Source organism: Symphalangus syndactylus, chromosome 21 (genome assembly GCF_028878055.3).
Source record: "Symphalangus syndactylus isolate Jambi chromosome 21, NHGRI_mSymSyn1-v2.1_pri, whole genome shotgun sequence".
Lineage (NCBI taxonomy): Eukaryota > Metazoa > Chordata > Mammalia > Primates > Hylobatidae > Symphalangus > Symphalangus syndactylus.
The window spans coordinates 15,389,281-15,461,369 of NC_072443.2; the positions used below are offsets into that span (position 1 = coordinate 15,389,281).

Sequence of the window (72,089 nt, forward strand, 5' to 3'; positions counted from 1 at the left end):
AAACATTGAATTTTCCATGTCTTATTTCCTGTACATTTAAGGTTATACATTTTCTTTTAATCACAGTTTTAGCTATATCCCAAAAGTATTTGATATGTCTGATTTTTTATTATGATTCAGTTTAAAATACCTTCTGACTTTTATTTTGCTTTCTTCTTTGAAGCAAGATTATTTAAAAGTTTATCATTTCATGTCTAAAATTTTCAGATTTTTTGATTATCTTCTGCTTATGGACCCAACATATGGTCCATTTTGGTAAATGTTGTTTGTGAATTTGTAAAGGAGTTGAATTCTTTTGTGAGTTGAAGATAGTATTATATATATGTCAATAAAGACAGGTTAGTTAATTTTGATTGTCAGATCTATATCTTTATTGATATTTTTGTCTGCGTGTTCTAACAGTTAGTGAGCAATGCATGTTAAATTTTTTCATTACAATTATGGGAGTATTATGGATTTACCTATTCCTGTTTTTGGTTCTGTCAACTTTTTCCTTATAAATTTCAAGCTTATGTCATTAACTTTTTATATACTTCTGGTTGTTTGAATTATTCATTAACACAATATAGAAATTATTTTCTCTCATAATTCTCTTTCCTTAAAGTTCACTTTTCCTCATATCACTAGAGCTTATACCATGTTTTTATTGGTAAGCATTTTCTTAGAATTTTACTATCTAGTCTTTTAAATTTTCTTTAATCTTCTTTATATTTAAGGTGGGTCTCTTAAAAGCAGCTTATATATATTTTAATCCAGTCTGATAATCTTTGTATTACAATTGGAAAAATTATTCTGTATATATTTAATGTAATTACTAACAATTTGAGTTTTAATCTTATTTTTTATTTCTTATTTGTCCCACCTATATGATCTTTCACTATATTTTTTGCCCTTTTTGGATTAATTAAATGTTTCTATTATTTCATTTTCCCTTCTGCATTAGATGCTGATGCTTCCCTTCTTAGTTAACCTTTTCTGGACAGGTGTGCCAAACTCCTGTCTGCTGTGAAGGTAGGTTTCTCATGGCTTGAAGCTACACACTTCTCAGAAGTGCTCTCTGCAAGTTGGGATCTACATGAATTGAAATGCCTGGGACATTAGCTAACCCTAGGTCAACAGCAGCCAATCACTGGCTGAAATGACAGCATACAAAAACCTAGTCCCTTAACTTAAAGTTGGGATAACTCTGTCATGATTATGCTCAAGAATACTGGGTGGGATCCCCTTGAAGCTAAGGTACTCCTGAAACTACACCTTTGTTTTGTTTTCTCCCTTGTACTTTCCCACTTTCCTCATGCTTCACAGGTTTATTTGCAATTACTTCCTCAACAGTCACTTCCACAGAATTCCCAACTCAGGCGCTACTTCTAGAGAAGCCAACTTAAGACAATCTCTGAGGCTACATATTAATCAATCTTTTAGTTTCCTCTTACCAGTTATCCAAGAGCTTACAATATTCATTCTCAACTGTTAGATAAATTAATAATCTTAGATATTTTCAATGTATTTAAAAATAATCTGATTTAATAAGTTAATAACTTTACAATGCAGCATGCAATGCATATAACTTAGAGCATTTTAACTTCATTGACCTTTCTTATTCTTTTGGTCTTATTTTGTCATGCATGCTAGTCATAACTAATTTTAAAATTCAGATGCATGTCCTTCTTGATATCATTTTTGTTATTTGTTCTATTAGCTATTGAATGAAGCATAATAAAGTCTTCGCAATAAATTATTTCCGTAGGAATTTCACCTCAGACTCTGCTTCTACAAAATCTGACCTAAGACACAATTTTTAGCATATCTGTATTCTTATTTTTTATGCAATCAATGTTCATTTGGGTTTACTTTCTTATTTCTTCTTTCTAGTAGGAACACAAGTTCTCAGACATTCAGTTAGAACTCAAGAAGTAAGATACACTAATGCAACCATCTGATTGATCAGCACTATGTAGCTGCTACTTTATTTTCAGAGGAGAAACTTTCCATGCTCATTCCAAGGCACAGTTGAGTGTCCACTAAGGAAAAGGATAATGCTTATTCTCTTTTGTTCTGGCTATGGCATTCCCTGTTCATGCCTTCTGACAGCCATGTCCCATTGGTAGCAGCAGCTTTCAATTGGATATTGAGGTAAACTGAGAATTTCATTTTTCTTGAACAACTTGTTGTGGATATGGGAATAAATGGAGAGGTTATAGGTGTGTCTTCATGGCAATTTGTTTTGCACATTCACAAATATTTTTGTGCATTGAAACTCATCTAATTTTTTCTTAGAAGAATTAATGTTCTTTTTTGCAGTGGTAGCATTTTATTTTAGAGATTTGTAAGCATCTACCCAGGGGCCATTAGGACAATCCACATCTTTCACAATTTACCATAGTTGAAGAGGGCAGCAATGATCTACCAACCCAAGAAATATGGTTGACATGTCTTGGCCTCATGGAAATTTGCTGAGGCTATTTTGTGAGGGTCATTGTACTCTGCAGCTCACATTTCATCAGCCTACTCCTCTAGACACATGACACTGCAGAAAACGGAAAATAAGTGTCTATCACACGGATTTCTGTTCTATATCTTGTTACAAAGACGTCACTACAAGTAGGAGACTAAACTCAGATTCATAAACAATACACTATTTTTGCAAAACCAAGTAAACATGAACATTTTTGAAAGCTATGTAAGTCAGTATTACTTGTCCATGAAGCGCTAACTGTAAAATATGAATATTGTATAAAACCAGTTTTAAAATCTTGAGAGTCAGTATTAACTGACTTTTCATAGGAACATAAAAAATAAATTTAAATGTTTTTGAAAAAACCACTTTAGTAACTTTTAAATATATGAAGTAGAGGGAAGGAATGAAGCTGGAAATCTTACGAAAATAAATGATTTCTGTATTAACTAATAATTGCATCTGCCTCAGGTGCTGAGAGAGTTAATAATCACTAATGTGCCTGTGGTATACTTTGAAATTATTTTGCTGGTTTTCCAATTGTTTTGCTTCAGATCCTGATGATATGTAATTTTGATTAAAAAGAAGAAATAATCAGGTTGCTTTCTATGCCAGGTTTGTTCTTATCTGGTTGCTATGACAATCCCCTTTGACAGTTATTTTTTTCTCTTTTGTGGATTTATCTCCTTTTGATGTTATAAAAAGAGTTTTTCTAGGTAAGGAGTTTGATTTCTTTATGCTTAAAGGATTTTTAAGAAATAAAAAAAAAAAAGCTTTTAGTTAAAGCCTCCACATTCTGGGGTGTCATGTCTTATTTAAGATTTAAAATGAAAAAGTCGATCTCCTGTAAAAAAATAAAAAAAATAAAAAAAAAGGAAAGAAAGAAAAAGTCTTTGCAAAATCTAAAATTTTATTTCTTCCATATTGTATGGACTAATTGCATCCTCTGCTATTGTTCTATTCACATAAAGGCTTATTTTTTTCATTTGGTTTTTATGTTATTATTTTAAACAATGAAATACTTCTCTAGAGCTCTACTTCTTCAGGAAAGCTGGATTTTAAAGAAAGAAATACTGGACTATAAGTTAGAAACCTCAATTCCTGTCCAAATTCCGTCACTACAAATTGATTTGACCTTGAAAAAATCACCTGACCCCCTGTGAGCTGTGACTTTTTTCTTGTAAAAAGAAGTTGTCAAACCACATGGTTCTTTCTGATTTTAAAACAATATAACCGGTTGGAATCCCTTTTTCATTGAAATATTGAAGTTATCTTCTTACAGCATTTTTAAAAATAATTTTCTTTGGATCTTGTATGAAATGATAATACATCAGGTCAACAAATATTTATTTGGTTTCTTTTATATACTAAGCATATGGCCCACATTTCTCCAGGTAAAGTTGCATTACTTTTTTCAGAGAGCCATAATGTACACAAAGACATTATTCTTGTAGAGAACATAGGCAACTTTTGTTGATCTATTTAAAGCAGAAGATAGTAATAATTAGATGGCAGCATAATGAGCCGATTCCATTCTGATGTTTCCAAATATACTTTCTAGATAATTTGCTAAGTAGTATCCACTAGTTTAGTGTTCTCAAACCTTAGCATGCATCAGTATCACCTGTAGGGCTTGTTAAAACACCCTCACCCTTTCAAATGGTTTCTGATTCAGTTTGTCTGGGTGTGGTGGGATAATTAGCATTTCAAATAAGTTCCTGGGCAACACTTATGCCGCTGGTTATTGTTCTGCCACCACTCTTCGATAACCACTAGGCTGTTCAATCTACAGGGTTCTTTAAAAGTTTGAGGCATTTCCTAAACTGTAGCTAACTATGGAGGTATGAATATATGTTTTAGGTAGCCATATGTTGTGTTGTGCACATCTTTGTGGATTACACCATACTTCTTGTTGAATGAAAAATTGGTTGTCATTCTAGTGTCTGTTTTGTGGAAGAAAAATGACTTAGTGTTGGATTTCTAAGGCCATACGGTACGAGGAAAAAAATAAATTCTTATCTAGGTGTATATATCCTGCAATTATGAAAATATAGGAGGGTCGTATCTAGAACTCAATTATGTATTTATTAAAAAACAAATTCAGTTGAAACCTTTTTCTATAATAAATTATATAAATGTATTTGAATTCTAATTATAATTTTTGTGGGATATTTACCATACATAAATCAATGACTTATTATTACTTTAAATAATAACATTGGTCTCTTCTGAAGAAAAAGTATCTCTGTAGTTGGCTTACAGACATGGTATATTTTAGGACTTTAGTTCCTATGTACACAATTTAGACAGGTATATACATTTCCATATATCTTGATATTTCACACTAGGTACCCTGATTATTTGTATTTCTTTTTTCACTCATATATTAATAGTTTTGTAGTCACCTGAAAGGACAAGTCACTTTTTTTGCCAGTCTTCGTGATTCAGAAACACTAGTCGAAACAGGAAGGAATATTATATAATTTAGTAAAACCTTACAAAATGCACAATGAAAAGTGAGCTCAAAGCAAACGTAAATATCATCTAAATTGTGAGGCCTAGATTGAATTAAAATTCAGCTATTCTGATATGCAGGCCAGTTTTTTTGCCACTACTTTGTAATATTTATTGGACTTCTATTATCGTTAGATGATATGGATGTTTTCTTTTCTTTACTCCAGATCACTGGAGAGTCCATAGCCACCAAAACAGAGATCGGCTATCCCCTAACACATGGCTTAGGTGTATACTGCAGAAGGTCTAGATCATATTTAAATATTACGCAAGTGTGCGTGCACGCGTTCATAACTATGTATGACCTAGGGACTTTACATTTGTATCCATATCCATTCTTGAGTAACTCGATATGTCTCTAATTAGTATCACATTTTGCAATAAGAGTGCTCTCTCATATTTCTACTGCAGTAAATTTGTGAATAGCAAACCCGATTTGATTATCCTCTGTGATAGATTACACAAATTGGGACAAGTTCTTCTTCTCTACGTTCTCTGCCAGTGTGACCTTTGGCTCTTCCCATCAAGGGGTATAATGTGTTGCCACCTTTTAAGTCATTGCTGACCTCATGACTTGCTCTGGCCCACAGAATGTAGCAGAAGTGACATTGTACAAGTGAAAGACCCTGCACAGCCACCAGGCGAACAGACCAGAATAGCCTGCTGGAGGACGAGAGTCAAAGCACTCCAGCTGCCAGCCAGCCCTGCCCCTCTGCAAAACCTCAGCTAACCACAGACACATGAGTGAGTCCCACCAAGCCAGCTAAAACCATTCAGTGGAGCCCAATCTAAATTGCTAATTTAAAAAATCATGAGCTAAACAAATGATTATTGTTCTAGGCTACTAAGTTGTGGGATGGTTTGTTATGGAGCAATGGATAACTGATGCATAAATTTTCTGAAATAAATTCACAACTGTCTTTCCCTATCTACCCTTTCCTTTGTTTTAGCAATTTGACTCGCTGAGCTTTGATGAAGTACATGGCAGTGACAATACTTTTCAGCTGCTCTTATGGCTCTATGTGCTTATGTAATCTGGCTAATGGATTGTAAGAACTAAAGTGAAAAATTTCCAGGTGCCTGGCTTCCATTTCCTCTTCCTACCTGATTACTGGCTACAGCACAGACATGGAGAAGATCTTTATTTTTTTTCTTTTTTAGGTGGAGTCTCACTCTGTCACCCAGGCTGGAGTGCAGTGGCCTGATCTTGGCTCACCACCATCTCTGCCTCTGGGTTCAAGCGATTCTCCTGCCTCTGCCTCTCTAGTAGCTGGAACTATAGGCCCACTCCACCATGCCCAGCTAATTTTTGTATTTTTAGTAGAGATGGGGTTTCACCATGTTGGCCAGGCTGGTCTTGAACTCCTGACTCATGTGATCTGACTGCCTTGGCATCCCAAAGTGCTGGGATTACAGGTGTGAGCCCTCAGGCCCGGCCTAGAAGATCATTCTTTTCATAGTATGAATGAAGGCAACATTCTAGGCACAATAAGAATGAAGGAGTCTGGACTCCTGAGTGACTCATAAAGCAGAGCCACTCTCACTTCATGGAGCAACTCAGACTTGTAGGCAAGAGAAAATCTTCTATCTTACTTTCTATCCATCTCATATTTATTGCTACATTTTTCTTTGTTTCTATCCATCTCATACTTATTGCTATATATTTTCTTTGTTTTTTTCTTTGTTACTTTTTTATTGATAAAAACTCAAACTGTATTAATCTTAGAATGAAAAATCATATGACTAAAAGTGATAAAACTTATTAAGATATATCTTTTGAGTTCTTTTTCCTACTCTACACCCCCCAGTAGAGCAGAATTCTATGAAAACAGTTTAATAGTCACAATGTATCATTAACTATGCTCCAGGCACTGGGCTAAGCACTTAAATTAAGTGAGATTATAAATATATTTCCAAACAAATTTATAAGAATCTGATGCATAAATTAAGGCTTACACCAGATAAGTAACTTACTGGATCCACATATGATTAAAAAGTAGAATAATTATTTGAACCCAGATATTTCTGGCTATAAAACCATAAGCTAGGTGGTCAGTGAGGTTCAAACTTTGCAAAACTTTCTTTGCTACAGATATTTAAACAGTGAAACTCAAGAAAAACATTTTAGGCTGGGTGATAGCTAAAGGAATTTTTTAGAAGATAACAATGAATTAAATTGCTATTTTTGTATATTTTATTTGCATATTTGCTTTCTAAGTCTTTACTTGCCTTACATTTTTCCAAGTAATTATCCCAATTTTCCACTTCCCTATACAGTGCCTGTTTAATAAAATCTATTTTTTTTTGCCACAGGTATTTTTTACCATCTTAATAAGCAGGTTGACATCATTGTTCCAAGATGGTAACAATGAGAGCAAAGCAGTTGGATATACCATTGTTGATTATGCTTAATTGAATTGTACAAAAATATCTCTAAGTATTGATAAAGATTAAAATTGAGTAGTACTGGATCTTGAAGAAGTTGGACATATTGCAATCAGAGCTAATTCATAACATTCTCATCAATTGTACTGCAATTGCATGACAACTTCTCAAGAGCCATTGCATTTTGAGATGGAAGTCTGAGCCTGGTATTATTGTGGGGACTGTAAGAGTGTATATGTGTATGTGAAGGTGTGTGTGTGTGTCGTGTGTGTGTGCAAACACATCCATTTATCTACTGTGATTATCAATATAAAAATAAAACCATAAAATCTGTTGTTTTTGTCCATGAGGTATCACTATGGAATTGCACAATCTGGCACAATTAACTGTTCTGTTCAGGGCCTTCGTATTGTGTGTGGCAGGTCAGGTTTCTGGAACATTGTCAGAGCTGGGACAGAAGGCTTTAACAACACCTGCTGGTGCTGTGAACAAAAGCTTATTGGGTTTATACAGTGTTTTTCATCACAGGGTATCAGTTAGCCTCAAAGGGGAATACAGAGCTCCTATTCACAGCTCAAGGGAATGCTTTTCTTTTCAAAGCCCAGCGTGTGACTCACCTATCTTCAATGTCGTATGGACCACCCTCCTCTTCAATCCTGGAAGGGCCAGAAAAAGTGATTTGCTATGTGACATCTCCAAATTCCCTTTGCCCATTTTGTAAGTGTGAGAGATAGTTCTATAGAATCACATCTGGAAGGGATTGTCAAATGTGCAATGCGACTGAGTCCAAAAATTAGTTTCGTTTAGAAATGTATTAGACAGTTCTTATTCAGTGAAGATAAGGACAAGCAGTGGTACAAGCCAAATGCAGCTATTTAGGGAGAGCATGTCGCTGTTTCTCTGGAGAAGCTGTATTTTTAGCAGGACGGCCCTCAGAAAACATGAGGATCATTTTGACAAAATAGCCTCATTTTCTTTACAAGGGTCTTCATGGACGACTGACTGACTGGCTTATTGAGAGTGTGTGTGTGTGTGTGTGTGTGTGTTTAGATTTCTGATCTAAGGGCAGTTTTTCCAGGCAGCTAGTGAGCCTGACTGTTCCTAATTCCTCGTCATCGCATTCATTTCCCTCACCTCAGAAATGTCCAGATCTATTCTATGTATCGTGGTAGTGTTGTGTAAAATGCAACCCGACAGGAATATTTAAAATTTGCAGAGCTGTACCATGGGAACTGCAGTGACTTGCGCAGGCTGCTGGCATTGCCGTGTGCACAGCCTGGCTTCTTACGCTCATGTTGAGAACATGGAGGACTCAGGCCTTGCAGGTAGACTCCCGTTAGTTCCCGTCGGACCATTCCAATACAAACAAACAAATAAACAAGAGCCTGGCAATGAGAAGAGAAACAACAGCCCTGGAAGTTTGGTATTGCTGGCGCATACACACAGCTGCTTAGGCTGTGTTTCACAGTACAGAGTAAATCTCAGGAAATTTCCTCATAAAAGACAGAGAACTAGCACAGGGGAGTCTTAAATAAGAGAAATAGACTCTGAAAGGTGTCAGTATAAGTGGTTTTGAACAAAGGAAAATGAAACAATGTTCACCTTAAGAATCTGAATTATCTCTTGTTTTCCTAATTGAGTAAATGGAAAAAAAAGAGACAAGAATAAAAAAGCAAGTACTTAAGTTTATAGAAAAGATGAAGTTCTGAGACCATGAATATTGCGAGAGATGAGAGTGAAAAGAGAAATTTTAATTTGGCGTTCACTAATCTGAAATTATGTCTATAAAATGCTACCATTTTCAGTAAATGATGACAATTTTTTTCTTTCATTTTATGAATAGTTCCCAGAAAATTAATTATTTAATGCATACATTTAATGCACATAAGTGTCCATTATGCACAAGATACTTCATTGCAGTGGTATATATTATTAAGACCCTCCTGTAATTCAAACAGAACCTTAGAATTTGTATAATAATAGTTGTGGGCCTAATTCTATCATGAGTTACTATGGGCTTTGAATAAATTACCTAGAGAAAAGGATGGACAAAATTACCTTGGATGTTCTTTTCAGCTTTAGAGTCAGATAATTTCTGAAAGTAAATGGTGGCCTCACAGTGAATCCTGATTCTACACTCCACCACATAGGGTCTGTATTCACTCTTCTGTTTGAAACATACCTAATCTATCAATCTTTTCAATCCCTTCAACACTTTCACACCGGATGATAATAGTATCTGGTTTCTATTCTCACCCTCTTCCCCTGAAAGTCTTCCTAATGGATGTGAGATGAGAAGGATTGCAAAGTCAGTGCATGTACAATATTGAAACTAGGTAGAAAATAACAATGTGAATATTCCATCAATGGCACCTCAGCGGTGTCTTGTTCATACTCATTTATTTTAGAAATATATCTGCAAACCAGAATATTTTATAAACTGTGTATTTGGGATACATTTCTGTTATATACTGTACACTGTATAATACATATTTCTCAAGATAAGATACAGTGGATGTTTATATAGTAGCTGACTGTTTATTTTGCGTATCTATGACATGAATTGCTCGGATTAATGATGAAATCTAAACAACTTAACTCCAAAAGATTAAATGATTGAAACAGCAGATCAGATTCAGCCAGGTCATCTCCTCTATGCTTTCTCCTTTTTTTCTTTCCATGTTATGTATTAGGAAATATGGACCAGTCATGGTGGCTCACGCCTGTATTCCCAGCACTTTGTGAGGCCAAGGTGGGTGGATCACCTGAGGTGAGGAGTTCAAGACCAGCCTGGCCAACATGGTGAAACCACGTCTCTACTGAAAATACAAAAATTAGCAGGGTGTGGTGACGCATGCCTGTAGTCCTAGCTACCTGTGATGCTGAAGCAGAAGAATCGCTTGAACCTGGGAGGTAGAGGTTGCAGTGAGCTGAGATCATATCACTGCACTCCAGCTTGGTCCACAGAGCAGGACTCCATCTCAAAAAAAAAAAGAAAGAAAAAGAAATGGGATATATATCCAATAAATTTGTACAAGATGAATTCAACTCTATAAATATGATACATGGACAAAATACATAAATTATCAAGAACTGTCAAAATTCATGTCATCAGTGAGAATACCATGCCATCATTACTATCCTTCATTAAGATAAAAATGCCCTGTTGTTCTCACTAGATTCAGACTCCAAAACATCACAGCCTAGTCACTCGCAAACCCAGTGGGTTGTTGTGCATTATCTCAAATTGTTCTTCAATTTTTTTTATACCAGCGCACTTCAAAAAACATATGATTATTTTTTGAAAAACATTTTACAGTCATTCTATTGTTTAGATAATTTTGAGTAAACTCCTGGATATAGATTTATTCTTACCACTAATATTTATCTTTTACTTCAAGATGAGAGCTTTGAATTTAAGTTAATAAATGATAAATTTTTTTGTTACATTAAGCATAGGGCTTCATACAAAATGAAGATGATTCAAAATGAATGCAAGTAAAGATTGCTGGTGAAATGCTATGTCCTACCTGAGAAACACAAAAGAAACCAACTTTTATTTTGTGCTTATCCTGCTTTAATGGAGCAGATTGTCATCACAGAAATTATTTATCAAATTAAGGAAATATTGTTGGTTTAACAGTTTTAGAGAAGACCAGACATAAGTGCTAGACGCTGTGTAACGGGAACCACTAAGACATTTTCCTCCTCACAACCCTCACAGGCTGAACACTGAAGACTGATTTATTGTCACATAAACCCTGGCACAAGGCCGGGCGCGGTGGCTCACGCTTGTAATCCCAGCACTTTGGGAGGCCGAGCGGGCGGATCATGAGGTCAGGAGCTCGAGACCACGGTGAAACCCTGTCTCTACTAAAAATACAAAAAATTAGCCGGGCGTGGTGGCGGGCGCCTGTAGTCCCAGCTACTCGGAGAGGCTGAGGCAGGAGAATGGCGTGAACCCGGGAGGCGGAGCTTGCAGTGAGCCGAGATCGCGCCACTGCACTCCAGCCTGGGTGAGAGAGCGAGACTCCGTCTCAAAAAACAAACAAACAAACAAACAAAAAAAAAACCCTGGCACGGATAGTTCCCATATTAGTTACGTAGATAGCAGTGAGAAACATCAGGTAAAAGATGATTAGATCAAATGATACAGTACATTCTTCTCAGGGAAATAACAAGTGCTCATTAGAGGTAAATGGTCTAATGGCATTGGTGAAGAATTATTTCTTGAGTTATTAGTTTACGTTTGGTCCATCTCTATTTTTTTCTTCTTTAAGCAAGTAACTAGGCAGAAAAGGCCTGAGATGCAATAACACCACCACCACCACCACCAGCAACAACAACAACAACAAACAGAAAAATACAACTGTAGACAGCAGGAAGAGAGACTTCTGGTTATAAAGAAGCTGAGGGTCAGCTTTTTCCCACGTGTAGCAGAGATTTATGGTGACAGTCTCCAGGTGAGATGGCAAGTCCTCAGATAGCTGCACGTGGTGTCATTGGGGGTATGGTGCATTTGGAGGCAGAACTCTAGACATAGGGATTGCCAACATTGTAACAAAGATTCACGCCTTAAGCATAGAAGCAGCAGAATCATCAGAAGAGTTCAGCAGGGATAAAGAGCCTTGTACTGATAACAATGTAGAAAGGTGAGTCCCCATTGAAGGGGGTAGGATGGCTGCCAGTGTTTTTTGCTATATGAGGCTCAAGAAGCTTTGTACTTGGGGAGGAAACTTTAGTAATGCCTAAGATGGAATTTTATGCTAACCTTTATTTTAAATACATATAAAGAATATGATAAATATAAATGAAAAGCTTGAGTTTATAAACCAAGATTCACATCTGCTGTCATGCCTGATATAGATCAAAAAACCATTTAATCTGTAGTTGATGAGTGTCTAAAAGAGTTTCATGAAGAAGATATGTCCTGAAATGAAATTAACATACTCATGGAATGGCCTGACAATGTTGGTTTTCAAAATAGAGGCTAAATGCTCCCTTTTGGAAATACAAAATTTATGTTGCATGGACAATTGAAATCAAGATCATAATTAATTATTCATAAAAAGTTCAATAATGCTATTATGCAAAGAGAACAATTCATTTGCTAATCTGCTTTGTATAGCCACAGTCTTAATGTGCTTTGACAAAAATATCTATTATTTAGAAGAAAATCATAATATAGTTATAAGCCACTGAAATTTAAGAAACTTAAAAGATGTCTAATCCAACTCAAAATCGGTGCAGAAATCCTCTTAACAACATTCCTGATAGGTTGCATCTCTTTGAACAATATTCCCAATGGATAGCATATCTTGGAATATATCCCTATCAGGGATATGGAACTTAGAAGTAAGACTAGCAAGTTAATGGAAGTGGACAGACGATCCCAGCATTGCAACTATTTCAAACAAAGAGAGGCCGGCAGGCAAGGGGAAACTGAATGGCGTCACTTATAAATGTCAGATCACAGACACATTTTCCATTCTAGCAATCCTGTACCTCTGTATGATCTGTTTTGTTTGGGTCTTTACAATCCCCAGTGAAATTTTGCTATAATCTATAACAATGTGCTCCAGCTTAAAAATTTTTCATTTAAAATTTCACTTTCTATAAAGTTGTTTTATTTCATACATTTTAAAATTTGAAATTCCAAACAAAAATAATTCAGTGATGAATCATTGGTGTTTGGCTTTCTCTATTTGTTCCAGGCTTTTCTCTTTATTTATTTGGGCCATCCTATTAAGTGATTCACAATTACGTGAAAGAAGGCCATTACCTTTTATGTCACTTCTAAGTAATCTCAGATTTCACTCCCTATACTAGAAAATATCTTAATAGATTTCTTTCTTTTTTTATTCTCTAGTGAAAGAACATTATTTTCTGGTTACTGTATGTGCATATAATTGGCTTACATACTCTGACAATTGTGTGGCTAATGCCTTATTATGTTGGCCTAAAAGTAAGGAGGCTACTTACTCCCCTGTATTTTCACTGTTATGTTGCTACATATATGTGAAATGAGCCCTGCCTGACAAGTGAGAGAATTTATTGGTCATCATACGGCCTGTACAATCCATTGCATTTGATTAAGGCCGGCCATTCAGATTAAAGACTGGAACCAAGAGGAGCTTTGAAATGAGTCTTTTGGATTAGGTGGTGGGACACAAAGGATACAGGGAAACCAAAGAATTGCTTGGAATGGTGAGAAAATACCTCTCACTCCCCACAGATAGGCAGGCAGCAGGAAGGGAAAAAAGACAAGAAAGGTGTCTCTGATGTGGTAACAGAGTTTCAGGGCTAGAGGGTAACTGATGTTGGATCAGAGCTTTGAAAACTTTGAAAACAAAGTTGTGAGTTTTTAGCAATTTCTGGAATCATTGTGAGTTTTTAGCAATTTCTGGAATCCCTGTGAGTTTTTAGCAATTTCTGGAATCCCTGTGAGTTTTTAGCAGTTTCTGGAATCAGCTGCTATTGGCTATTTGTTCATTGAATTTCTATTAACTCCAACATTAAAATAATTTCTTATAAATATCTGTAACCACCAACATAAATTCTTGATACTTCAGTATTTTAATATTTTTTTGACACTGATTTTTTGTGTGTGTGTTCATGGAGAATAAATACCATTTTTCCTGTTGTTGACAATTGTTCTTTTTCAGGCTTCAAAGTCTGTTTCTTGATCTAGCACCATCTGTCCGTCAAATAGAGAACATTAAGATGTAAAAGTTTATCTCCTGTAATACCTGTCAAAAGGTTATATCCATGTGTCAGAAGATTGTAAACTGCTGTCATTTTTCATACTTCCAATGGCTTAAGGAATTCCTGATTATTGAACACAATCATTCAATGACATTTTAATGACATCGAGTAAAATGCAACATGTTAATATGCTTAGCACAGTGCTTGCAACAAGTGAAAATATTTCACTGTCATTTTCATTATTTATTAACCAAATGAGAAAACACAGGAGGAGAATATTCACATAGTTAATCAGAAAGCAGCAACTTATTTTCACTTGCATATCAGGAAGTTTTGAGAATCATTGGAAAGTAATGACAAGGAATGTTTATTGCTGTTTGGGAGACAGTTATATTATAGTGTAAATAAATTGACTAAATTTGCCATTATGTGTTCTAGGTACAAAAGTTAGCACCATTAGTAGTTAAGGGGACTTTGAAATGCGTCCCCAAACTCCCTGAGCCTGTTTGTTCACTTATGCTCTGTGGAATGCCTCATACGATCATCGTGAAAGGGAACTGAGGAAATTCGGGAGCTTGGAAAACATTACATGATTTATTTGGTTGAAGATTTTGCCTCAAATTTTAAAGTGCCCGATGATGAAAAATGGGCGTCAGTTGAACTCATGTGATCAGTACATACCTTTATTTTTACTTACTTTAGAGGATAATCTAAATTAGAAATTGAGTTTTAATCCATAGCATATAATAAATAAACTTGGAACTAAAAAAAATCAGAAAAACATCAATAAATAATTATACAAGTCTCTCTTAACACCTAAATTCAAAACAGCAATTACCTTTGAAAGCTAAAGAAGCTGGTGTTTTGAGTCAAGGCTTGGAGAGATTTGTCAACCCTAAAAGTAACTAAGCGAAACCCCTTAAGGTTGATGAGGCAGAAATACCATTGCCAGATAAAATAGAGAATACCCAGTCAAATCTGAATCCCAGACAAGCAGCAGAATTTTAGTGTATGTCCCCTGTTATGTAACTGGAGCATACTGACACTAAAAAAGTGCTTTTGCATTATGCCTCATGCAATATCTGGGACATTCTTATACTAGAAAATTATTCATCAATTATATGAGTTCAAATTGAGGAATGATCTCTCTTTGTTGTTGTTGCTTTTGGTTAAATCTGGTTACCCTTGGCAGAAGGAGATACTGAACATTGAGTGGAATCACTGCATATTCCCAAATGATTCTTCTTTCTGTCATAAATTCAGGCTATAGTAATGGTCTTTAAAGCATACTCTGAAAAAAAGCCCTATTGTTTTCTCAGGAGAAAGCTGGATCTGGAAGGCCAGGTCTCCAATGTATGTTTTGTTTGTAGTTCACAATACAGACAAGGCCTCATTGCACAAAAGCTGCTGTCATCCACCCTGTTGATTTCTAGGCCTCATGGTCTTTCGTCTCTTTGCATACACCGTTTTTCCTGTCTCAGATTTCCAGAAACATTCACTGCTGCTTGCTCGAATTCTACCTTTATTTCAAGGCCATACTTGCTCATTTGCTCCTGTGGTAGAGTGCACAAATAATTATCCCATAGATCAAAACAATTTTGAGAGTGAAAGCAGGTCACATTGTTACACCAGGAGTATAGGTATAAATTGAAACTCATTCAAACTAGCATAGATGGTCACCCTCCCTATGACGCTTTCCTGATCTCTTCCACACCACCATTGACTTTACCATTGGCAATCTCACTCCACCATGGACTTCTATAGCACTGATTGATTGCAGCAAGTATTTTGCCATTTGGCATACATTACATTTATTATTCCATACATTACCTTACATCTTCTTCCATGTGAATATTTGTCTTATTTCTTATTTCAAAATAGAGTGACAATTTTGAAATGCGAGATTATCTTACAGTTTCTGCTTACAGAACCCATCACAGAAAAACCTCCTGCAAAGGAGGCACACAATGAATATTTGTTGAGTAAAATATTCTTAAACTCCAGATCTACTGATGTATTTTAATAAATATAACAAAATTCATTATTACACGCTATGGAGATATGATGGGTTTGATCATATCACAGAGCTTGTTATGGAAAAAACTGATATATATGGTCATATGCTGTGACACTAAGGGTCCTAATTTTCGTTGTCAGCTTTTTCATGTATCCTATAATACAATAGAAGAGTTTATATTGTTTCCATTTAAGCATGTTTAGGGCTACAATCAAGATGCATAAATTTATTTTGTACGTACTTTTATGGCTACTAGTAAACAGTAACTTGAATTTTGGAGTTGATAACTCTTAGTGTGGATACCATATTGAGGAAAGATTAACTTCTGTTATCCTCTTTTGAAATTTCTTTCTTCACTTTTAAATACTAAGTTTCTCTTAATGTGTGCTTTTTTGTATTTGAGTATGCATATATGTATGTGTATTTCTATAGTCTCAGTAATAAATTTGAGAAAATGAATATAAAAGACTGATGAGATCTTTGTAATGTCCTCTTGTATAGTTAGTATAATTGCCATGAATTTGGCCAGGTGTAGCTAAATGATATTTCAGGCAAATAACTAATAGAAAGCTTTTTACACAGTAATTTCCTGGGTAAGGTTCAACAAAATGAAAACTCATCAGAAGCCCTGCTGGGATTCCATCAGCAAGCATTTATTTGTAGTCACATGTACACCTGCTTACATAGTAATAATACACTAGTGAGTTAAGTCACTCTGCCAATGCAAATTAGCTTTACTTTGAATCTAACACTGGAATCTAGCAGATATTCTTACCAGACAAATGAATTGCCACTAGATGGATAGAATAAACTGGAAACAATTCTATAGCATTTTTCTGTTTCTCTTGTTGCTTTAGCTTGTGGATAATCTTTTTTTAGAAAGCCTTTCCCTCTGTAGCTCCCATCATTTAAATGAAGAATTTGCGGCAATATGCCTTGCTCCATTGGTGCAGCAATACTAAGCAATACAAGCCTGCCATCTGCAATGTGATTTTTCAGCCCGAGAGATACTGTGCTGTTTAATTCAAACTTAAAATCAATCCAGCAAATATTTGTAGAGGACCGACCATGTGGAAGGCGTTGTACTAGGTGCTGGAGGTAGAGGGAAGGTGTATAAGACAGGCAGGAATACGACCCGCTTCAGGAGATTTCTGATACAGTAATGGAGATAAGATAAACACACGACTACATGGCAAAGCACAAAACTGGAAAAGCCACAGGAGAGTCACAAAAAGTACAGGACAGGGGACAGGGGAATAACTGAACCCAAGTCTCTCTAATTGGCCAAGGATGAGTACGGGAGATAGCTCATCAAATTGTCTTAATGCCTGGAAGGATTTAAATATAGTGAGGTGAAGGAGAGGGAAGAAGGGCAATACTTTAATATAATGGGCACAGCATGAGTAAAAGAAAGAAAGTGGGAAAGCAGAACGCCTGTTTGGGCAAATAGCCAGGGATTCAGTTTATCTGGAGGATAGTGTGTTTTTTTTTATAGTAGCAGCACAAGATGAGCCTGAGAAAGAAGGAGAATTCATAGACCTAATTATCAGACATCTTTTAAGAGTATAAAACATAAAGACACTGCCAGGCTGAGAAGCTAGGCATTCACTCCATAGGTAATGAGGCCTCCCTTATTGAGATCCGTGTGTGTGTGTGTGTGTGTGTGTGTGTGTGTGTGTGTCAGAGTGTTCAGAATGGAATTCAAGATACAACTTTGTAAGAGCCCCTTTGTAATCCAGACTTTATATTTTTCTGCTGGAAATATTCCAGCTGTATTTACCTAAAGAAACATAAAAGACATTTATGCTAGTATTGTCTAAACTTGCTTAATATGTAAAATTAACTCCCCACTTTGTTGTTTTATCTCTTCTTCATTGGATGATGTATTAGATTCCTAGGGCCATCATATCAAAGTACTACAAACCGGTTGGCTCAAAATAATATAAATGTATTCTCTCTTCATTATTGTGCCTAAAAGTCCGAAGTAAAGGTGTAGGCAAGGTTAGTTCCTTCTGAGGACTCTGAGAAAGAATATGTTCCATGCCTCTCTCTTAGCCCATGTTGATGGCCAACAAACCTTGGCATTCCTTGGCCTGTAGATGTATCACTCTCTGCCTCCATCGTCATATGGTATTCTTCCTGTGTCTCTGGGTCTGTGTTCAAATTTCCCTCTTCTTATGAGGACACACATGATATTGGATTAAGACCCACCCTAGTGATGTTCTCTTAACTTGATTAAACATGCAACAGACTTATTTCCAAATAAGGTCTCATTTCTAGGTATTGAGGGTTAAGACTTCAAAATATCTTTTTTTTTTTTAGATGAGGGCAAAATTCAACCTATAACAGATGATTGTGTTTTTTAATACACCAAATAATTGATATTCTTACAAATAAGCCTCAGTTTCTTCATTATATAATAGAGATAATGATACTACCTTCATAAGATTGCTACATAAGATTCAAGATGTTAGAAGTTTAACATCTTGTGAAGATCTAGCATAGTGCACAGTTACCTGTGTGATTAGGATACAATAAATATTAGTAGACTTAATTCAGATACTTATTTCCAGAGGAGCTTTAGAAAAGGATTATTTAATTATATGCTGTACAATTGCTGAAGTACCAAATCTCAATCAGTTTAAAACAAAGTCATAAGTATATAGAAATGGCCAAAAGAAGCACATGACTCCAAAAGAACATTTAGTGGTCCTAGAGCTTTATTTTACCTTGGGGTATTCCATTAGAAAACCAAAATACAGAAAAATTGTAAAGTTGATGTCCCCCAATCCTGCTTTTCCACTCCGCGATAGTCTTAACTATATTTATACCATGAGGCAATGCTGGATTTTGGCTAATTGCTGAATTTTCTCAAGCTGGTTGCTTAAGGCTTTCCCCTCTCTTTATATGTATTTTTCTCTCAGTATTAGATGGCTAGGTTTTAATGGTCTAGATAATTACCTGAATTTTCTACCTTTTTTTTTTTTTTTTGCCCTTTGGCACTAGCACATGCAAAGTTAAAATTAATGCAGGGACATCATCTGGCACATTTTTCCAATCTTAAAAAGGTAAATTCCCAAACCTCAATTGAAGTATTTTTATTTTAGCCTGAATTTTCAAGATGATTGCCTCCTCATGTCTCCACTTAATTTGGTTTGTGTAGATATAATCATGTGAACAAATATGTGTGGATTGGAAGGCTTCTTGACTGTTAGTGAGTTAGGCATTTATAAGGGATTGTATATGGGAGTTCTGGAATTTATAATCCCTTTCAGTCTGCCATTAATTAAAAGTGCCCCAGAGACAGATTGGGAGTGACCCAGGGTTAAGGGGCTGGAGGTTAAGCCTTTTAGCTTTGAGTCTCCCGTTTGAATCTGATCTAAGCCGGTAATAAACAAGAGCTGCTGCTATTTGATATCAGTTTGGTGACCCATGTGAAATGAATTAGTAATCTCAAGCCTGTTTTGGTAGACAGGTGTCCTTACACAGTTGGAGTTGATAGCCTCTGCAAAAGAGTCCAATAACCTAAAAAAAGATGGAAAGCAAAGGACTTCTTAAATATTCTCTTGTCTTGCTAAGATTGTTGTGCAGTAACTTGGAAAAATACGAAGACTTAGAATTTCATATGCCCAGCTGGTAAAAGAGCCACGTGAATAAAAAGTGATGAAGGTGGGCTTATAAGACTGAGAGAGTGGGTCAAATGAGAATCAGGTGGTAGGTCTAAGAGACATTTAATATCCGCAGCTTCTCTTTTTTTCCCCCCCTCTTTTCTGTTTGGCTGTCACGGGAATCTGTGTTTGTGGAGGAAACACTGATTGTGTTTGCCCAGGGCAGATGTGTATACCCCCTACCTAGCCTTCAAATTCGGCAGTGGCAGGACAGATGCACCTGTGGCTGGGTGGAAAGAAAGGGGATGGTGCTGGCAACTCAGGTAGGAAAAGTAACACCATGACAAGCTTTTCGTTCTGTTTTGTTTTCAGACTTGATGTGCCAAACTGAAATAGAAAAACTTTCAGGAAGTTTTGAGGCAGGCTATTCAGAACTCGGCTTGCTCTGATTTTGTTGTTATGTTAATTGGGTCCAGCAGTACCTTCACCCACTTTTTAAATAATGTATATTAAGGTGGTTGCATGTGTGTTTGTGTGTATTGAACACCAGAAAGGGAAGCCCTGGGAAATTAGAGGAAAGAAATACTCGATCCTTCAATATACCTACATTTTTTTCATAATAACATAAATCGTTAGTACAACCTATAGCTTGCTATTTTTAATGATAATTGAAGATACTATAATTTTTTTTAGCAAAAATTACATTTTCTTTCTGAGTCAGGTTTATAGATTATTTTTTTTTTAAGTCCCAGCTTTATGTATATGTGCTATATGCCAGTGCTGGAGAAGGCATGATAGTCTTGTTAGCACTTGTTTTTCTTTTTCTTTTCTTTTCTTTTTTTTCTTTTTCTTTTTTTTTTTTTTTTGAGACGGAGTCTCTGTCCCCCAGGCTGGAGTGCAGGGGCGCAATCTCGGCTCACTGCAAGCTCCGCCTCCCGCCCGGGTTCCCGCCATTCTCCTGCCTCAGCCGCCCGAGTAGCTGGGACTACAGGCGCCGCCATCACGCCCAGGTAATTTTTGTATTTTTAGTAGAGACGGGGTTTCACCATGTTGGCCAGAATACTGTAGATTTCTTGACCTCGTCATCCCCCTGCCTTGGCCTCCCAAAGTGCTGGGATTACAAGCGTGAGCCACTGCACCCGGCCTGCACTTTTTTTTTTTTTTTTTTTTTTTTTTTTTTTTTTTTGAGATGGAGTCTTGCTCTGTCGCCCAGGCTGGAGTGCAGGGGCGCAATCTCGGCTCACTGCAAGCTCCGCCTTCCGGGTTCACACCATTCTCCTGCCTCAGCCTCTCCGAGTAGCTGGGACCACAGGCGCCGCCACCACGCCCGGCGAATTTTTTGTGTTTTTAGTAGAGACGGGGTTTCACCGTGTTAGCCAGGGTGGTCTCGATCTCCTGACCTCGTGATCCGCCCGCCTCGGCCTCCCAAAGTGCTGGGATTACAGGCGTGAGCCACTGCGCCCGGCCACCCGGCCTGCACTTTTTATCTTACACAGTTTTTCAAAGATAAATTCATCAATATGCGATGGATGGTACCACAAATGCCATGTCTAGCTAAGATCTAATCAAAGAAAATTTATGAAGAACCTATGAGTCTCTTTTCTTGATTCTCTTTTTCCTGATAATGTCTTACCTTTGGTTTTGATTTCTTTATAACTCATCCAGAACCAGGTTATTTTATCTAATTTTTATTTATTTGTTTGGTGTTTGCTTTGTGATGCCATTGAAAATAATTTCACATAGACGTTAATGCCTGATTATGGATTAAATATAAAAGTTGAACCATATTAAATTGCCTGTATTTGGCCATCAATTTCATGCTCAAACCACATCAATTTCATGTGGTTCAGCCTTACACTTTGAAATTTGCATATAAACAGTGGAATTCCAATGTATGGCTATGATAGGGACTTAGGTTCATGGTAGTCAGCGTCAAAGATGTTTTAGGGAATGGAGACCTTTTATTGGGAGCTTCAAACTCCCATCATGAAAGTTATTACTATTACACACAAAAGGGGCCTCTATCTTTCTTAGAAATGGCATATATGTGGTCCCAAAATATTAAAAAATAATTGCAATACATAATTATTTATTGGTTCACTTGGAGACTTAAATTTTAAACTTGAGATAATACTTGCTATAATGTTATTTCAATGCCATTTTTGGAAAAATTAGTTTTAAAATAAATGATTTGTCATAAGTTGCTATCTATTAATTATCTCATTAAACTGTCGTATTTCCTTTAGTGTGTAGGTCTTGACAATGCCTTAATATTCCAGGAGACCATCCAGAAGCTATTGGGGTTTTGAAGTTATTTCCAGATAATCAGATGTACCAGGTGTGGTGTTATCTCCATTTTGAAAACAAGTAAACTCTTGGTTAGAGGCTAAGTAACCTGCCCAGGGACCCAGCCAATATGGTCAAAACTGTGTTTCAAACTCAATTCAATGGGACTTGACACATCTTTCCCTGAACCATAGAAGAAACTGGCTTCTGGTGACGTCACATTACATTTTCTGCTCCAAATGCACTTTATTTTCAGCCAACATAATTAAGATATCACTGAAAATCATATTACAAGCTCTATCTAAAACGTATTTTGAGACTGAAGTGGGGAAATGCATTTTCCAAATAACTAAGTTAATCAGAAATGATTTTTGCTTCAATCCTTGTGGTTAGACATTTTTCTGAAAGCTTATTTGCCTGCTCTCCAGCCTTAAATTCCACAATTGATGTATCAACACACGCATTCAGGAAATATTTACTGAACATCTACTATGTATCATGTGCCTCACAACAGGGAAGATTAATGATAATTGTAATGTGTTCATGTGAAGCATATTATGAATGGGAGATAGAATGTACAATAGTATACTGATTATAATTCGTCTTTTTAACCTGAAGTTCTTTTATATCTCAAGTCTATAATAATCAGAGTTAGTTCTCATTATATTAAATATAATGTGTATTCAGTGTAGGAATATGAGCTAAACCTCAAGCTTTCTTGGGCATAGCCAGTATGTAACATTTTGGGTTACAAACTTTTTAAAATAATAAGTTGATTTTATATTTGAAACTACATTGCTGCAAAAGAAGGAGTAGAAGGAGTTTGCAAAGGAGGAGAAAGAAGAAAAAGAGGGGGGAAAAAAGAAAAAACCTTAAGAAATATGTTTTAACCATATAAATATTTGTCAACCCCCAACTACGTGCTAAGTATAGTGCTAGTCCCTGAGTGGTCAGAAAGGAGTTGTATTAGAATACCAAACAATAACACAAATAATTAAATCAGTGGCAAGTGTGGTGTAATCAAGAAAATGTTAAAAAAAATTTTTGATAGAGTTAATGAAAATGTGAGAATAAGTAACACAGAGTGAATTAAATGAATGAGGAGCTGATATTTCATCTGAGACCTGAAGAATGAAATATGCAAGGAGAAGGGAATCAAATATGCAAAGCAGTGAGGACATTCTAGGCAGAGGGAACAGCTGGTGCTGAAATTCTGAGGTACAGCCGAGTACAGCATGATGCAGGAATAAAAAGAATCTCACGTAAGCTGAAGCTGATATCAGGAAAATGAGAGGGGTTACTGAATTGAAGCAGGTATGAATAGGTACCTTAATTCCAGATATTTTTACTCTACTTTTGCTCCTAGATCTACGGAAAAGTGTTTCACTAAGACCAAGGAGAATGCCCTGGGACTATAATTCCAATGTGTCACTAGAGAATAAGGGAGGCATCAAAAACTAGCCTAGGATTTTTGGGGGGCAGAGTCCAAAACTGAATTCCTTATGACTCTGTAAACAAATACGTGCTTCTTAATGTCTACCCGATAATACGATGTAAGAGGGATGAATAAAATGTTATGTAGTATCACTTATAGTGATATTCCCTGTAAGACAAAACAACATTGAGAGAATAAAATATATTTTATCCACCCATTATAGAAATCGCTTTGCTCACATCCTCAGTTTTAGCCAAGAAAGTAGATTAGCTTAAGTCCCGTTGGATTTCCTATTAATGCCGTTCCATGAACCATTTAAGAGGAGTTTTAAATTTGATCTCTTCTGTTTTCCTGAATATGTCTTTGAAAAAATATAATTATTTTCTAGCCTCATGGACACACACTACCTTTAGGTCAATAAAATTACTTTAGCTAGCCTTTCTTTACTGGGAAAAAAAGTGTTAGCTTACACTGGATTGCTTTTCTAACAATGAAGGTAATTAAGGGTTATATTTTGCAATGGGTTTCCAAAACTACATCTCCGAGGACCTATATTTGTAACTGCATTTTCAATTGCTGATTAGATAAAGAGTGTATCATGCGAATCCACTTTAATGTGCTCAGAGCTACAAGGTAATCCCTTTGTAAATTTGGTGTTGAAGGGTGCTTTGTAGGGTAAATTCACTTTCAATTGTAGTTGGCATATTTGAGCCATGATTTGACTTCTGATATATTCTCACATCTGCATTATAATGAATTATGTTCTCATGTAATTCCAATGTTTAAAATATTTGTAACAGTTAAGATTTTACCCAAGACAAAATAAGGATTTAATTATAAAATACAATAATAAATTAAATAATAATTTCAATAGTAAATCAAGGGAAATCTTTCAAGAAACACACATTTTAGGTTTTCTTTTAATAAACCATGTAAATTGAAATTTAGCTAGATATAGTGAACATCATTATGCCTTTAATGTTTTGTTGGTGGTAATGTAATGTAGTTAGGTCCGAGGGATCCATTCAAATATTTAACAACTTTTGAGCATATAATGCATGCCAGAGAGTAATCTAAAGGGTAAGAAAAAGAGATTAATGTGAAATAACCCCTCCCTTCAAAGAGCTGATAGATTCACCAAAAAATAAATTAAACCAAATATTATGGATTTTATGCTGGGAGTACATTCATAGCACAATGAAATAACAAAAGAAAAATATTAAATATGGAAAGTCCAAAAATGGACTCCATTTATTTATGACATTTAAAAGCATTAAATAATTATTTCATGTTTTCATTTAAATCTTTTATGTTAAAGAAACAAAGGACGACTAACATCAATATGAGTATTGAATATGCAGTTAATCTTCTAAAAATCATTATTTGTAAAATGAACAGTAGCCAGGTTTCAGGAATACAGATAAAAATGTTATTCAAATGTAAGTGTGTATGTTTTAATTTGAAGATCTAGGATAAAATTATAGTCTTATCACTTTGTAGCCTATGAAATGAAGAAAATCACTTAACCTCTCTGAACTCCAGTTTTATGATGAATAAATATAAGTATCATTTACTTATCTACTTGTCAGTGTCATCATAAGAAAACTAAGTAAGCTAATGTGTGTGAAGCCCATATAAGAATATTTGAATTCTAGTTAAGTCTATTACAGCATCTAGTCCATTAAGGCATATTGTGTAATGTAAGTTTGGGCCTCCTTTTACTGTTAACTATGTCATATTCTTCTTTGTATTCTCAGCACCTAAAAACGTAACTGCTGCCTAATAGATGTACGTAAAATTCTTGGTGGATATAAAATTAGTCTACTGGTTCTGGTTTCTATATAAGCCTGGATAATGCATCTGAATATTTAATATTCTTTAGATGAAAGAGAAAGCTTACCACTTGAAAAATATTTGTATTTTCACTGGGAACGTTTAATATGTACATGTAGATATTCAAGTATAGTCTAAATATTTAATTTTTAACTAGCCTTAAGGCTTTGGTTCTTATTTTGAATTCTTAAGCTGATAATAGAAAGTACTATGATAACTATACATGTTGACCATGCAGAGAGATTCATTGTTAAACGTTCTAATAGAGTAACATTCTCCTAAAAGTTATTCTAAACAGACACACATACACACTTAGAAAGTATACTCATATTCTGCACGTTATTTTGAAATTTTATATTTTCACTAAACATAAATAGTAAACAACATATGTCAACAATTATAATGATCATTTTTTAAAAAGTTGTATAAGATTCCACTTTGTGGATATACCATATTAATAGACAATTTTGTTTCTTATAAGTAATGATTTAAAATAGTAATGAATTTCTGCCTTTTATTGCATTATTCTCACTAGCAAATAAATATGTTCCCAATAGCAAAAAAGTTTTATTAATGTAAAAAGTTAATTTTTAAAAATAGTTTATTAAAAATGTTAATGGAGTTAATATTTTAAATTATTGATAAAGGAAATATATGTAAATATGTAAAAATAAAATAATAAAAATAATGAATAAATATAATTAATAATATGTAAACATATTTTTAAATATTTTTTTAAAACTATCTTGACCACACCCTTTTCTGCATCCATCATCTTTCACATTATAAATTAATATCTAAAAAATTTGTCTACACTGTGATCTTAAAACATTTTTTAAAAGAATTTTGAAAAACTATATATCCACCCCTTGTATGTTTCAATTGGTCTTTAATTTTTTCATTATAAGTGTAAGTATTTGCGAAGATCAAAATATTTGCAAATTAACATTTTAAAATAAAACACCAATAATTAGACATGTTGACTTCATGTGCCTCTGGATACAATGCTTTGAGAAGGATGCAGCATCAGTTCTATTATATTCCTGCCCCAAATGCATAACCTGCATTTAATCATGGAGAAATATTATAAAAATCCCAATTAGGAAACAGTTTAGAAAATAACTTTTCTGTGTTCTTTAACAGTGTTGAGATAATGGGAGACAAAGAAAGAATGAGGACCTCTCCCAAATTAGAGGTAAGTAGGAACATGTGCTAACTGAATGCAATGTGTGATCAGGATTTAGATCCTAGACCAGAAAAAGAATGAGGCAGATAGAGGGAGCCACTTGAATAATATCTGTTGCTTAGTGTTAAATCAATGCTTATTTCTAGATTTTTGTTATTGCATTTGTGGTTATGTATGAGGTTAACATTAAGAAAGCTGAGAGGATACACAAGATTTGTATTTACTATTTTTGCAATATTTGTAATGTCTAAAATGATCACAGAACAAAAAGTTAGAAAATAAATTTTGAATAATTTTAGTTTCAATTAATGTTTGTATATAATTGATTGTAAATTATAAATATATTAGAAATTTTGATAAATATTTTAAGAAGAGTAAAATTATTTGAAATGCAATAAAAGGAAATTCTTTTTCAATGTACGTATTTTCCAATGAATAGTGTTTAAAACTATGTAGGTACAAAATGAATTTTTCCCTTTTGTTTTGATTTTGTTGTGGTTTATAAATGCAAGCATTGAAATTTTATATTTAAGTAAATTAAAGGATGGGAAAATAATTTTTTTAAATCAATGAGAATTTATAAACTTTTTATTTTTATGTCCAAAACAAGTATTTGTTATAAAAAGTATTTTTTTATAAATTAATAGCAACAACTTTATCTGATTCTCCTTAAACTTGCCTAAAAACAAATAACTCAAAACATTACATTTGGATCATTCACTTTCTCATTTTGGGGAAAAAATATGAAAAATATTTTATTGAAATATATCAAATTACTGATAATTTTTTTTTAAAAATTAGAGACAATGTTTAAATCAACATAATCAGAAAGTGTTAGGAGAATTAAAATGTTATTAATTTCTAAACACCAGCAGTATTTGTTTTTAATAAAATACTTTTATTGCATGTCTTAAAATATTTTTAAATCTTGAAACTTCAGATTTAACCGATTCAATTATGGAAAAATATCTACAATATAATGTACTTCCTAAAGCTGGTTTTCATTGTCAAACCAATTAACCAGATCAGACTTAACTTTCTGCCAGGACAAAGCAAACATATACAAGCAAACAAACATGGAATTTCTCAATCACATTATTGAAAATTTCAAGGAATATTATTAAACAATTAAATTAAGGATTGAAAACATTCTATAAAATAGATTACTAAAGGCAATTGATATAATGTAATTAACTAATGAATGTTTATTACTAGTTTTAAAACAAGTTATAATAATTTAATGTTATATGTGAAACTATATCTTTCAGTTATTTGGTAGGCAAAAGTATGATAAATAATATTTTTTATGAATATATGTACATTTATGTTTTGAATTCTAGTTTTCAGTTTTGAGGGAATAATCATGTATAAAGTTCAGAAATATCTCCATCGGTTTCATTAAATACTGTAGCAATCTTTTCCTGCTTATTTAATGAAAATAAAAATATTAATAAAAATTATTTATTATCAGCTACCATGTAATTTTAATTTTCAGTTATAAGAAGTGAAAAAACCTAGAATTTTATAGATGAAGTAAGATGACTATTGACTGTGATTGCAATAAATACCTTATATAATTGATAAAACAGGTTGAAACCTCCGTATTGAGTAGAACATACATAACCTAAAAAGATCTCAGTAAAATTTTCCTATAAATTTTTATCTATTATAAATGGACATTTTTTGCCTTTTATTGTTTAGTGATCTCTATCATTAAATTGCCTGTCAGAAAATGTGTGCCAATTTTCATATCAAACGTGTGTTAAGTGACAACTTTTCAGATACTGATATTAAAATTATTTTTAAACCTCATCAACTGATAAATATGTAATAGTAATGCATTGTCCTACTTTTAAGCTTTTTGATTTCTCTGTACATTAGATCTGTTTTCCTATGTTTATTCATCGATTTGATTTACATATATATGATAACTTGCCTGTTTATGTCCCTTGTCCATTTAGTGAGTGGTTTCTTTTGTTTCTTTATTAATTCTTAGGTCCCTCTTTTTCTCTGTCAATGTGTTTGTGTGTGTGTGTGTGTGTATGTGTAGGTTATTAGTCCTTTGTTAGTCACGTTTGTTTCAAAAAGTTTCCCCAGTTTTTTTAAAAAAACTTTCTATTTAGATATTACTGTGCAACTTGTATTAAAGCAATTCAAGAAACTGTAATTAATTGCTTCTATTAATGCAATTAAAGAAAGAAGAAAGTTATATGACTAGCTGACTCATGGTTAACTGCTATTTCCATGAATCTCTATTAACATTTGAATTTGTCATCCCAGTTTGCTAAATATCAGCGGCCAGTTTTGAGATATAAAAACATTAGTTTGCTAAAGATTTTTAAACTATGTTTCTCTTTGATTCTCTTATGCTCATATAAGGGAAGCAATCTTGAGAAGGCAGAACTCTAATCGACAGTTAAGAAAGTTTAGAAGCAATCAGTTTATATCACAGATTCCTCCAAAGCACAATTATTGGTCTAATCTCACCAATATTAGCAGACCAAGAACCTGTTAGGAATCCCTTCTTCCCCCGCCACTCTTCCCAGTCTAACAACTGCTTCTGTTAGAGCCAGCCGAACACCAGGGGTTCATCATTCTCTGGAGTAACAGAGACACCAAGCACAGCTGAGCACAGAGACACAGAGACACTTAACTGAAAATGATGGATTTTAGTCCAGGTTTATAAACTAAATGTTTTGCTCTCAGTCCTCAACCCCCACACAAATACCACACTAAGCCCCACAGGTAGGATATTTTTGACCCTTCTCTAGGTACTGACCAGCCTAAGTGAAAAAACTCTAAAATTAAAATCAGAGATTCTGCACAGAAATGGATCAGAAAAGTCAGTCTACAGTAAAGAAGCATACTCAGTCAGCACCCCACAACACAAAGGAAGTTTCCATACATTGTTTTAGTGCTACATTTATAAATATAAGCAGGCTGTCAAGAAACATCAGAAAATTAAGAAGAGAATCTGACCTGAAAGTTTGCCTAAGGTAGTAGCAGAAAAATAACTTTCAGAAAAGAGAGGCCATGCAATCAGAAACTTGGATAAAATACATTTTTGTTTTTAAATTGAGAGACAAGAAATATTGCATTCAAAAATGAAAACTGTATGAACGAATTACCAGAAAAAATAGCTTTTGGCAATTAAAAATATAAGAGCAAAAATTAAATAACTTTACAGAAGTGATGGAATATAAAGTTGAAGAATCTACCAGAAGGTAAATTTTTTAAAAAGAGACTGAGAAATTAAAATAAGAAGATAAGAAAATTAAAGAATTAGTCTAGGAGGCCTCATATCTGAATAATATGAGTGTAAGAAAGGGAGGACCAACAAGAGGAGTAAATTATCAAATTACTAATTCAAGAAGTTCTCATAATTCTGATAAGAGTTTTCCAATTAGATGGCCCATTGATTACCCAGTAAAATGTATAAAAATAGACACATGATAAGGCATATCATTGTGAAATTTCAGAACACTGTGGACAAATATTTAAGTCTACGTATTTCCAAACTGGAAAAAGAAATCATTTTCATACAGAAGATCAAGAAACAGCATAGCATCAAGCTGCAATCGTAGCCAACACTAGAAGCTAGAAGACAATGAGACATTGCTCTAAAATTCTGAGAGAACACTAAATTAAATACCTAGTTAAGAAATCAACTAAAAATGAGGGTAGTAAAAGATATTTTCGGGCATAAAGGCTATCCAAAAACATGATTTAAATAAGCCCTTTTCCAGAAAGCTAGTGGAAGATTTCTTTCTCTGATGCCGAAGAGTAAACTTAGAAAAAAGGGACATGGGATCCAGGAAAAAGGGGATTCTACACAGGGAAAGTCTAGAAAATCCCAACATGAGGGTGAAGGGACATCCCAAGACCACAGTCACACCTTAGGTCGTGGGAGCAGTGGTAAGAGATTTGTAAAAAAGGATTACAAATGATAGAACACTGGTAAAAGAGGGTTAAAATGATAGAACAAGTAATATATTTGAAGATATTGAAAAAGAATGTATTCAAATTGGTGAGCATTTGAGGTTAAATTGAAAACAATGCAAATGCATAAAACAATACAATTAAGAGAAAAAAAAAAGTTCGACGAAAGAAGTATAACATTTTGCATGGATCAGCTATAAATACATATTTCCCTCCAAGAAAGGCAGACTGCCATATACAGCACCTCATTGCTGTGTCTGGAGTCTTGGAATCTGGACTACTACTCTGTGTTCTACAGACAGACCTAGAGAGTTTGGAGGCCCTAGCAGCAGAGCACAGAAGAAAGATCCTCATGGCTCAGGAGGGAGGGCATCCTCTGAAAGGGCTTCTGGAGGGAAGCATGGGGATTGGTGAGGGAAAAGGAGACACCGGCCTAGCCAGCCAGGTCAGTGTAAACCTACCTAGGTGATCACTGGGGTGACAGACATGGCAGCCAGAGCGCCTTCACATCCAACTATAAATATTCTTCAATGTAGTAAGCTGTTTCAATCACTGAATAATAATTAATAAAAATGAAATCAGCACTATTTGGGAAGGATTTTGTGCCTAACAGGAGGATGGTGAAAATGTTAAATCCTAAGCTTTTTTTTTTTTTTTTTTTTTTTTTTTGAGACGGAGTCTGGCTCTGCTGCCCAGGATGGAGGGCAGGGGCGAGATCTCGGCTCACTGCAAGCTCCGCCTCCCGGGTTCAGGCCATTCTCCTGCCTCAGCCTCCCGAGTAGCTGGGACTACAGGCGCCCGCCACCACACCTGGCTAATTTTTTGTATTTTTAGTAGAGACGGGTTTCACTGTGTTAGCCAGGATGGTCAAGATCTCCTGACCTCGTGATCCACCCGCCTCGGCCTCCCAAAGTGCTGGGATTACAGGCGTGAGCCACCGCGCCCGACCAAATCCTAAGCTTTTATATATTAAAAAAAAAAAATCAGTGGGTAATATCTAATAGAAAATCAAGAGGTACTGATATAATCAATGTTTTTAGAGAAAAAGATAAATATTTGAAAACTTGTTAATAGATATGAGAAACAGGAAACTAGAGAGGCTGAATTCATAAAAGGTATGTCAACTATTTGACTTTTGAAAAAATTCACTGTAATCTTGAAAAAATTATTACTTTTTAAAAATAAAACAATTTCAGTAAGAGCAAGATAAAGATAGTACTGAAAATATAAGAGAGTTGAGGATAATTTCAGGCTGAAGATTTTGGAGGAGGATAAATAATGATACCAGAATCAAACTAGCTTTGATGGTGGATAGCAAAAAGCAAATGTGGCTGAAGCTCCAGGAGCTGAAAAGGTTGAGAAACTGATGACACCGTGTTGGAAAGGTCAACACGCAGAAAATGCCATGAGCTGCTCTATCCTTTTGGGAGAACGCTAATGAAAAAATGCAAAGGAAAATTCAGTGTGCTGATTGATAGCGCTAATGCCTGAGGGGGGAAGAAAAAGAATCACATGATTCAAAGTTAAGGCAGTGAGGCAAATGAAAGTTGAAAATCGGTACTAAATTGTAAAAACACCTGAACTAGCAGCCCGTTGAAGTATTACATTCTAGCATTCAAACACATCTTCCCAGGAGTCTGCTTCTCTAGCTTGTATGCCCACGAGTTTATGATTCTCAAAAGAAGAGTTCTCAGGGACAGGGAAGATTTCATCATGGTTTACAAAACTGAAATACAATAAATAAAGGTTGGGTTTCCTTTTCTATCAGGTTTCCCACGTTTTGTGCTAATATCCTGACTTCTAAGGTGGAGACACAGCCAAGAGTGAACATTCCATTAGAATCTCAAACCATACTAAATAGATAATTTGAAATTCTTTGCCTCACACTTTGTATGCCACATTCATGTTTTTTATCATACTGATTACAATAGGAAGAAAGTATGAGATAAATGCTTGTTTTTTTATCATGATACATTTGGATAAAAATAATGAAAACTGAATAACTCTCTCACTGTAAAGCTTCATAGAACAGTCCACCTGTTGCAAGAAGAAGGCTACCATAGGTGGATTTTCGGAGTCACTTAACTCTGTGGCTAATGTTTTTGTGGCAGCCATAATATTATGTGGGGAGAAGTTATTTCCATCTTTTCTCTTTATTAATCTTTAGCATTTTAGCAAACGAGTGTAGCAAATTGCCATGGGGCTAGGGGAGAGAAAAGCAGAAAGCAGGATGATGATTTTTAGATTATATCTTGTTTTTTATCCTGAAAATATAAACAAAAAAAAAAATGGCTTAAGGAGTCGTTGAGGGAAATCATATATGGAATTCCACTGTGGAAATTTTATAATCACTTCCCTAAAAATAACTACACTTTAATTGCCTATGGAAAAAAATCTACATGCATAAGAACCACTGTGGAAAAAGAAGCATTGTGATGAAGAAAACAAAGAGAAATTAAATTCAAATCAGAGTATTTGCTTAATAGCTTAGGCAGTTGCTAATGTTTATATATTACACTGTGAATTATAATGCTTAGATAATGAATTTGTTGCTTTTTGAAAAGTCATGAACATTTCAACTCACAACTTCTCATACTAAACAGATATGCAAATATTGTTAAGATGATTGTCTATTTTACAATAAGGTTAATTTTGGTAAAAGGCACATTAACTCTATAATCATAATAGGGCTAATCAAGGCTGGATTTGATAAAGAAAGCAACGAAGGTAAATGTTAAAGAAAAAATAGCCAATTTGGATAATTTAGGCCAATGTAATAATTTTTGTTTTTAAATAGAAGGGCTGGATTCTTTTGGCCTGACCTAAAATGAAAAAGGGATAATTTCTTTTCACTTACCTTGTTTTGCAGAATTTATTAAATATATTCTGATTGTGTATTATTATAGACTTGAAGATGGTAAGAAAATCTTGAAAGTCTGTTATTGCTATCAAGTTAATATTGAATATATATTTTGCTCAGGAAATGTGATAAAACTTCTATGGATTATCTTCAGTTCTAATTTATTTCTAAACATATTTGAAGATGCTTGCATATTATATTCTATAAAGTATTTGAAGACACATGTATATTATATTCAGTACACTAATTAGATGTTAATGTTAAATGTTTATTTTTAACATTAGAAACAATTTTAGTTCTTAACAATTTAAAAGTAATCTGCTTAAGACATCGTTCCATCTAAATCTGAATATATGATATATTTCAAACATAGACTCAGAATTTTGAAAAACGAAGTGACTTCTGGTCCCACAGGGTTCTGTCTGCTCATATTTCATAAGAGGGGACTGAGGCTCAGTGAGGTTACATAATTTGACTAAATTCACATAGTTAATTAAATAATTATGCTTTGGAGATATATATTTACACATCACAAATGTAAAATCATTACATGTATTTATAAATGAGAAACAGAGACTCAAAGTGATAATGTGACTTGTCTTAGGACAGGTAACTAAATGTTGGAAGATCTGAAAATCAATCATGAGTGTATGTGTGTGTATATATATATGTAAATTTTTATTTTAATAGTTTTTTGAGGTACAAGTGGTATTTGGTTAAATGGATGAATTGTAAAGAGGTACATTCTGATATCTGATTTCACCTGTCACTGTAGTAGTGTATATTTCCAGGAATTTATCCATTTCCTATAGATTTTCTAGTTTGTGTATGTAAAGGTGTTCATAGTAGCGTTGAATGATCTTTTGTATTCCTGTGGTATTGGCTATAATAGCGCCCATTTTACTTCTAATTTAGCTTATTTAAATCTTCTCTCTTCTTGGTTAATCTTGCTAAGGTCTATCAATTTTATTTATTTTTTCAAAGAACCAGTTTTTCGTTTCATTTATCTTTTGTATTTTTTTGTTCTAATTTTATTTAGGTCTGTTCTGATTTTCGTTATTTCTTTTCTTCTTCTGGGTTTGGGTTTGATTTGTTCTTGTTTCTCTAGTTCCTTGATTGTACATTTGTGCTCTTTCAAACTTTTTGTTGTAGGCATTTAATGCTATGAACTTTTCTCTTAGCACCATTTTTGCTGTATCCCAGAGGTTTTGATAGTTTGTGTCACTATTACTCAGTTCAAGGAATTTTTAAATTTCCATCTTGATGTCATGTTAACCTATATATCATTCAGGAGTAAATTATTTAATTTCCATGTATTTGTATAATTTTGAGGGTTCTTCTGGAGTTTATTTCTAGTTTTATTTTGCTGTGTTCTGAGAAGATACTTGATATAATTTTGAGTTTTTAAAATTTATTGAGACTTGTTTTGGGGACTATCATATGATCTATCTTGGGGAATGTTCCATGTGCTGATAAGAATGTATACCTGCAGTTCTTGGGTAGAATGTCTTGTAAAGTTTATTTATTCTAGCATATCATTTAAGTCCATTGTTTCTCTGTTAACTTTCTGTCTTGAAGATCTGTCTAGTGTGGCTCAATGGTATATTGAAATCCCCCACTGTTATTGTGTTGCTGTCTGTCTGATTTCTTAGGTCCAGGGGTAATAATTCTATGAATCTGGGAGCTCCAGTGTTTAATGCATATAAATTTAGCATTGTAATATCTCTTTGTTGAATTGATCCCTTTATAATTATATAGTGACCATCTTTATCTTTTTTTGCTGTTGTGGCTTTGAAGTCTATTTTGTCTGACATAAGAATAGCTACTCCTGCTTGATTTTGGTTTCTATTTGCATGGAATATTTTTTCTACCCTTTAACCTTGAGTTTATATGAATCCTTCCATGTTAAATGAGTCTCCTGAATATGGCTGATATTTGGGTTGTGTATTTTAAATTCATTCTGCCATTCTGCATCTTCTAAGTGGAGCATTTAGGCCATTTATATACACTGTGAATATTAAGATGTGAGGTACTGTTCTCTTCATCATATTTATTGTCACCTAGATATTGTTGTTATTGTTGTGTTATTGTTTTATAGGCCCTGTGAATTTTATATTTTCAAGATGTTCTATTTTGGTGCATATCTGGCTTTTGTTTCAAGGTTTAGAACTCCTATTAGTATTTCTTGTAGTGCTAGTTTGGTAGTAACAAATTCCCACAGCATTTGTTTGTCTCAGAAGATTTTATTTCTTCATTTATGGAATTTAGTTTTACAGGATACACAATTTTTGGCTGACAGTTATTCTGTTTGAGGAAGCTGAATATAGGACCCCAATCCCTTCTAGCTTATAAGGTTTCTGCTGAGAAGTCTGCTATTAGTCTGATAAGTTTTCCTTTGTAGGATACCTGATGTTTTTGCTTTACTGCTCTTAGAATTATTTCCTTCATGTTGACTTTAGATAACCTGATGACTATATGCCTTAGTGAGAATCTTTTTGCAATGAATTTCCCAGGTGCTCTTTGAGCTTCTTGGATTTGGGTATCTAGATCTCTAGCGAGACCTGGGAACTTTTCCTCAATTATTCAAATAAGTTTTCCAGACCTACTATTTCCTCTTCTCCCTCAGGGACACCAATTATTCTTAGGTTTGGCCATTTTACATAATCCCATATTTCTTCGAGATTTAATTCATTTCTTTTGATTCTTTTTTTCTTTATTTTTGTCTGATTGGGCTAATTCAAAAGCCGTGTCTTTGAGCTCTAAAATTATTTCTTCTGTTTGTTCTAGTCTTGTTAAAACTTTCCACTGTATTTTGTAATTCTCTAAGTATGTATTTCATTTCCAGAAGTTCTGATTGTTTTTTCTTGATGATATCTATCTCTCTAAAAAATTTTTAATTCATATCCTTAACTGTTTATTTTTATTAAATTAAATTTATTTATTTATTTTTGAGACGGAGTTTCTCTGTCACCAGGCTGGAGTGCAGTGGCGTGATCTCGGCTCACTGCAACCTCTGCCTCCTGGGTTCACGCCATTCTCCTGCCTCAGCCTCCTGAGTAGCTGGAACTACAAGCACGTGCCACCACATCCAGCTAATTTTTGTATTTTTAGTAGGGACAGAGTTTCACCATGATGGCCAGGATGGTCTCAATCTCTTGACCTCGTGATCTGCCTGCCTCGGCCTCCCAAAGTTTTGGGATTACAGGCGTCAGCCCGTACCCATCCCTGAACTGCTTTTTAAATGTCTTTATGATGGTCTTCACCTTTCTCTCATATCTCCTTGAGTAGCTTAATAATCGACCTTCTGAATTTCTTATCTGGTATTTCACAGATTTCATCTTGGTTTACATCCATTGTTGGAGAGGTAGTGTGATATTTTGGGTGTTTGTGTGGAGTATTTCTTCTAGTTGTTCTTTAATTTATTTTTGATTTGCCTGCACTTGTTTTTAATTTCTTTTTCCCCTTAAGGATAAGACATTAATGTTTATAGTTTATCATAGCCTAATTTGGTTCTTGGTGCTTTCAGAGGTGAAGACTCTCTAAGAGTTCCTTGGTTATAGAGAGTTTGTATAATGGCTTTCTCACATGTTGGTGGCAATGTGCTCAATGTGTGCACAAGTTTACTGTCTCCTATGGGGTTGGAATAGTAGACATCTCTTAAAGCTTTTCTCATTCTTCCATGGCATGCATTTTTATATTTATTTATTTTCCGCCAGTATTTTATTTACTGGTTTGATGGTTCAGGCTTCAGTTCAGTAGGGGAGGTGGTAGGAACTAGTTGTGGCTAAAGCAGGTGGGTAAATGCAATACCCAATGGTAGGCAGAGGTCTCAGCCTTGATAGAGGTGGCTGGAGAAGCTCTCATGGAGTCACACTGCTTATTGGGGGAAGGGTTGGGTCTGCCTCAGCTCCCTTGCCAGGTCAGCAGGAAATTTACCTACTTCTCAGACACTTCTGTCCCAGAGCTCTAGCTATTCAGATCAGATGGGCACTTCTTTTCATGTGTAGAAATGTTGATGTTCCAAGTAGAAACAAATGTGACTCTGTCTCTCATGCAAGCCTGTACTTGGAGGGTGCTCCTGTGGGCATGCAGTCACCCTGATGTGTCCCAGAAAGGCTGTCTATGGTCATACCCATGCCAAGCTCACATGCGCCAGTGGTGTTGGGTAAGGTGGGAAATACATCCTCTTCTCCAAGACCCTTCACGTGAAATCATGGTTGAATGTCGGGTTAGAGCTGAAGACTTTCCCTGCTGAACCCAGCACTGCAACTACGGCTCTGGTTAAAGAAACTTCTCACCAGTGAAAAGATCTGGTACTTAAGGCCTGCCGTCTAGATTCTTTTGTTCCCCAGGGTGTTCCCTTGATGTGGTACACTCCCTCTTCCCCTAGGAGTGGGAGTCCCTGGGAGCCAGACTACTGTGAGTATTATTGCTCCTCTGGGTCTAGAGGCCCAGCGAATTTGCCACAGTCCAGGCTAGTGCTCAGAAATGTCTGCAAGGGATCTGGTGATGTGACATGTTCTCAAGTTTCCACAGTGGGTGGCAGCATCAGCTCTAATTGAGATGGCAGGGGCATGACATAGACTTTATGAGATTTCTTGGTTATTGATAGCCTTAGTATGTTGGCTTTCTTGAATGCCAGTTATAATAGTAATGAACTGGTCATGTGGACAGACTCAGGACCTCCTGGTTAGCCAGAGTGGTGCAAGCAGTGGTGATAGCTGAGATCGCACAGCCATTTTCTCCTTCCTGGGCACAGTGTTATTCTACCAGGAGTTGCTGTAATGGACTGTGTTGGTTGGCCTCCAGCCAGGAGGTGGTGCTTTCACAAGAGAACCAGCTGCGGTAGTAGCAGTGGGATTTTTGCTTGCTTTATGTTGCCCAGGGAGAGTATTCTGGTTTCTTAGATAATGGTCAAGGCCATATAGTGCCCAAGAATTTCTGTCTTTTGTGTGAAGCTACCAGGGCAGGTGCTGGGGCAAAGCCAGGTGGGGGCTGCATCAGGGAGGTTTGTGCTCTGAGTCTCTGCCTACAGGGCAAGCAATAGGAACATTTCTGGGGTCGCTGGGTTGATATTCCAGAGGGGAGTGTTGCTGCCTCTGCTGCACAGAAGAGTTTGCACAGGGAGTGGGGAGCAGTGGTGAGTGGTAAGCCCCACGTGTTTCCCACACATTTGAGGAGGCAGATGTTCTCCTGCAGTGTTCCGCTGGCAGAGGTGAGCTGAGTTCCAGTCAGGCTCTACTCAGAACTCTCAACTGACTTGACTCATAAGCTTTCCCTCTGGGGACAGCAGCCACAGCTTTCAGGTCACACCTTTCCCTGTCCACTGCCAAGCTGGGCCCCTGGCTCCTGTACCCACAACTGCACCCATGACTTCTGCACTTGCAGGTGCAGCCTGCTTTTCACTCTTTGCTGCCCCGGCCCTGGCCAAGGGAGTTTGTCACCACAGGAGGTTATATTGTGAACCCCCATTCAGGACTTCTTTCAACCTGTGACCACTGCCTGTGCTTTTTTGGCTGTCCTCTGCAGGGTCCCCTGTGAGGAACAGTAAGGAATGGTTTACTTGGTCCATGCTAGAATCTGGGAGTGCATGCAAGGGTCTTCCTGACGCTGCTTCTATTTTTAAATTCTACAACCCTTTGCAAGTCAGTTCCTGTGCTGGGTGGAGTTAGGGTTTTCCTCCATGGCCTGGATTTTCAGGGTCCTTGGTCGGGGGGTGTATCCCAGAGGCAGTCTCTCCCCCTGTCACACTGGGGGCTTGCTGCCCTTCGCCTGACTTACAGTGTAGGCTGCAGCCGCCTGCTTCCATGAAAGAGTCTGTAGATTCCTTCAGTTTTCTTGTTCAGTTCCTGTGTTGCTTCTTGAAAAAAAGTTCACAGTGTGAATTTCTAAACACTATTTTGTCCTTCCAAGTGGGAGAGGTATGCTAACAATGCCTCTAATCTGCCATCTTAAGAAAAAAGATGATCAAATATATATGTATATATACACATCGAATATATATATTTAATAGTGCATTATCTTCTAGAGTGATTACGTCTAAAATTCATTAATATCATGAAGATAAATTTGCAGCATGATCTTTTGTCTGAGTTTCAGATTATTTCCCATTACCTATTTGACATCTCCACTGGAAGTCCTACAAACAATTCAAATTTAACATGTCCAAAATTAAACTTGGGATTTTTTTTCTGGTCGAATTGTTTTTTCACTCCCACTCTGCAGTCTTGTGCATCTCAGTTAATAATACAATCATGCTGTTTATTCTAGAAATTTAGCAGCAATTGAATTCTCCCTTTCCCTCACCTGTCGTATTCGAGCCAGGTTGGTTCTACTTCTAAGATATAACTTGAATGTTTCTTCTTTTATCCATTGCCACCGTCACCTCACTCAGTCCAGAATAGTCTCAATTATCTTGTCTTCATTACCATCTCATTACCACCAGTACTGTGACATCCATTCCATTTTTCACATAACAGCCTCAGTTATCCACTTAGCAAGTAAACGAGATCATGCAACTCTTCTGCTAAAAACTGTGAATAGATATCCTCACACTTAGAATAAAACTAAACTGTTTACCATAGTCTAAGAGGATTTTCATGGCCTGACTTCAGCTCATCTCTCCAATTCATCTTTTAACACTTTCCTTGTCATTTATAGTTTTCTATTATTCTGTCTTATTTCAATTTCTTGAACACTAAAGAGCTTTTATTTTATTATTATTTTTTAAATGTCGGGCCTTTGGCATTTACTGTTGCCTGGGATTCTCTTTCCCCTGCTTTTCCAAGGGTTAGGTTTAGGCGACATCTTCTGTGGTAAACTGTGCCTGATATGGCCCCACATGATCCCTGCCTTCTGGTGTGCATGACCTTGTGTTATCTCCTTCCTTTTAGTAACTTTCTTCTAGCCAACAGCATATCTCAACCCAGAGAGGTTGTCACTGCTGCAATGAGATTACAAAGGTCTGACTTTTGTCTTGCTAGCAGATTCTCTGTCTTGCTGGCTTTGATGAAATAAGTTGCTATGTTTGCAATTCCACGTGGGAAGGGCCTGGGGCAGCCCCTGGCCAGCAGCCATTGGCTGAAGCCCTCAGTCCAATAACCCAAATGAAACCGAATCTTGTAAACAACCACGTAAACAAACTTGGAAGAAATTCCTTTCTCAGTCGAGTTTCCAGATGGGACCCTAGCTCTGGCTGAAACCTTGATTACAGTCTTGTGAGATACCCTAAATTAAAAGAACAAAACTAAGCAGATCCCAGATTCCTGACTCGGGATTGCATAAATGGTGTTGCATTAAGCTACTCAATTTGTGGTCATTTGTTATGGACAATTTGAAATACCTAATTCATCTCGGGGGGAATTCACTACCCTAAAGTAGATCGCTCTGTACTCAACCTTTCATCTGGTTCCAATGCAACATATTCAAAACGTGAATTTCTTTTATCTCCTCCTCTTTGGATACTTCATTTGGTTAGGCTCCCCTACATAACTGTGAGTTTTCTGAGGTTGAAGTGAAATATACATCACTGATTTATCCATGGCCTCTTCTCTATTGTTGACCTAGCTTCATATTTCCTTCTAGCCTAGGGTGCTTATGAAGACTATGTGGTCATTAGAGACATAGCATTCTCAATTCACAATATTGGAATGCTCCTCCATCTTCATCATATTTCAATATGTGCTAGGTCTCCTGAAATAAACCTTTCCTTCATCTCCATGTTATGAAAAGAAATGTAGGCACACTTAAGGTTTGAGGTTAGCTACCTTTCACAATATTATTAGGTTTTTAAAATTGTCTACACAAACAATGTAAGGTAAAATAGTGTTGTTTGATGAGTTGACCAACATATATAGTATAGTAAATCTGGATAATTCATGCTTCACCAACTGCCTGTTTCTGACTTGCAGGGAATTATTTTTTGCTTGGTTAATCAGGATAATTGCTTTACTTCTTCACTTCACTTTGCTTTTGTAGACACAGTCAGAGACCAGAAGGGCTAAACCTGCCTTGAACCCTTCAGGTAGTTCCGAGGGCTTCCATATTGCGTGCAACTCCACAGAATATTAATTTTTCTTCTTTTGGGAATATTTGCAACTGAAATGACTCAATAGTTCAAGTGAAACAACTGTCAAGGTGGTCTGATTCTACAGTTTTAAGGCATAGTCTAATTGTCATAATGCATTCAAGTCTTTTGCTCACAATTAGTTTAAATAATTATGAGCAAATTTATAGCCCTAAATCTTGATTAAAGATGATGAACTAGTTGATTTATTTCTTTTGTGGATTTTTTTTTTTTTTTACTGAAAAGTTGTTTTTCAAGTGTGGCCTAAGGACTGCTAGCAATTTCCAGTTTCCATAGCCCTCTGTTTGACCTATTTGTTGAGATTCACACACACACACACACACACACACACACACACACACACACACTCACCCACACACACTCCAAATAACAATGTCATTGGCTCAATGAACATCTGAATTTAACTTAAAAACTTGGATACTGGCTCGTTGATATTTCCTTTGAAATATTCTACTTCTACAATTAGACTATGCCTTAAAACTGTAGAATCAGACCACCTTGACAGTTGTTTCACTTGAACTATTGAGTCATTTCAGTTGCAAATATTCCCAAAAGAAGAAAAATTAATATTCTGTGGAGTTGCACGCAATATGGAAGCCCTCGGAACTACCTGAAGAGTTCAAGGCAGGTTTAGCCCTTCTGGTCTCTGACTGTGTCTACAAAAGCAAAGTGAAGTGAAGAAGTAATACTCCACATTAATTCTTACATTTTCCTTTTTTTAATCCATTGGCAAGTTGTAGCAGGTGGAGTGAGTTGAATACGGACTTGACCTTTCTCTCCTTGGTGATAGGTCAATAACTGAGGGGTAGAAATGCACATCTACCAAAATTCCAGACCCAACCATTTATTGCTTCCTGTGCTTCTATTGTAAGAGAGAATGTTATGATTGTATTTGTGTTTTGATTTCATAAGTAGATTTCTGAGAAACTGTAACTGTTTCCAAGGTAATCGTCATTAGTATTTCACATAACTAAATTGTAAGTCTGAATGTCTTTGTTGTCAGAATCCACCTAACATGTTAAAAGGAAAGAGGTAATAACTTCAAATTTACATTAGCTTCATTCAAATTTAATTTAGCCTCATTTTTCTTTCTTGAATTGTAATGAAGCATATCTATTTAAAGTTTAGTTTGAGTACATTTAAAGAAATAATTTTCCTCTGTTAAGAAAGTTTTGTATATAGCTTTTAGGTCAAATTAATTATGTTAATAGTATGATGCGTTAGTTTCCATTAATAAGAGTGAAAAGAAAATTCGAGCCAATTTTGAATGACTTTCTGTGGCACAGCCTCTAATGCCATAAAGTCTCTGGTGCATACAGTGTCAAGAGAATTACAAAAGATGTGCATCCAGGAGCCTCTTCTGTTATGGGGACAGTTGGAATGGTGATCAAAACTATCCCAATACATTAAAAAGTTGGCCGGGTGCGGTGGCTCACGCTTGTAATCCCAGCACTTTGGGAGGCCGAGGCGGGCGGATCACGAGGTCAGGAGATCGAGACCACGGTGAAACCCCGTCTCTACTAAAAATACAAAAAATCAGCCAGGCGTGGTGGCGGCGCCTGTTGTCCCAGCTACTCGGGAGGCTGAGGCAGGAGAATGGCGTGAACCCGGGAGGCGGAGCTTGCAGTGAGCCGAGATCGCGCTATTGCACTCCAACCTGGGCCACAGAGCAAGACTCCATCTCAAAAAAAAAAAAAAAAAAAAAAAAGTTCTGTCACCATTTGAAAAATAAATCAGAAAACTGAGACTTAAAATTTAGGGATTTGGAACGCCAGGCATGATGGCATGCACCTGTAATCACAGCTATTCTAAAGGCTGAGGTGGAAGGATTACTTGAGCATAGGAGTTTGAAGATGGCCTGGGCAACATAGCAAGAACCCATCTCTAATTTTTTTTTATTTGTGATTTGGGTTAAAATAATAGTAAAAAAAATTATTTTACCTAATGTAGTCATGTAATTGGTCCTGAGAAGTTTTTAGTTGTTATTTATTTACTTATTATTTTGATGTTAGGAACATTCTTTTATTTACCTCAGTTAGTATAAGACACAGCCAAATTTTAGACATAAGAAATGACCTTTAGGCAGTTCCAAAACATAAACTAAGGCACATAGAAATTTTAAATAGTTTATTTGAACAGAGAGTGATTCATGAATTGTGCAGCTCCAGACCACAGAGGGCTTGGGCAGCTAATAAAGGGCCACAGAAGGAAGGCTTTAATAGGTCTCTGCAGAATCAGAACAAGAAAGAAAATTTTTGATTGACTAAAGGGGAGCAGTAGCCTTATTGGGAGCACTCCAGAGAAAAGTTCCTACTTAGAGGTTAATTTGCAGTTTCTGATTGGTTCAGCTTCAGGAGTGGAAATGCCTTAGGAATTAGGTGGCCGTTTCTGATTGGCCTAGAAAATGACTGTTTACATTGAATTGGATTTGGTTTGCTTACATGTAAACCCAGGGCACTGGAGCCACCTCAGTCTAATGGCCTCCTAATTAATTATTTGAAAAATAGTCTTTATCCTGGCAAAGGTGGTAGAAAACAGAATATTTCTCTGCTCTGCAGTTGATATTTTTCTGTTCCTTTATGATAAAATATTTTTAAAAGGTATTCATTGTTGAACTCACATTTCCTAACATATCTGAGTAAATTACTTTTCAAATAGCTTATAGCATGACCTCCAAGGGCAAGTGAGAAATTTAACATTTAGAATTGCTAAATCACTAATGATATATCAAGATAATATTATAAAAATACAACATCCTGCATCCTGTTTATACTTCAAGGCTCACTGACTATAATTTATTCTTACAGATTATATTTGGACAGGATGATAAGCTTCAATTGTTACTTATTTTTTTCTGGAATTTTAAGAAGAATTACATTATTCCTCTTTTTTCTTTGTTCCTTATAGTGTGAGAAGAGTGTTTTTCCCTCTCTCTTCATGTTGAAACTTAGAGGGCTAGAAGGCATGAGTAGGCAAGCATAGGTGGTCAATATCTGGTAAAAATATAATACTTCATTTTCCTCTCTTGAAACTACCAATTTATTCTCCATTTTCATTAAAAAGGAAAGTGAAATCAATACTCCTTAAATCAAACCCCCTTTACTTATCATAATGTGTTTGCTGTTTAGTGTGTCATCTTGCTGTCCAATCTTTCCAAGACACTTTCTTCCCATTTTTCATTTTGAAGTGTTTGGAAGTTAATGAAGTCCTCTGTGTGGCTCCCATCTTCAGAAAATGCTTCTATAGATCAGGATTCGACCGTGTCTTCTGAACTCTTTTGGTCAGCAGGCCATTTAGTTTTGCCATTGTGCGTTATTTTTTGAACATTTTTATATAGCTGGAAATGCCTAGACAGCCATGGAATCTTATCAAAACACAGCAGAGTGCTGAAGTGCATCCTATTATTGGTATAAATATGATAAAAAATTAACCACTGCAATAGACAGTGGAAAATGTTTCAAATCACAGAGAGGCTTTCTTAAGGATAAAGCTGAAAGAAAATAGGACAGCAGGAAAATAGATTCGAGGAGGCCTTCAAAAGTATGGAAATCAAAGAAAGCTTTTGGTGAATGAGAGTTTTCTATTGGATTAAATTGAAATGTGTGGATGTTCATGATATATGAGTATTGTGTGTGTGTGTGTGTGTGTTTGTGTGTGTGTGTGAAGCATGTAAAAGCAAAAAAGATAGATACCCATAGGATAATTAAGTTGAGAATTGAAGTAAACTTTGATGGCAATAAAAATTAATAAATCCAAATGGTTATTTTCTTCTTTGAATTCTTTGTAAATTCCCTCAATTATTCATTTGAACACTCAGTGGAGTCTTGAACTTAAGAAGTTATAGAGTAGATTTTTATTTAACTACATATTAAATTGACAAATATTCAAAATTAGATTTCTACCTGAAGAAAATTAAATAAAGATATAAAGAAAACAGAGTTTTTACTTTAATAATTACTATTAGAATGTTCTTTACTAAAATCTTATGTTTTTAGATTGACTCTGTACATAGCCCAATATGTTAGGTGGTTGCTGAATTCATTTAATCTAAAGGTGAAAAAAAGGGAATTGAAGTATTTTTAATAACATGAAACTCAAAGATACATAGACTATTCTTTTTTATTCAACTAGACTGTAAATTCATTGAGGGACAATTTTCTTTTTTCTTCTTGGACACCTCCTTTATTAGGTATTTAGTAAGTAAACTACTATTGTTGAATGAATGAATGAAGAATTTCCAGGAAAATAATCATCCTTCTTTCTGTTGACCAAATATAGACCCTAGCTAAATGCTTACTAAAATGCTACATCATAGTTAAAAATCAAAGTATTGTTAGACTATAGACTGTGTATTGCTCAGACTTCAAGTTGGGCAAGACAGGGATAGGATTACCAGAGCCAAAATGCTGTGAAAAGTGAAATAGAGCAGAAAGAACATCCAATTTTGTACCAACAAATGCACAGTGACCGGCTCAGGGGGCGATCTTCTAAATTCAAGAATAAGTGTAAAGACAGAAAGCTAATGGTGTCAAAGGAAAAACAAAGTAAAGCAGACGCTGGAGCAAGAGTCTGTGTTCTCGCTATGCAGCCTCGGCAGAAAAAAAGCAATGTGAGGCAAAATACAACGGGTCTTCACAATTAAAATTTAACATTTGCTGACAGGGCAGAGAGTGGTGAGCGATTTTAAAGAACTATATTAGAAAGTGGGCCGGGCACAGCGGCTCACGCCTGTAATCCCAGCACTTTGGGAGGCCGAGGCGGGTGGATCACGAGGTCAGGAGATCGAGACCATCCTGGCTAACACGGCGAAACCCCGTCTCTACTAAAATAAAAAAAAATTAGCCAGGTGTGGCAGCGTGCGCCTGTAGTCCCAGCTACTCGGGAGGCTGAGGCAGGAGAATGGGGTGAACCTGGGAGGCAGAGCTTGCAGTGAGCCGAGATCGCGCCACTGCACTCCAGCCTGGGCGACAGACAGAGACTCCAGCTCAAAAAAAAAAAAAAAAAAAAAAGATATGAGAAGAGTTTTTAATGCTAGGAGAGAACAGTCTACTAGATTTAGACAGGCATGAAGTTCATATAGCCATTTATGTATTGGGGAAGAAAAGGAGACTGAGTACAATACCTAAGGTGTAAACGGGAAATTTCATTCCTAAAGGCAATGTAGGGGAAGGGTACCCATATTTTTTAACGAGTCATGCAAATTACATATTCTATTCAATGAGACAACAGCAGGACACAACCTTCCCCTTATTTCATAATCTGTATTTCATTTGATGGCCACATCATCTAACTGGAAAGCTAAGGAACAGCTTCAACTTCACTTTAACTTTACCACTATTCAAATGCTAGTGAGCTTATAGAGGTCTTACATTAAAAGAGAATTTAGAATACAAAACACAATCCTAAAATTTATGTGGAATGACAAAAGACCCAGCATAGCCAAAGCTATCCTAAGGAAAAAGAACAAAGCTGGAAGAATCACCTTACCTGACTTTAAATCATACCATGGAGTTAAAGTAACCAAAACAAAATGGTACTGGAATAAAAACAGACACATAGACCAAGGCACAGCCTAGAGAACCCAGAAACAAATCCATACCCCTATACTGAACTCATTTTTGACAGAGATGTCAAGGACAAACACTGGGGAAAAAACAATCTCTTTAATGATGCTGAAAAAACTGGATATCTATATGCTGAAGAATAAAACTAGACCCCTGTCTCTTACTGTATACAAAAATCAAGACAGATTAAAGACCTAAATCAAAGACCTCAAACTAGGAAACTACTGCAAGAAACACTGGGGAAGATCTCCGGGCCAGTTGGTCTGGACAAAATTTTCTTGAGTAAATGTACAGATGAAATCACATAAGGTAAAAAGCTTCTGTACAGCAAAGAGCACAATCAACAAAGTGAAGAGACAACCCACAGAAGAGGAGAAAATATTTACAAGTATCCATCTGACAAGGAATTAATAAACAATATCTAAGGGGCTCAAACAACTCTATTGGAAATAAGTCTAATAATCCAGTCAAAAAATGGGCAAAAGGTTTGAATGGATATTTCTCAAAAGAAGACATAAAAATGGCAAGCAGGCATAAGAAAAGGTACTGAACATAATTGATCATCAGAAATGCAAATCAAAACTACAATGAGATGTTATCTTAACCCAGTTAAAATGGTTTACATAGAAAAGACAGGCAATAACAAATACTGGTGAGGGTGTGAAGAAAAGGGAACCCTGGTACACTGTTGGTGGGAATGTTTATTGGTAAAACCATTATGGAGAACAGCTTGAAAGTTTCTCAAAAAAACTAAAAATAGAGCTACCATATGACCCAGCAATCCCACTACTGGGTATATACCCAAAAGAAAGAAAATCAACATATCAAAGAGATAACTGAACTTCTATGTGTGTTGCAGTGCCCTTCACAATAGCCAAGATTTGGAAGCCACCTAGTGTTCTTCAACAGATGAATGGATGAAAAGAAGTTGCACCTGTACACAATGGAGTACTATTCAGACATGTAAAAGAATAAAATCCTGTCATTTGCAACAACATGGCTGGAACTGGAGATCATTATATTAAGTGAAATGAGCCAGGCACAGAAAGACAAATATCACATTTTCTCACTTATTTGTGGGATCTAAAAATCAAAGCAATTGAACTCATGGAAATAGAGAGAAGGATGATTACCAGAGGCTAGAAAGGGTAGTGGGTGGGAGAAGGTGGGGATGGTTAATGGGTACAAAAAGATTAGTTAGAAAGAATGAATAAGACCTAATATTTGATAGCACAACAGGGTGACTCTAGTTAATGATAATTTAATTATGCATTTTAAAATAACTGAAAGAATGTAATTGGATTTTTTGTAGAACAAAGGATAAATGCTTGAGGGGGTGGATACCCCATTCTCCATGATGTGATTATTACACATTGCATGCCTATATCAAAACATCTTATGTACCCAGAGAAATACATACCTATGTACCCACTAAAATTCAAAATTCAAAATTAAAAAAAAAATGAAAAATACAAAAAAAGAACCAAGTGGAAAATCTGTAACTGGAGACAAAAAGAAAATGTCGTATCTACTGCATATCATAACGTGAATTACTATTCATCTGTGGAATGGCTTTCCTTTATTTTATCTCATTTGTTCTTCATAATCATTCATCGGGTTGCCATGATTAGCTTTATTTTAAGGATGAAGGAATCACGACTCAGAGAGGAGAGTTTACTTTCCTGTGGCAACACAACTAGTAAATATTGTAACCAAGATCATAATCCACCAGAAATGATATTCTTTTGTTTGTCTGTACCATTCTGATTACTAATGACAGAAATCTCTTTTTTTTTTTTTTTTTTTTTTTTTGAGACGGAGTCTCGCTCTATCCCCCAGGCTGGAGTGCAGTGACACGATCTCTGCTCACTGCAAGCTCCACCTCCTGGGTTCACGCCATTCTCCTGCCTCAGCCTCCCGAGTAGCTGGGACTACAGGTGTCTGCCACCATGCCTGGCTAATTTTTTTGTATTTTTAGTAGAGACGGGGTTTCACTGTGTTAGCCAGGTTGGCCTAGATCTCCTGACTTCGTGATCCGCCCTCCTCGGCCTCCCAGAGTGCTGGGATTACAGGGTGAGCCACCACGCCCGGCCTAATGACAGAAATGTTTAACTGTAGTAGATCAGAGACCAAAGCTGATAGAGAAGCCACTATCTTGAACCTTGAAAATTATTATGCCATAGGAAAAAGAGAGCTCCAGAACTATCCTCAATGTATACAAGGGTCTAAAATGTCATGAAGTCCCATATAAGGGAATATCATTTTATTAGTGTCAATATATGAGTTTTGCATAATTTGATTATCGCTAAAATCTACCACCAGAAAGGCGGCGTCACAAAGCTAGATGTACATGAATTAAATATCAGATCAACACATTATACCAACTATTTTGCAATAGCTAGTCACAACAAGGAAATAACACCAACTTTAGGGGAAAAATCACAGAAATGCAAATTCTCACTACAGCTATATAAACCTTGGGCTTTCTTAGATGGATGGCTCTTGCACCCACTGCAGATCTGAATGCTCTCTCCCCACTCTCCTGGTATTTGAAAAAGCCCAGAACCCTGGGTAGCATTCAGATGACAGCTCTCATATTGAATTCAATTCATGGTGACAGTGTAGGCGTCTACCAGAGAAAGAGAGAGGATAAGTACCTATCAGGAAACTTGACCACTGGTTGAGGGTCTGTGGGAACAAAGCCTACAGGTTAAGGCACTGTATTCCCCTTACTTCTAGTCCAAAAGAATATATGTGTTTGTGTGTAGATGGAAAAATTTTAGTCTGGTTGATTGGGTAGCTTTTTATATTGAATAACTTTTATATTAAATAGATTTTTGTTATGTCAAATAACCGTATAATAAATAAGTTAGATGGAAAGGCTAATTCTGGTTAGTTTCTACTTATTATGTCAAAGGTAGTGTAATCAATGTGATTCAGCTTATTGTGGATCTTAGATTCCACATGATATTGACAAGCTCGAATTGATAATAAAATGCTCTCTCTCAAGAGGGACTAATACACACAAATTGTTGGATACAGTTAATCACATGTTTCCATCAAACCACAAGATTGCCAGGAAATAAAATCCTATTATGTGTCAGGAAGTGTAGAGAACTGGGACTAATTGGCAAATACCATTAATAACTACAGTGAACCAACAGTGAATTCCCTGCCTGAAATTCAGATTGAATGTTGACCATGTGTGAACTCAATTTTTGCACTAACAGATAGAGTCTTAAGAGCTAGATCATCTACCAATATTTTGCTCATGTTACATTGCAATTTGTTGGATTTCTGATTCCTTCTCTCTTGCAAATGCCTTGAGTGAGTCTACACGCTCTTTAAACAGTTATTTGTTCATCCTAGATAAAGCTCCTTCATAACTTTCCTAGAGCAGAATAACATTGTCCAGCCATCCCTGCTGTTAGCCATGCTCCAGCATCCCCATTTCTTCCTCATCTATTTGATTCCTGGTTCCATAATGCATAGAATTTCCAAGTTGAATTTTCACAATACTGCTATTTCACATGAATGCACACACCTCAAATAGTATTCTGAAATTTCTGGCAGCAGAGTTGGCCCAGGGGAAAATATTTCCTGTCGGGAAGCACACACTGGGTCACAATCATACAGCTCTGACAGAGAGGTCTAGCAGCGTAGATCATATTCTCCAATTCTGCCATTTCAGTGCTCGCGCTATTTTCCTGCATCCAGGAAGTAGAGGAACTTCACAAAGAAATTGATTCCATTTATAAACTGGGGCACTAGGTCAAATCTGAATACCTGCAGAAAAAGCTATTGAAAGTTTCTTACTTTCCCTCCAGTCAGCAAGAAATCTTAAGCTTTGTGAAGGCTCAAGATTGGTTCTCTATATCTGTACCTGAATCATCAAGTATTGAATTAGGTTACTTCCTATAGAATTGAGTACAGTTGTTCTTAATTGTACAACTCACTTAAGTCACTCAAATTATTTAGCAAATTCATCTGTAGCCTCAGTATTCAAAATTAATATAGTTTGAAAATTAAATGTAAAGAGGCTTTTCAACCCATACTTTGAGAATAATAGTTCAATCCTTGATATTTAGCAGAGCACTGTCTGGTAGAAATATAAAGCAAGCTATGTATGTAATTTTACATTTTTTTAGCAACTGCATATATAGAAAAAAGAAAGGGATAATTACTTTTAATGAGATATTTTATTTAAGACAGTATATTTAATATTATCATTTCAACATGCAATCAATACAAAATTATTTGCTGAGATATTTTTATTCTCTTTGTTTGCATGAAGCTTTCAAAATCTTGTGTGACTTTTATATTTATGGCACATCTCAAATTGGAATAGATACATTTCAAGTGATCAAGAGCCTCATGTGGTTATTGGCTACTATATTGAATACGGCCCTTCTGGTAGATTTTCCAGGCATTTGAGAAAGCATGTTTGTCATCAGTTATAATTTATCTTTAACTTAATCTTCTTGGGCAAAAGGTCAACATGCCTAATATATGTTATATATATAATATATGTTATATTATATATATAATATATATTTTATCTTTAACTTAATCTTCTTGGGCAAAAGGTCAACATGCCTAATATATGTTACAGTGCCAGCACACATCAAGGGCTTAATAAATATTTACTGAATGTTTTTAAGTTTCAATTTATGAATATTTACATATTCATTCAGCTGCTGCTATGTGCCAGGTACTTTTCTAAGCATTGAGGAATTAAGCACTGACCAAAATAGACAAAATGTTTCCAAGGAGTTTAACTTCTAAAAGTTTGTTCCTTTAAATTGATGAAAAATAAAATTACAAAAATATCAAAACAAACCATACAATAAGTCAGTAGCTTGTGTTTTAGATGGACTTTTTCCTCCCTAATTATCTTCTCTGTTAGTTATTTCCACATTCCACCTATTGCACATGGGCTATGACTCTCTGACTGCCCAGGATTTTCTGCTGTAACATCACACATGAGCTTGCCTTCTTCAAGCTTCTTACTGTTTTTCAAGCAGAACAGCTTTTTAAATGTTTCTAGGCCTCTGATCTTCTCCATCTCAGATAGCTGTTAAGTCCTTACTCATAATTCAATGCCAAGTTCAATTAGTACCTCTTTCATAAGCTTCTCTTTGCTTACAATTTCAGTTTTTTACTTTTTATTTGTTACTCACGACGTTGTGCAGGTCTTTATCATGCCATTTATTTTGGATTGTAATTGTATGTCAATTCTTCCCCCATTAGATCTTTACTTATTTGCTTTAGCTCTTGTAACTTATAGAGAGACTGACACGACAGGTGCTGAAAGAATGTGTGTGGGAAGGATTGATAATGTACCCGTTTCCTTAGTCTCTTATATTCATTCCTGATCCAAAAGAAACTGCATTTATGGATTTATGTGCCACAATGTACCTTCTGATATTTTTGCCTCTTATCAGTGTTCCTTCTCATCAGAATTTTAGGGAAATACTAGGAGAAAGACCAAGTCTATTATACCATGTTGGCAGTGTTTTCCTCTTCTTAGGAAAGGATAGCGCTTGTATCTAAGTTATAGTCCATTATTTTTGTTTTCCCACTTTCATTTTTGGGCATGTTTTTTGGCATCAGTGTTTCATAGGCATTGTGGTTTTCCAGTGCTTAATCAGGAATGCTATTTCTTAACTGTTGTTTACAATTTAAATAAAAGTAATAAAACTTTTCCCACCCAGCTCTGAAGGTAGCATTATTCACAACTCCACAGAACATTAAATGCACAGACTTAAGCTTTTATCAAGCTTCATTGTGATCCAACTTTATCTGTATATATTTGAGAACCTAGCTGAATACAATTAGACCACATGGTTTGTATGACATGTTGCATTTTCTGGATTCATGAATTAGCTTCTTCTGAGGATTCAGGGAGTCTGTGTCTGTATTTCTAACACTTTACCACTAGATGATAACACAGGTTTATATACCAAATGTAAGAGTCTGTTCAGTTAAGTGTATTGAAGCTATACTAGAGACAATAATTCTGTCATTCTTTAGAAAATTATCTCCAAACTACTGAGATATGTTTTAATATCACATATATATTTAATTTATATATAGATAAAGTTCATAAAGAAAAAATATGATAGAATATAATCTGATCTGACAATGCCCTACAGTACATTTTTCCACTATTATTCTCAGTTGTCTGTCTTTTTGTTTTATTTGCTTTCCTTTTCTTGCTTTATGAAATAGAATCTCAGATTAAATTTATAGTCTTTTCAGAAACCACAAGTGTATTTTCTATAGTTAACCAGTTCTCAAAACTAAGATTTGAGTTTCCTGGGTACAGATGGAAGGTATAGACATTGGTGGAGCTTATGTAGTAGAAATAACAGAAATCAGAAATCTGCCATTTCTTGCCTTAGTAAGCAAATGAATTTAGGAAGGTACAAATTCTTTTTCTGTATATTGAGGACCATAAGTTTTTCTTAGAAATGCTGTGGATACGGAAATGAGATAGTACATCAATTAGAAATTATATAAAATCCTTTATTTGGAGTTGGTGACAGATAAATACTAATTATCTTGTTAACCCACTTTTCTTTTCCTTTTTCTTAAGGATATGAAAATATTAGTTTTATAGTTCTTTTTCCATCCAGCAATGAGAGCATAAGATGTTTCTTTCAAATTTTTGTCAGCGTATTCTTCCCTATCTCCAAGGAGAATATAGAAAATATCCAAGTCTTCTTTTGATGTGAAACTTGTCACTTAAGACTTTTTAATTATTTCATGTTTCTTTCATATCTTGAAATATCTATTTATTTGAACAAGTTCTCGTTGGAGAAAATACTTTAAGCGTAAGAAATTAATCCAGTAGTGGTGATTTCAGGTAATTGGCTACTTAAGGCTATATACTTACAGAAACACTGGATATCACTGTGTCTTTTTGCTGTTTTCTCAGACTGTCACAGCACTAGCAACTCAAGAGAGTACCTGGAGGCCCTCTTTAAAGTGAGTGATGAATGAGAAAGTGATCAACTGTTCCTTACTGAGGTCAGTAAGGGAAAAATTTTAAAATGTGAGTCATTCCATGGAGATAAATAGAGCCACATAATGCTTTATGACATCAATTTTGTTTTATCAGAGGAGTTAAGCTCACATTGTATTTACATCTATTTTGAGTAGAACCCCTCATCTGAACTAGAAGGAGTCATTTCAACTGTAGCATTGCACTAGATTTTTTAAAATAAAACTAATTATATGTAATTTACCACATTTCTTTATACTAACCTATATTATTTCTACTCATGCTTATATTGGACATTATGTTTATCAGATCTCCCTCAATTTTTCCTTATTTGAAAAATGTCATTTTAAATGAAAGACATAAAATAAACAATGGTTCTATCATTTTCCATCTCTAACAGCAATGGACCTGGTTGTATCACATCCTCACCAATATTTTGGCATTGCCAATCTTTTTTTTTTCATCTTAACTATTCTAATGCATACATAGTGATATTTCATTGTAGTTTTTTTTTTTCTTTTTTTTTTCATTGTAGTTTTAATTTGCATTTCCCTCATGATTAATGATGTTGGGCACTTCTTCATGTGTTCATTGGCCACTTATGCATCTTCCTTTCTGAAGTGTTTGCTTAAATCTTTTGTCTATTTTTATTGTCATTCGTAACTTTTATTGCAGAATTTCAAGAGTCTTCTTGTGTTTTGAATTTGTGTGTAAAGAGAAGCCAATGTGCATTTTACAAAGAATTTGTTGCTTATTTTGTGTATATATTTACCTCAAAACATAGCTTTAAAAGCTTTGTTTGTGCAGCACTGTAGTCTGCTTTCTCCTCTCTCCTGAAACGTCTGTCTTCTACTAAAAATTAGCTGCATCCTTCTGCTTATCCTTGAACTTTCCTGGTCTGTCCTGAGTGGCATTGACAGGAAGGGTGGCATTCCATCCTGCTTTTGATTCATGTTCAACAGTTTCTTGGTTAAAATAGATCACAGCAGTCTTCCCCATATTAGCAATAACCGTTTATTTGATGGAACCGCCCATGTCTGGGGGATTTTATGTTGTACTTTGGACTTTGGAAGAGTGCCAGTGATTTTGAGGTTCATACTTTAAATGGTTAAAGGAATTAATCCAGTAGTGGTTTCAAACACTCTTCTCTAGGAGGAGTTTACAATTCACATATTTTATACTTTGTTCTCATAGCTTACAAATAGACCAATAAATGTATATTCCCAAAAAACATTTTTATGAGAAAAGTTAAATATCATTGTAAATAAATAATTTTATATTCTTCAATGCAAATAATTACATTGTTATTTAATAACTGTCATTGGACAAGTTTTAAAATTGACAAGGCTCAAAATATGTGAATGGGTTAAAATAAGGTCTACAGATGAACACATGGTTCCATTTGTTGAGAAGATTCAACTAAATGTATTCTTTGCATTTATTTCTCTAAGGTATAAGCAATGTTGCTAAAACATGGCCATTGGCTTTGGGACTGAGGGGGGATAACCTTACAAAACTCCCAAATGCTTCTCACACTGCCTTAATAATTTCCCATCCTGCTTCTAATTCAGGTGAAGATGGACAGATATTACACCTGAGATGGAAGGTGGGCAAACATCTTGTTTCTCCTCCTTTGTTCCTTTAACCATCTAAAGTATGAATGTCAAAATCACTGGCACTCTTCCAAAGTCCAAAGTCCAACATAAAATCCCTAGTGACTATTCATGTAAAGCCTATTGAAACAGCACTTGTTACCTTAGAAACAGGATGGCCATTGTTGGGATGCAAGGAGGGATAACGTCTACTAATAGTCAATATGTGCAAGGCAATGTTTACAATTTCAAGAAAAGAATGGTAATTCCTTGGTCACTATGATGGATCAATTAGAGCTCAGACCGTTGCGGTGGATAGCTAGTCGGGCATGAGTGGGACAGGAGAGCGCTTCCCCCCACTTCTACCGAGACTTTCAGATGACCATCAGAGGTGGTCAGGCAATTGTTAAACAGTCTCTCTAAAGTACTTGGTCACAGTCAGCACCAGGAAAAGGCACTCTCTCAATAAATAGAAAAAATCCTGAAACTGGTGATCAGCAGCTTCCCGGTAAGATCTCAGGAATTGAGTGAATGGGCTCAAACATGCACATTAAGAGGCAAAATGGCAGAGTTTAATTGGTATGTGACCTACTAGGCAGATTTGACTGGTAAGGGGAGAATACCTCAAGTGAACATGCATACAACTCCAGTGAACACACTGGGCATGCGGCCCTTCCCAAGTGCTAGCAGGACACTGCACATACAGACAGCCCACCCCAAAGAAGAATCAGAGGAGGAGGGATGCCAGACCCTGGAAGTATGCCAATGTATAAAACCCTAAGTCAAAGGTCAAACGGGGCACTTGATGCTCTCAAGTCACCGACTTGGCCCTCCTCCAAGTGTACTGTACTTCCTTTCATTCCTGCTCTAAACTTTTTAATAAACTTTCAACCTGGCTCTGAAACTTGCCTCGGTTTCTCCTGCTGCCTTATGCCCTTCCTTTTCTGAGGAGACAAGAATTGAGGTTGCTGCAGACACGTATGGATTCACCACCGGTGACAAGACTAGCATGACAGAAGCCCACAATGGATACAACAACTGAAGGAGGATGTTAATTTCAGAGCATATAACTAGAGTTAACACAAAATAATTCATATTAGCCAACTAAAGAAAGATTCTACAGGAATAAACACTTAAATCAAAGAGCTTAATGTGTGTGTCTGCTCAAGAATTAATTATTAAGTGCTTACTATGCAACAAGCATAAATACCTTTAAAGGAAAATCTCATTCAGTCCACTCCTAGAAGCATTATGAGGTAACAATTCTCATTCATAGGTGAGGAAACTGAGACTTGAGGAACCTCTGTGACATGCCCAAAAGCTCGTGGCTCCCAGAAGTTGACAGACTTTTAGAGTTGTTTTAGAATTAAATTGGCGGGAATGTAAAACGGTGCAGCCATTGTGGAAAAAATTAAAAATAGAATTGCCATATGATCCAGCAATTATACTTTTAGGTATATACCCCCAAAATTGAAAGCAGGATATAAAAGAGATAAGTACACACCCGTGTTCATAGTAGTACCAACAAAAGCTAAAAGATGGAAGCAACTCATGTGTTCATTGATGGATGAATGTATAAACAAAATGTAATGTATACATACAGGGAATATTATTCAGCCTTAAAAATAAAGGGAATTCTGGAGAGTGACAACATGCAGGAAACTTAGGACATTATGTTAATCACATAAATGACAAATACTCTATGATTCTGATTATATGAGGCCCCTGTAGTAGCCAGATACATAGCTAGAGAAGGTAGAATGATGATTGCTAGAGGCTGGGGTTGGGTAAAGTAGGGAGCTATTAAATGGGTACAGAGTGTCAGTTTCACAAGATGAAAAGCTTTGGAGACTGGATGTACAGCAATGCAGATATGCTTAACATTACTGAACTATACACTTAAAGACGATTGAGATGGTTAATTCTCTGTTATGTTTATTTTGCCACAATTTTAAAAAACTTGACACAAGTGCCTGAGTCCATATTAGGTGACCCATAAATGGTACCATTCTTGTTGTCTACCAGTTTCTTTTGAGTATGGTTAATTTTATTCAGGTCCTAGAATCTGGTGGAATTGAGTGAAATAATTAACTTGAGTTTCTGAACCATCACTCATGAATGCTTCAATAAATTATTATTGTTTATGGAGTCATGTCTGTGTGTCTGTTAAATCTTCACCTTTTTTACCATCACCCTTTACCTCCTTCAGCAATTACACACAAAATCAATTTTCAGCTTAAACTGGCATATGGATAAAGTTCTGTATAAATAAATTACAGATAGCAACTAGTGGCAAAAAAAAAAAAATCAGTACTAAAATTGAGGATAGTATTCTTAAGGTAAAATATTGAGAAAACAAACTGGGTTGTATTTAACAGCTCAAGCAGCTGGACCAAATACAGATGTGGTACCAAACATGTTTGGTTGGCAGGCCTGGTGCTTTATAAATTTACAAATTAAGAATGTTAATCTGTTGGTGGAGCTGGTAATTTCGAGGTTTATTCAGGAACTCCTCACTAATATCCCCCAGCCCCAGGCTCTTTCTGGTTTAGGATCACACATTTCTGTTACCTATCGAATTCCTGTGGACATTTGATTTGCTACCTCTGATTTATAGGTTAACCCAAGAAAGTATATTAAAAACTACTAATTGTCTATAAATACAGATAATTCAAAATATCTAAACTTTACACAAGTGTTTGCAGAACTTTGAAATTATTCGATGTTTAGATATTTGAATCAGACTTTAACAACTCCTCCTGTGTTCTACTATATTATCTTATGTGTGTTGTATTTGTACAATCAATAAAGACACACACACACACATACACATAAGTTTAACAGGAATTTACTGAGGTACTTACATATACCAGGCTTTAATGTTTATTATATAAATATTAGTTCACCTATCTCTTTCATCTACAAAGATTGTGTTTTATTCAACTTTTTTTACTCCATTAGTCTGTTCTCATGCTGCTGTGAAGAAATACCCAAGACTGGATAATTTATAAAGAAAAAAGGTTTAATTGATTTACAGTCCACATGGCTAGGGAGACCTCAAGAAACTTAAAATCATGGTGGAGGGCACGTCTTCACAGGGCAGCAGGAGAGACAATGAGTGCCAGCAGGGGAAATGCCAGACACTTAGAAAACCATCAGATCACATGAGAGCTCACTCACTGTCAGGAAAACAGCATGGGGGAATCTGCCCCTACGATTCAATTACCTCCTGCTGGGTCCCTCCCACAACACGTAGGTATTATGGGGATTACAATTCAAGACGACATTTAAGTGGGGACACAGCCAAACCATATCAATCACCAATGCTGAAGATATATTAGATGTTAAATGTTTGTCAAATGAATATACGCATGGGTAGCAACTTGCAATTAAAAAGAAACGTTCTTTAATAAATTAAATACAAGTTACCTGCAAGTCTCAAAGGGCTGTAGGTATACTGTGCCTTTAAATTACAGATACTCATACTCTGTACCAAAGTGGTACAGAGAACTGTCATGAGACCATTAAGAAACAAAGTAGTTTTTGGCTGGGCACAGTGGTTCACACCTATAATCCCAACACTTTGGGAGGCTGAGGCAGGCGGATCACTTGAGACCAGGAGTTGGAGACCAGCCTGGCCAACATGGAGAAACCCCATCTTTACAAAAAATACAAAAATTAGCCAGATGTGGTGGCACATGCCTGTAGTCCCAACTACTTGGAAGGCTGAGGCAGGAGGATCACTGGAGCCCAGGAGGTGGAGGTTGCAGTGAGCCAATATCACCTCACTGCACTCCAGCCTGTGCGACAGTGCAAGACTCTGTCTTAAAAAAAAAAAAAAAAAAAAAAGTAATTTTTGAGTTTAAATCTTTTCTTTTTCTGATGGAGTATTGTCACAGCCAAATCTTGCTTTAAAAAGTTATCATGAAATTGAAAAATGTCTTAATCCAAAAATACTTGTTACTTTACAAATATAATGTTGTAACAGAAAAGTCTAGTCTGACTTTTCTTTTTTCAACTTCACAAAAGCAATTTCTCAAAGGCTGAAATCTTCAATATGCAGTTCAATATAGAGCAAATGTTTATAGCTGAGTTATAAACCTCTCGAAGCATGGAAATGGTGGCAAAATGTTAACTGTGAGCAGCACCATTATAATCAATTACAGCAATGTGTAGTGGACTTAATACTTAGAAACGTTCAATAATCCACATTTGGAATAAAAATTTGCTCATTTAATTTCATCTCCCAATTGTAACCTTAATTATTTATAGAAATAAAAAGATTAGATAAAAAAAAAACTTCAAGTACTTATTGTGGCCAGGATATATTTGCACAGATATAAATGGGTGAGTGGAAATTTTCAGTCTATTTGCTTTTAAGATCATTTATGGTAATATTTTAAAAGCATGCATTAGAATTTTCATGTATTACTTTTTAAAGAACCACTGCTTATTTTGCTCCAGGAAAACTCATATTTACATTAAAATGTTTGGGATATAATTGACTTATGTTTTAGAAAATTTTTTAGAGAAATGGATGGTGAATTAAAATTATTTTATCTATAGTGGCAGGGGTTTTCCTTCTCTGTGGAGGAAAAAATAGAGTTTCATGATGTTTTGGGATATTTTGGGAATGTTTATAGAAAAGCAACCTTTGAAATGTTAGGGTTTTTCTTTACATTTAATTTTTTGCATTCAACTATAAACTATTTAAGGTTATCAGTTTACTACAGGCAAGTTCTTCCCCTTTTCAAGATGTAGCTCAGAGACTTTAATGACATCTAATCCTCAACCACACTTACTGTCACCGAGCCTCGACCCATCTATAAATAGTATTTGCTGCTGAATGGCTCAGCTCACCTCCTCTTCAGGCCTGTGATGAAAGCTCCAGTCTAGAAGCATCTGATGAATAGAATTCTGAATTATTTTGGAGGTCTTATCCCTAATCAATTTCTGTTATTCCCTTTCCAAAATTATATATGATGAAGTCTGGGTAGGAGAATAAAATATGGCTTTCGCTTTAAGTCATATTGAAGAGGCAAGGTCTATTAATTTTGTTTAATGAGCATTACTCACATGATGAATCCAAATACATGGAGGTGTCCACAGGTATGTTTGTAATTAAATTGACCTAGTCATTTTTTCCTTGTAATTTCAACCCTGGAAAATAATTGTGAAATTTTTTAATATCTGGAAACGGACCTATGCAACATTGAGAAGTTAGGCATTCGGATGAATATGATTGTGGACATTCTTTAAAAATATCACTATATAAACGAGTTTTATTTCTAATTCAACAGGCTGCACCATTTCTACTCTTCCATGTATGTTTTTAATCACAAAATAATACTATTAATTTCACATTGTTCTATTAATGTTACATATTTTACATAAAATATTATATTTTCTTATGTTCATTTGTATTAGGGTTCAAGACATTAGATAAATTAGTATAACAGATTAGATATTTTTGCAATGAGGTAGAGATGGGAGAAAATAAAAATGTGTCAACAATCAAGGAATAATATTTGTTTTTTTCTGGTAAAAACTGATATTCCAAAACACTGAGAGTAGGTAAAACTTGGATGACTAAGAACTAATATATAAAAAAAGGCAGCATTTGCTAAAAACAAAAATGTTTTCTTATTGTAGAACTTAGGGCACCGAATCATGATCTGAAAGCAAACGAGTTTTGCAGAATGACAAGGTACATACAAGAATGCTTACATGGAGTAAAATACTGTTATAAAGAAGAACTAACTGTGATCTAAGTATTGCTGACTTATATTGTGTTCTTTTTCATGCTTTTTTAACAATTAAACTTTCATTTTAGGTTCAGGGTACCTGTGCAGGTTTGTTCCGGAGGTAAACTTGCGTCACAGGGGTTTGTTGTACAGATGATTTCATCACCTAGGTATTAAGGCTAGAACCCATTAGCTATTTTTTCTGCTCCTCTCCCTGTTTCCACCCTTCACCTTCAGGTAGGCCACAGTGCCTGTTGTTCCCCTCTTTGTGTCCATGTGTTCTCACCATTTGGCTCCCACTTGTGAGAACAAGCAATATTTGGTTTTCTGTTCCTGCACTAGTTTGCTATGGATAATGGCCTCCAGCTCCATCCATGTTCCTACAAAGAACATGATCTCACTCTTTTTTTTATGGCTGCACCATATTCCATGGTGTGTAAGTACCACATTTTCTTTATCCAGTCTACCAAGAAATATAAATTCTTCTCTCATAAAGACACATGCCTGCGTATGTTCATTGCAGCACTATTCACAATAACAAAGGCAAGGAATCACCTTCTTTCATGCTTTTAACAGTGAATTTTCTATTAATATATTAAGGAAGGAATTGAGTATAATGGACCTCCTTATACTTACATTGACGATGATTCACATTTTGTCATGTTTTTCTAACACGTTTTAGCTAAATTTTTTTTTTCTGCTCCAGTGTATTTTATGTAATTTTGTATGTTTTAATTTGTACAATGAATGTGTCTTATTTTAGAATGAACAAAAACAATGAAAGATTATTCCAATTTTAAAATATATAAAATTAAAAAGGAATGAAACATTTCTTCCAGTCATCCCATATGAAGAGCTTTAAAAATCACATTACAGGGCTGGGCGCAGTGGCTCACGCCTGTAATCCCAGCACTTTGGGAGGTGGAGGCGGGCGGATCACAATGTCAGGAGATCAAGACCATCCTGGCTAACACGGTGAAACCCCGTCTCTTCTAAAAATACAAAACATTAGCCGGGCGTGGTGGCAGGCGCCTGTAGTCCCAGCTACTTGGGAGGCTGAGGCAGGAGAATGGCGTGAACCCGGAAGGCGGAGCTTGCAGTGAGCCAAGATTGCGCCATTGCACTCTGGCCTGGGTGACAGAACGAGACTCCATCTCAAAAAAATAAAATAAAATAAATAAAAATCACATTACATCCTGCCTATACTATAGTGCAGTGTTGTAAGTTGGAGCAATTATTTTGAAAGTAAAGGAGGTAATATACCTTATGATAATCACAAAGTGATCTATTTCAAAGCAGTCTCCATTAAAGCTACAATTGTATTATGACGGCTTGATTTAAAATAGGCTATGACTTAGAGGTTTATCTATTTTTTTCGGAACTATTTTAGGCTATTTAAAATTTTTTTTCTTTTTTTTATTTTTATGCTTTAGGTTTTAGGGTACATGTGCACAATGTGCAGGTTTGTTACATATGTATCCATGTGCCATGTTGGTGTGCTGCAACCATTAACTCGTCATTTAGCATTAGGTATATCTCCTAATGCTGTCGCTCCCCCCTCCCCCCACCCCACAACAGTCCCCAGAGTGTGATGTTCCCCTTCCTGTGTCCATGAGTTCTCATTGTTCAATTCCCACCTATGAGTGAGAACATGCGGTGTTTGGTTTTTTGTCCTTGTGACAGTTTACTGAGAATGATGTTTTCCAGTTTCATCCATGTCCCTACAAAGGACATGAACTCATCATTTTTTATGGCTGCATAGTATTCCATGGTGTATATGTGCCACATTTTCTTAATCCAGTCTATCGTTGTTGGACATTTGGGTTGGTTCCAAGTCTTTGCTATTGTGAATAGTTCTGTAATAAACATACGTGTGCATGTGTCTTTATAGTAGCATGATTTATAGTCCTTTGGGTATATACCCAGTAATGGGATGGCTGGGTCAAATGGTATTTCTGGTTCTAGATCCCTGAGGAATCGCCACACTGACTTCCACAATGGTTGAACTAGTTTACAGTCCCACCAACAGTGTAAAAGTGTTCCTATTTCTCCACATCCTCTCCAGCACCTGTTGTTTCCTGACTTTTTAATGATGGCCATTCTAACTGGTGTGAGATGGTATCTCACTGTGGTTTTGATTTGCATTTCTCTGATGGCCAGTGATGATGAGCATTTTTTCATGTGTTTTTTGACTGCATAAATGTCTTCTTTTGAGAAGTGTCTGTTCATGTCCTTTGCCCACTTTTTGATGGGGTTGTTTGTTTTTTTCTTGTAAATTTGTTTGAGTTCATTGTAGATTCTGGATATTAGCCCTTTGTCAGATGAGTAGGTTGCAAAAATTTTCTCCCATTCTGTAGGTTGCCTGTTCACTCTGATGGTAGTTCCTTTTGCTGTGCAGAAGCTCTTTAGTTTAATGGGATCCCATTTGTCAATTTTGGCTTTTGTTGCCATTGCTTTTGGTGTTTTAGACATGAAGTCCTTGCCCACGCCTATGTCCTGAATGGTATTGCCTAGGTTTTCTTGTAGGATTTTAATGGTTTTAGGTCTAATATTTAAGTCTTTAATCCATCTTGAATTAATTTTTGTATAAGATGTAAGGAAGGGATCCAGTTTCAGCTTTCTACATATGGCTAGCCAGTTTTCCCAGCACCATGTATTAAATAGGGAATCCTTTCCCCATTTCTTGTTTTTGTCAGGTTTGTCAAAGATCAGATAGTTGTAGATATGCGGCATCATTTCTGAGGGCTCTGTTCTGTTCCATTGATCTATGTCTCTGTTGTGGTACCAGTACCATGCTGTTTTGGTTACTGTGGCCTTGTAGCATAGTTTGAAGTCAGGTAGCGTGATGCCTCCAGCTTTGTTCTTTTGGCTTAGGATTGACTTGGCGATGCGGGCTCTTTTTTGGTTCCATATGAACTTTAAAGTAGTTTTTTCCAATTCTGTGAAGAAAGTCATTGGTAGCTTGATGGGGATGGCATTGAATCTATAAATTACCTTGGGCAGTATGGCCATTTTCACGATATTGATTCTTCCAACCCATGAGCTTGGAATGTTCTTCTATTTGTTTGTATCCTCTTTTATTTCATTGAGCAGTGGTTTGTAGTTCTCCTTGAAGAGGTCCTTCATGTCCCTTGTAAGTTGGATTCCTAGGTATTTTATTCTCTTTGAAGCAATTGTGAATGGGAGTTCACTCATGATTTGGTTCTGTGTTTGTTTGTGATTGGTGTACAAGAATGCTTGTGATTTTTGTATATTGATTTTGTATCCTGAGACTTTGTTGAAGTTGCTAATCAGCTTAAGGAGATTTTGGGCTGAGATGATGGGGTTTTCTAGATAGACAATCATGTCATCTGCAAACAGGGACAATTTGACTTCCTCTTTTCCTAATTGAATACCCTTTATTTCCTTCTCCTGCCTGATTGCTCTGGCCAGAACTTCCAGCACTATGTTGAATAGGAGTGGTGAGAGAGGGCATCCCTGTCTTGTGCCAGTTATCAAAGGGAATGCTTCCAGTTTTTGCCCATTCAGTATGATATCAGCTGTGGGTTTGTCTTAGATAGCTCTTATTATTTTGAGATACGTCCCATCAATACCTAATTTATTGAGAGTTTTTAGCATGAAGCGTTGTTGAATTTCATCAAAGGTCTTTTCTGCATCTATTGAGATAATCATGTGGTTTTTGTCTTTGGTTCTGTTTATATGCTGGACTACATTTATTGATTTGCGTATGTTGAACAAGCCTTGCATCCCAGGGATGAAGCCCACTTGATCATGTTGGATAAGCTTTTTGATGTGCTGCTGGATTCGGTTTGCCATTATTTTATTGAGGATTTTTGCATCAATGTTCATCAAGAATATTGGTCTGAAATTCTCTTTTTTGGTTATGTCTCTGCCAGGCTTTGGTATCAGGACGATGCTGGCTTCGTAAAATGTGTTAGGGAGGATTCCCTCTTTTTCTATCAACTGGAATAGTTTCAGAAGGAATGGTACCAGTTCCTCCTTGTACCTCTAGTAGAATTCGGCTGTGAATCCATCAGGTCCTGCACTCTTTTTGGTTGGTAAGCTATTGATTATTGCCACAATTTCAGAACCTGTTATTGGTCTATTCAGAGATTCAACTTCTTCCTGGTTTAGTCTTGGGAGGGTGTATTTGTCGAGGAATTTATCCATTTCTTCTAGATTTTCTAGTTTATTTGCATAGAGGTGTTTGCAGTATTCTCTGATGGTAGATTGTATTTCTGTGGGATCGGTGGTGATATCCCCTTTTTCATTTTTTATTGCATCTATTTGATTCTTCTCTCTTTTCTTCTTTATTAGTCTTGCTAGCAGTCTATCAATTTTGTTGATCTTCTCAAAAAACCAGCTCCTGGATTCATTAATTTTTTGAAGGTTTTTTTGTGTCTCTATTTCCTTCAGTTCTGCTCTGATTTTAGTTATTTCTAGCCTTCTGCTAGCTTTTGAATGTGTTTGCTCTTGCTTTTCTAGTTCTTTTAATTGTGATGTTAGGGTTTCAGTTTTGGATCTTTCCTGCTTTCTCTTATGGGCATTTAGTGCTCTAAATTTCCCTCTACACACTGCTTTGAATGTGTCCCAGAGATTCTGGTATATTGTGTCTTTGTTCTCGTTGGTTTCAAAGAACATCCTCATTTCTGCCTTCATTTCATTATGTACCCAATAGTCATTCAGGAGCAGGTTGTTCAGTTTCCATGTAGTTGAGCGGTTTTGAGTGAGTTTCTTAATCCTGAGTTCTAGTTTGAATGCACTGTGGTCTGAGAGACAGTTTGTTATAATTTCTGTTCTTTTATATTTGCTGAGGAGAGCTTTACTTCCAACTACGTGGTCAATTTTGGAGTAGGTGTGGTGTGGTGCTGAAAAAAATGTATATTCTGTTGATTTGGGGTGGAGAGTTCTGTAGATGTCTATTAGGTCCACTTTGTGTAGAGCTGAGTTCAATTCCTGGATATCCTTGTTAACTTTCTGTCTCGTTGATCTGTCTAATGTTGACAGTGGGGTGTTAAAATCTCCCATTATTATTGTGTGGGAGTTTAAGTCCCTTTGTAGGTCACTCAGGACTTGCTTTATGAATCTGGGTGCTCCTGTGTTGGGTGCATATATATTTAGGATAGTTAGCTCTTCTTGTTGAATTGATCCCTTTACCATTATGTAATGGCCTTCTTTGTCTCTTTTGATCTTTGTTGGTTTAAAGTCTATTTTATCAGAGACTAGGATTGCAACCCCTCCCTTTTTTTGTTTTCCATTTGCTTGATAGATCTTCCTCCACCCCTTTATTTTGAGTCTATGCGTGTCTCTGCACGTGAGATCGGTTTCCTGAATACAGCACACTGATGGGTCCTGACTCCTTATCCAGTTTGCCAGTCTGTGTCTTTTAATTGGAGCATTTAGCCCATTTACATTTAAAGTTAATATTGTTATGTGTGAATCTGATCCTGTCATTATGATGTTAGTTGGTTATTTTGCTCGTTAGTTGATGCAATTTCTTCCTAGCCTCAATGGTCTTTACAATTTGGCATGTTTTTGCAGTGGCTGGTACCGGTTGTTCCTTTCCATGTTTAGTGCTTCCTTCAGGAGCTCTTTCAGGGCAGGTCTGGTGGTGACAAAATCACTCAGCGTTTGCTTTTCTGTAAAGTATTTTATTTCTCCTTCACTTATGAAGCTTAGTTTGGCGGGATATGAAATTCTGGGTTGAAAATTCTTTTCTTAAAAATGTTGAATATCGGCCCCCACTCTCTTCTGGCTTGTTGAGTTTCTGCTGAGAGATCAGCTGTTAGTCTGATGGGCTTCCCTTTGTGTGTAACCCGACCTTTATCTCTGGCTGCCCTTAACATTTTTTCCTTCATTTCAACTTTGCTGAATCTGACAATTATGTGTCTTGGAGTTGCTCTTCTCGAGGAGTATCTTTGTGGAGTTCTCTGTATTTCCTGAATCTGAATGTTGGCCTGCCTTGCTAGATTGGGGAAGTTCTCCTGGATAATATCTTGCAGAGTGTTTTTCAACTTGTTTCCATTCTCCCCATCATTTTCAGGTACACAAATCAGACGTAGGTTTGGTCTTTTCACATAGTCCCAAATTTCTTGGAGGCTTTGTTTGTTTCTTTTTATTCTTTTTTCTCTAAACTTCCCTTCTCACTTCATTTCATTCATTTCATCTTCCATCACTGATACCCTTTCTTCCAGTTGATCGCATCTGCTTCTGAGGCTTCTGCAATCTTCGCGTAGTTCTCGAAACGTGTCTTTCAGCTCCATCAGCTCCTTTAAGCCCTTCTCTCTGTTGGTTATTCTAGTTATCCATTCATCTAGTTTTTTTTCAAAGTTTTTAACTTCTTTGCTATTGTTTTGAATTTCCTCCCATAGCTCAGAGTAGTTTGATCGTCTGAAGCCTTCTTCTCTCAACTCGTCAAAGTCATCCTCCATCCAGCTTTGTTCCGTTGCTGGTGAGGAACTGCGTTCCTTTGGAGGAGGAGTGGTGCTCTGCTTTTTAGAGTTTCCAGTTTTTGTGCTCTGTTTTTTCCCCATCTTTGTGGTTTTATCTACTTTTGGTCTTTGATGATGGTGATGTACAGATGGGTTTTTGGTGTGGATGTCCTTTCTGTTTGTTAGTTTTCCGTCTACCAGACAGGACCCTCAGCTGCAGGTCTGTTGGAGTTTGCTAGAGGTCCACACCAGACCCTTTTTGGCTGGGTGTCAGCAGCGGTGGCTGCAGAACAGTGGATTTTCGTGAGACCACAAATTCAGCTGTCTGATAGTTCCTCTGGAAGTTTTGTCTCAGAGGAGTACCCGGCCGAGTGAGGTGTCAGTCTTTCCCTACTTGGGGGTGCCTCCCAGTTAGGCTGCTCGGGGGTCAGGGCCCCACTTTAGGAGGCAGTCTGTCCATTCTCAGATCTCCAGCTGCGTGCTGGGAGAACCACTACTCTCTTCAAAGCTGTCAGTCAGACGGGGACATTTAAGTCTGCAGAGGTTCCTCCTGGATTTTTGTCTGTGCCCTGCCCCTAGAGGTGGAGCCTACAGAGGCAGGTAGGCCTCCTTGAGCTGTGGTGGGCTCCACCCAGTTCGAGCTTCCTGGCTGCTTTGTTTACCTAAGCAAGCCTGGGCAATGGTGGGCACCCCTCCCCCAGCCTCGCTGCCGCCTTGCAGTTTGATCTCAGACTGCTGTGTGAGACTCCTTGGCATAGACTCCGTTGGCGTAGGACCCTCAGAGCCAGGTGTGTGACACAATCTCCTGGTGTGCCGTTTTCCAGGCCCGTTGGAAAAGAGCAGTATTAGGGTGGGACTGACCCGATTTTCCAGGTGCCGTCTGTTACCCCTTTCTTTGACTAGGAAAGGGAACTCCCTGACCGCTTGTGCTTCCCGAGTGAGGCAGTGCCTCGCCCTGCTTTGGCTGCTTACAGTGCGCTGAACCAACTGTCCTGCACCCACTGTTTGGCACTCCCTAGTAAGATGAACCCGGTGCCTCAAACAGAAATGCGGAAATCACCCATCTTCTGTGTCGCTCAGGCTGGGAGCTGTAGACCGGAGCTGTTCCTATTCGGCCATCTTGGCTCAACCAGCCCTAAAATGTTTTAAGTTACATAAGCTAACATGTTCTTTTCATCACCAAATAGTTCAGAATATATGTCTAAATATATAAGGATATTTCTTACATAATGATGATATTATCTCACTTAAAAATAGAGTGATCCCATTAGTCACAAAAAGTCTTGATTTACTAATTTTTAAAAAATGATGTGGGCCTCTGATGGTTTTCTGTCTCTGCAAACAACAATAAATAGTTCACTGGCCTCTCTGTCTTCAGGTCTCCCTTATCTCCAAGACTAGGCAGCGAAAACAGGGCAGAGGCATCTGCATGAAGAACCTCAGCAGGGTCAAGTTTGCTCTGCCCACTGACTTTCACTTCCCTAGCTCTTATCCTATGTGAGTTTGAAGTCTGAGAGACAGCAAAAAAATGTTTTAAAAACTATTTTACATAAATGAATTGGCTAACACTTTCATTCTTGCTCCATAGACTGAGACTCTTTTCCTTTAAAATACTTTTAGTCTTAAAGCAGACTCCCTTGATACTGAGTTCCAAAAGCTATTCTTTAAATAAAAGGAGAATATTAAATCGGTTGATGTTTCATGTTGCCTTCTGCTACACCTTATCTAAAGCTAGTAATTTTAGAAGGTCAGAGCTGCTTCAGCCACAGAAACAAAGTAGTGCCAGGCCCCTCTCAGTCTATCTTTAATCCCTTTTATTCTTATATTTGAAAAAATGTAGACTAAGAAAAGAGAACCATTGGAGAACCGTATGTTGACTTTAGATTTTCGGGGGAAGGGATGTTCTCATTTGGAGTCACACATTTATGGAGAAAAAAGGGAAAATAAGTCTGCTTGTTTTCTTGTAAGATTGATAGGAGCTAACCCTCAAATTCTGGTGGTAAGCAAAACTAATTACAAATGGTAAATTTCTCTTGATAGACATACTGTGTTATGTGGACATTTGTTAATTTATCTGTAACATATACCACATTAGTTGATTTATGGTTAATTGAACGAAGGTCAATTAATGAGTGGGAATGCAGAGTGTAATTAAGAAGTCTTTACTGTGTTTCTCTTCAAGCTAGAGAACAGTTCTGAATGCTGATGAGACAACATCGATTACAGTGCCATCTATTTGAGTTAGGTAATTAACTCAGAATGAAGCACACAACAAAATATCTTTGGTAGAGGCAGAAGTCTACAGAAGACCAGGTAGCAATGAGAAGAACTGAGTGTCACAATTATGGTAAAGAAAATTATGGGCCCAGTTCTGTTTTGATCCAAATAATAAAGGTATTCTCTAAGAATGGAATGCTGTACATCTGACTAGTATTAGCTCTTCATAGGAACCGGGAACCAAGCACCTTTATTTTTTTAGCCAATGAACTCAAGTTTTTCATAGTGCTTATAAATAAATGTTTTAAAGAAACAATTGCTTTTCTATGAATGCTTTGGCATAGATCTTACTTTTAAAGGCCAAATCTTCGTATCCCCTGAGGACGAATACATACTGAGCTTTTGTAGTATGTTTTGCAAATTGCTGTTCTACTTTAAACTCTCTCCTGAAAATAATGCACACAAGAAATTTATGCCAGACACATTTTCTTTAACCCAGTATGTTAACAATAAAGAATGTTCTCCCCACTCTGAATTTACATAAGTCACTCATTTTGAATCACTTCTGATTGAACCTACAGCAGCTTCTCAAAAAACTGTATCAAAATCAATGAAGCACTTGTTAAAAATGTAAATGCACTGGCTCTTTCACAAATCTACTAAGTCAGAATCTCTGAGACAGTGTATTAGTCTATTCTCACATTACTATAAGGACATACCTGAGACTGAGTAGAAACAAAAGAGGTTTAATTGGCTTACAGTTCTGCAAGGCTGGGGGGGCCTCAGGAAACTTACAATTATAGCAGAAGGGGAAGCAAACATGTCCTTCTACAAATGGTGGCAGGAAGGAGAAGTGCCAAGCAAAGGAGAGAAAAGCCCCTTACAAAGCCATCAGATCTCATGAGAACTCACTCACTATCATGAAAACATCATGGGGGAACCACCCCCATAATCTAATCACCTTCCATGATGTCCCTCCCCCAGTACATGGGGATTACAATTCTGATTACAATTCAAGATGAGATTTGGGCGGGGACACAAAGCCAGACCATATCAGACAGGTCAAGGAAATCTGTTTTTTTAGCAACCAGTAATTATTTTACTCATAAATATTTTTAAAACACTGATCTATAGAGGTTTAGAGCTGTAGGAGCTTCCTAAGCTATTTGAGTCATATGTTTATATATGGAAGATGAAATAGAGTAAATGGATCTCTTGCTTTTCAGTGGCTTCCTCAAACAAAAATCAGGTACTATTTTATCATTTGCTTTTCCCTCTCTCACTCAGCAAATCATTCATCAGCTAGCTTCTGAGTGTTTATATTGTGTTTCTAGGTGGTAGGGATAACACAGCCAACAAAACACAAGAGTCACTGCCCTCCTGGAGCCTTTATTGCTGGTGAGGACGACAGATAAAAAGCACAACAAATAAGAATATATATATACTGTGTTACATAGTGATGTGTGTTTTGGAGAGAATTTAAGTAGACAAGAAGAATTGGATGGGGAAAAGAGTACTAAAATATTAAATGAAATGTTTAGAGTAAGACACATTTAGAGGTAATCTTTGAATAGAGATCCGATGGATCACAGAGAAATAACCATGTAGCTATCTGGATAAGCCCAGGAGGAAACAGAAAAAGTGATAGTCTAGATAAAAAAGAGAGTCCAGCAAGTTTAAGGCAAGAAAGCCAGAGCTGCTGGAGTGAGATGAATGAGGAGTGGTGGATGGTAGGGGTGGATCACATAGGGCCTTCCAGATGATGATTGATAATTGCTTATCTCTGTGTCCCCACCCAAGTCTCATGTTAAATTGTGTTCCTAATGTTGGGGGAGGTACCTGGTGGGAGATGATAGGATCATGGAAGAGCAGATTTCCCTCATGCACTTCTCATGATACTGAGTGAGTTCTCACGAGATTTGATGGTTTAAAAATGTGTGGCATTTCCCTCCCCCAACCTCCTTCCACCATGTGAAGAAGGTTCTTGCTTCCCCTTTGCCATCCACCATGATTGTAAGTTTCCTGAGTCCTACCAGTCATACTTCCTGTTAAGCCTGTGGACCTGTACTCAGTTAAACCTCTTTTTTCTTTTCATAAATTACCCAGTCTCAGGTAGTTCTATATGGCAGTGTGAAATGATCAAATTTTTTTTTTTTACTCTGAGTGAATTGGAAAGTTAATAAAGTATTTTGAGTAAGTTGCATTATGACTATTGTGAAAGGAGAT

General features: G+C 36.2%; 1 long non-coding RNA gene across 1 annotated transcript; it reads left to right on the plus strand.

The window, feature by feature from the left end:
- Positions 1-4,232: 4,232 nt before the first annotated feature.
- LOC134735467 (uncharacterized) lies at positions 4,233-26,433 on the plus strand. The gene is made up of 3 exons (XR_010118605.1): positions 4,233-4,296; positions 5,560-5,713; positions 26,382-26,433. It is a non-coding gene; the product is annotated as an uncharacterized lncRNA (long non-coding RNA).
- The last annotated feature ends 45,656 nt before the right edge of the window (positions 26,434-72,089 follow it).